The sequence below is a fragment of the Scomber japonicus genome, chromosome 7, assembly GCF_027409825.1.
Source record: "Scomber japonicus isolate fScoJap1 chromosome 7, fScoJap1.pri, whole genome shotgun sequence".
Lineage (NCBI taxonomy): Eukaryota > Metazoa > Chordata > Actinopteri > Scombriformes > Scombridae > Scomber > Scomber japonicus.
The window spans coordinates 1,230,676-1,282,262 of NC_070584.1; the positions used below are offsets into that span (position 1 = coordinate 1,230,676).

General features: G+C 40.7%; 1 protein-coding gene across 1 annotated transcript; it reads left to right on the plus strand.

Annotated features, from left to right (window-relative positions):
- The first annotated feature begins 18,476 nt into the window (after positions 1-18,476).
- LOC128361731 (uncharacterized) lies at positions 18,477-46,047 on the plus strand. Its single transcript, XM_053322279.1, has 6 exons — positions 18,477-20,099; positions 23,231-23,404; positions 28,561-28,757; positions 32,751-32,895; positions 41,323-41,628; positions 45,889-46,047. Exons 1-6 carry the CDS (start codon positions 18,477-18,479, stop codon positions 46,045-46,047), a joined length of 2,604 nt encoding a protein of 867 aa, XP_053178254.1.
- Positions 46,048-51,587: the final 5,540 nt, after the last annotated feature.

Sequence of the window (51,587 nt, forward strand, 5' to 3'; positions counted from 1 at the left end):
CCCGCATTAAACGGACTGAGAGCACAAAACACACCGCAACAGCAGCTAACATTAGCTGCTCTGGTCATCTGTCTGTATCAGCAGAGACCATGAGTCGGCAATAAAGTCATTATACAGTGCCAAAATCCAGGTAAAATATATGTTATACAGTCTATGGGTAAAATAGTACTACGGTTTACTCACCGAAAAAACTGCAACACAGAATCCTTTGTCGGTCGGTTAGTACAATCAACAGCACAACACGCCATATTGCCAGCTAAAAACTACCCGAAAATAGGCAAACAAACACGGACACCGCAGCGCCTGTCAACTGCTGGATGTAGCCGCGGACCTCTGGGTGTAGCCTAGCCTAGCCCAGCCGATGCTTTAGCATAGAGCTAACTGCTGGCAACTGTCTGTGAACCTGTCACTCAACGTAACCACGCACTAATTTATGCCAGAATTTTAAGCCTAAATGACACTTATGGTACAAAAAAATTAGCCCCCCCCCCCCCCCGAGTGTTCACTGAGGTGGAAACTATCGGTAACGACCAAAAAAATAAAAGGGACCAGGCTTTAAATATGTTTTTTTAAGCTGTAAAGTCGGCTATTTTAACATGGGGCTCAATGGGAAATTGCTCACTTCTGGGACCAGCCCCCAGAGGCCGCGGGGGGGACTGCAGCTTTTTGAATGCGGAAGTGGTCTTTACTCGGAGAATCCACAACTCCCCCCTTGGTCATACCTCTGAGCTGGTAGCCATGTGGCTAAGGTTAGCAATGAGCATTGTGAAATAGTAACAGAGGAAGGAATAGGAATGCTTACGACTAGTGCTGTATGTTATCACATTGTATGTCCACATATTCTATAGCACAAAGGGAGAGAAGTGAGTATGAAAATATGTATGGCTTGCCTTTGTAATGTTAGTTGGCCAAACACAGTAATGCTGTCAGGGCAGTACACATAATGATAAGCATAGTGCTACTGCTAACCATGCTTCACTGGACCAGTCCTTTCAGAAACTTTTGACTAAATGTAAAGTAAGATATTGTTGTCCTAAAAATAATAAACAGGCTATTGGACTGGTGATGAAATAATGTGACTGTTACTCTGATAAAGATGATAGACATTTTGGTCTTACAACTACTTGTGTTTTCTATAACTGAAGAAGTTTATTGTAATTGACAGTTTAGCAATTCTGAAATGTTTAATGTGTGAATTGTCTGTCATGGTGGGTTTGTTTAGATTAAAGCTCTGAAATATGTTATACACAGGTTATATTTTTTGTCTTACATTCCTCAGGTCATAATGCCCAATACTGCAATTACTCCACCATGGCAGACTGGCAGATGCTGTGTGATGGAAGGAATAACACCAGGAACTACTCTTCAGACTCTTCATCACGTCCTCATCAGTGGCTTTGAGTACAGCAGGCCACAAAAGCAGACAAATCATACTGAATTACACTCTGCATGCTGCTACTTTGTCACTACTGATCATAAACCTTACATGGTGTCATTATTGTCATTGTTTATGAATTTGATTTGCTTTTGATCTATTGTCTAATGTGTTTGTTATAAACTGAAGGGGCAGTAAACCACATTTGAGATGTTAAAACACAACTGTAATACATCAATGTGTACAACAGTGGAGTTTAGTTTCCATTTCAACTACCAAGTGTCGATTGTACAGATTTACAATTGATCTTTTTTTGTCCAGATGGTTACAGCAAGAAGAGAAAGGTGATGTATACCTCTAAAAAATGTAGTATTTATGATTATTGTTTTCTGGACTTGAGTGTGCAATACTGCTCATCAATAAACTTGACATGATTTGAGATTATATTCATGCTTCATCCATTTCAACATTATCCTTTGTAACACTGTAGATAACACTGGCTTAGTCCACTACTGCTTAGAGAGTGTAATTCAATCACTGACCATACACAAGTGAAATGTAAATTGATGTACTGTTTACCACAAAGCAGAAAATTATGGTGTTTCACAATTCTGTTATTAGTGAATGAAGCAGATCCACACATCATCTTTTGAAGAATATTTGTTTACTCATTAATGAAAAATAGGCTAAACAATAACTTTAGAACATAAATTATTATAAATGATTAACTAAACATGTTAGGAGTCTACTGAACAGGACTGAGTTGCCTTTGATCTCTAAATGATGCATGTTCCTGTAAATGTGGGGTGCATGTTGCTGCAGATGTCAGAGGTAGGTATGGCATGGCAGTTGAGCATCATGATGGCCCTGCTGCATCATCAGAGCATCATAAGCCAGCCCTGTCTGCAGGTTCTGTAAAAGATGAACAACACGTACACTGATAAGTAAATCATGATGTAGACACACTGGAAAAACTGGCGTTTCACACTATGTTGATATTTTACAATTTACTTCAAATGGATAGAAACACAGATGATACAAACCTCTGTTTCTTCTCATCTGAGCAGCTCACACCGGCTCCTCTGAGGAGGCAGACACTCTGCAGCTGCCTCAGCAGACATGATGCTGCTACTGCTGCCCTTACCAAAACCAAAATCAAACTATCAGTTATGAAGAGAGCAGCAACAATTATAATATAACATTTTTTTCATCATTTTATAAGGAACAAACTTAGCATTAGCTACCTTAGAGACAGTTGATGAACCAGACTCTGGCTACATTACACTAGCAACACATGTCTTGGTCAATATTTTTACAATTGCACAAAAACCCAAATGTCTGTTTGCCAGCAGTGCTCATAAAATCCAACAGAAATGATCAATGTGAAGTTGTTAGCTTGGCTACTATGTTCAGCTTGTTAATTTTCAACTACTAGCAGTTAGCTAACGTTAGCATCGGAAAGCTAATAACAACTGTTACACTACATTAGAAATACGTTACTAATACGTTACTCTCGCTTGTATTACTTCCTTCGTTACTTGACGTCACAACGGTGAAAACAGGCAGGTAGAGGAGGAGGAGTGGACGGAGGGGAGGCGAGCGGAAAGGGGGGGGGTGTACCCCTTAGCTAGTTTTGTTTTGGTTGCACGCAGTCCAGAGCTGCGACGTCTAGCGGTGAAATTGAAATCGCATTTAGCCCCTTTAATGAATGTTTTGCTAATTTTTATGAACATGTCTATCAGTCACAGAGAGGATCTGATCCAGAGAGTATGGAAACATTTTTCGAAAATCTGGGACTGCCTAGCCTATCAAAAGAATCTTCCTCCTCATTAGATGCAGACATCAATCTGAACGAGATAAAAGAAGTGATTTCCTATCTCCCCAACAATAAGGCAGCAGGGCCTGACGGCTTTTGCATCAAATTTTTCAAGGTATTTAGTCATAATTTTCCCCACCTGTACTAAGAATGCTTAATCACTCATTGATGGTCTCTAAGTTGCCCCCTACTAAGTGTTAGCTCAATAACTCCGACGACAACTGTAAGTTTTCATGACTTTACTCAAACTCTTGCACGACTACAACAAAGACTGACTCAGCACTTCCTCACTCAGCATACAAAAACATTCGCACTATGCAACAGTAGAGAAAAGTCTTTGTTGTTTAGTCCATTTAGCTTTTAAGCTGCCATACACCTTCGCTGAGGGCCCTCAGCAAAGCAAGTGCAGACGTCCCCTTCTTGGTCAAGCAGTCAGCGAGCTGCTCCTTAGTAGTTGACCACATGATCTGCTGAATAGTCCCAGAGCTGACGAGTTCCTTGATACTACTAATCTCGAGTCTGAGTCTTTTCTCTGTGACTGATTTGGTGGATTTGATAGCATCAAAAAGAGAGTGGTTGTCTGTTACACACACAATAGGCAAATTGTTGCATGTACAGTCACCTGTGGTGAGCTCTGAATAGAGTGTAGCTAAGAAGACTACACTGTCGATGCCATCTCCAAGTGCCAAAGTCTCTCCAGCTAAAGTGCTTCGGACAACTCTCCTGATCCTCTTTGATTGCCAGCATATAGGTGAGAATCTTCCAACCTCTCCCATAAGCATGATTAGATGCCCCCCTTGAGTGCCTCCATCAGGAAGATTTCCCATGGATGAATCACTGAACACCACCAGCTTTAGGGAGCTGTCTTTTCCCAAGTACTGAAACCTCAAAGTCACCTCCTCTGACTTCAGTTTTCTGATCAGTTTATTTGCACAATGCAGAATCTGAACAGTGGCGTGCTTTGTACTGGACGCTAGGATGGATATGTCACACATTATGTCAGGTCTGCTTTGCCTCGCCACCCACAATATCTGGCCAATCTTTGACTTAAGCATATCATATTCAGTGTCTGTTAAGGGGGCCTCTCGCTGTGTGGCTCTGGTGGGGTCCACAGGAATGGGCTGAAGATTTTTTATGTACATCCATTGTTGCACCTGTATTTCATCCTCCACAGAGAGAACCTCCATTCCAATGTAGTTGAAGCTGTTGTGTTCTTCCCGCCCAATTTGAAAAGCAGCTTTCAAGTGAGGGATGACTGTCATGGAGAACGTGTCTGAACCCCCCCAGATAAAGTCGTCCACATGACAAGCAAGGACTCACACAGCAACTTCCACTCACACAGCAACTTCCACACAGCTCCTTTGCTCTGAGCTTCTTGGGGAGGCCGAATGTAGACATTTCGGGTTAACTCTTTACCTTGCAAAAAGGCTGCTTTAATGTCCATGGAGTTCAGCTGCCATTTCTTTTGACATATAACAGCCATGATCATTTTTAGAGACTCTGAGGCACATGTGGGTGAGTCTTTTGGGGGCTCCTCAGTGTTCATTTCCTCAAAGCCTCTTGCAACTAATCTGGCTTTAGGTACAACCCCCTGTGTTGTTTCCTTGAGTGTGCACACCCACCTTGTAGAGATGCATTTTTGACCTTCATCTTTCACCTCTTCAAACACATTGTTCTGTTTCCAGTTGCTGAGTTCAGCGTGTTTGGCAGACATAAAGGCATCATCATTCACAATCAGTACATCCTCTTCATGGCAATCTGCACACCGCTCAGCATACTCAGTTGGACCCAGCTGAAGATTGTCTACTTGTCCTAAGTCCACTGATCCAGTTGTGCCAGCAATTTCCTCAGGCTCCGTGTACTGTAAATTGTACCAGTGTTTGTATGTTCCAGTGGACTTTCCTGCCCGGCTGAGGATTTTTCCAGTGTGTGCTTGGCCACTTCCACTGTCTGTGTATGTAACTACTTGTCCAGTTTTCAACTTAAGTCCTTCACAAGTAGTATTTGAGTGTACTGATGTGTGAGGGGGCTCATTGTTATCCTCAGCATCTTCATTGTTTGAGGGTGTCTCTTCCTCACTTTCATTTACAGTGTCGTTTTCATGGAGTCCTGTTTATGGTAATGTGCCCTTTTCAGTTCTCCTCAACTGATCGTCTCTTTCTCTCAACACACATCGATCAACCTTTCGAAGTCTGGATTGATGTACACGAACATACGTAAGTGCCCCCGTGGCGAACAAATATCACCACCCCATCTTGGCCGATGACTACACCTGGACCTTTCCACTCTGTAGAATCCACCCGTTTGTAGTAAACCTTATCCCCCGTTTCATATCGGTCATCAGTGGGTCGCAGTTGTTTATGAAGGGCTCTTCGGATCCGCTCAGAGCATTCTGCTTCTGTGAATGCTCTCCTTGTGGCATGTAATGCTGAGATGTGCTGGGCTATCCAAGTAGACACGCTAGTCCCTTCTAGAGCTGGCGGCTTATCAGTAAGAACTGACGGCAGATTTGGGTTCTGCCCGAACACTAGCTGGTAGGGAGTGTAGCCATGCACATTGTGCATTGGTCAATGGCATGTAGATACCACACCCCTGACTCTAGCTCATGTAAGTCCATAGCTACAGTTTCATTGTAGGTTGAGGCCATGGGTAAACCTACTGCTGGCTTTTGCTTTGGTTTACTGTACCTGATGCATGTCTCACAGTTCTTTACAATATCCTTCAGGATTGTGATGCATGAGTGGACAATTCTCCCATCGCCAAACTTGAATGGTCTTGCACTTTTCATGTCCTTCATTTTCAGTAACTCATCCTGTGTTAGTTGACCGACATAATGATCAAGCCATTTTTCACCACACACTGTTCTGGTGCAAGCTGTATCAATCACCGCAGATCCCAGACTCCACCATGAAAATCTCTGTGTTAGACAATGTGTCTTTAGACAATAAAGTAATGTTGCATTCTTCAACCTCTGTTTGTCTTTCATCTTCTGTTAGTTTAGCATGTTCATTTTTGTGGGGGCAGTCCTTCGCCCAGTGATATAAGCTTTGGCAGACTGCACATCTGGTTCTCCTACCATATCTGTCAAGCGGATTGGTACCTTGAACAGCTGCTTGATGTTGCAGATTTGACCTACTTTCTCTGCTGCCGGTAAACTTTGTGTAGTAGGCAGCTTCAGTTGCATCTCCGCTCACCTGCAGTGCACCAGCGCTGCCCTGTGGCGTAGTATCGCCAAATATCCTCTTCAAGGCGGCCTTCATGTTGTCAAACGTGAGGCTTGGACAAGCGGTAAGTGCCAACTGTTTGTCTTTAATATGAAGTCCCGCAGTGTCTAGCAGCTTGAATGCTAATACTGCATCCAGTAGCTCCATTTTGAACTGGCGAATTCTGTTGTACCTCCGTTCAAACTCGACAATGTAATCCACCATTGAAACGCCATTGCCTTTCGTTATCCGGTCAAACTCCGTGTACGCCTCGTATTGGCGATCCTTTTCCTCTTTCAAAAACACTGAGTCCAGTTTCATCAAAAGTGTAGTCATTCCATCATCTTTGTTAAAATCTCCTGCGGCTATTTCCTTGCGGCTGTCCCTCGCTCTTCTTGTTAGCAACAAGGCAACCGCCAAGGCTTGCTTCTTTTTATCCAAGTCAGTAACAAGTCTCCAGATTTCGACTTCATTTTTCCAACTTTCGTAAGATTTTTTTTCATCAAACGCTGGCGGAACTTTATAATTACCAGCGGCCATCCTCTGCTACCAATGTTAACTCAATAACTCCGATGACAACTGTACGTTTTCATGACTTTACTCAAACTCTTGCACGACTACAACAAAGACGGACTCAGCACTTCCTCACTCAGAACATACAAAAACATTTGCACATGCGCAGTGGGGAAGGTAGCACATAACACTAAGGCCAACATTTCACTCATACCTAAACCTGGGCGTGACCCTAACCTGGTCTCTTCATATCGTCCTATCTCCCTGCTACCCAGTCCCTCCAGGATTTCGCGGGATTTTTTTCTGATTGTTGCGGCCTAAAATGCCTGATTTTGCGGCAGCATTTTAAAAAAATTGCGGTAAATGTTGCAATGTTTTAAGCACTTTTGTTGCAATTAAATTGCGGGAGACAGTCAAAATTGCACACACACCATCTCTGATCTCATTCACACGCACATTCAACTTCATATTTTGAAGACAGTTTTCACACTGTTTTTAACATTTTATTTGACAATATTTATCTCTCTCACAGACACATGCACACACAGCACAGACACACATACACAGACAGAGACCAGTGATGCACGGGTCGGCTTTTTTCAACACCCGCCCCAACCCGACCCGCCAGGAGATCCAACCCGCCCCGCAAAAATGCGCTGATCATGACCCGAACCGACCCGAGGAACAAAAACAAAAAGCCAGTGAACGTATTGCCATGGAACCTACCGATGAGAACCCATTTGTGACACTGTAAGCCACAGATGGACAAGGATTTGCACTGGATTCACAGTAGAGATTATGATACAATTTCATGAAAGATTAATTGAATACCAAACAACAACAAATACACTGTAAGATTGATTTTCATTCTTTATTGAACGCCCTGCGCACAAATACAAACACACACAAATGTGCACACATGCCAAACATGGTCAAAACTGTAATATCTGCTATCTGAGAGCTTACATTTTAGTGAACTGATCTTTGATCACTTGTTTAAATTGAAGTAATAGATGGTAGAATATACTGTAGGTAACAATGATATTTCAACAAAACGTATATGTTTAAATTGAAGAACCGCAGAGCATATAATGATATTTATAGCTGATGACTCTCACAGATCGAGAGGTGAATTAATCTTCTGATCACAATTTAACTTTAGCGTCACTAAGCTATTAAACACATCCGTGCAGGTTATTATTGATTGAGCACAACCATAATGTTGATTCGGAGTGACACCCAACTGTGTTAGGACATAGCGTCAGGTTTGATCTGAAGAGATTGTGGAAAAACGGCACCATCAAGCTTCAGCTCTCTCCCGTTGCCATGGAGATTCAAAACAAAGCAGACAGAGACACACACAATATTGATCTCCCTCACAGACACATGCACACAACACAGACACACAGATAGACACACAGAATTAGTTGAGTTTACCGTCGCGGCAGACGCTATTTTTTGCCGACCTCACTCCTCCAATTTGCGGAAAAGTTGCGGTAAAGTTGCGGTGATTGGACAAAATTGCAAGGCCCGCACATAATCGCGTGGATTGGTTGAATTTGCGTTAATTGTTGCGATCGCGACATCGCGAATTCCTGGAGGGACTGGCTACCTATTGAAACCAAAATTCTTGGGAAAGTCTTAGCCAATAGATTAAAAGGAGCACATTTGTTCTATTATTCATCCTGACCAAACCGGTTTCATGCCAGGCAGGCATATGTACTTTAATCTGCACCGCTTGTTCCACATTTTGTATACAGAACCTATTGAAGAATCAGTGATCATTTCTTTAGATGCACAGCGTGCCTTTGATCAAGTTGAATGGCCCTATATGATGTTTACACTTAAAAAATGTGGTTTCGGGCCCCCCTTTATGAAGTGGATTGAGCTTATCTATTCACATCCAACTGCCTCTGTCATAACCAACCAAAATATCTCACTCCCTTTTGCGATCAGTCGGGGGACCCGTCAGGGATGCCCCCTCTCCCCTTTCTTGTTTTCGATTGTGATAGAACCGTTAGCAGTTAGTATTAAACAAGGTCGTCTAATATCTCCTATTAACATTCACGGACAAGAACATTATATTTCAATGTATGCGGACGACATTCTTTTATTCATCTCTCATCCCCAAGCTTCCATACCTCATCTTTTGACTTTAATTGGCAATTTTGGCAGACTCCGGATTTTCCGTTAACTGGGATAAGAGTGAGTTAATGCCAATCTCTAACGAAGTTGATATGACATATATACAGTCTACTAATTTTAAAAAGGCATTTAAAGACTCATATCTTGGTATAACTGTCACAAAAAACCCAGAGGACCTTCTACAAAAGAATTGGCATAATAAAGTTGAGCAACTTAAACAAAGTATACATTTTTGGAAGGATCTTCCTATTTCTCTTGTAAGTAAGATTAATGCAATTAAGATGATTGCACTGCCACGTTTCCTTCATCTTTTTCAGTCTATTCCATGTTACATTTCCCAGTATTACTGTGGCGGCATTGAGTGGAAAATTATAAATTTTATTTTAAGTCGCCTGACAACGCCACCTTGGGAATTTCACCCAAGGAAGTACTGAGCAATTTAGTCAATAGGACACAGGTACGTCACTCAAGCAAAGGGAAAAGACGTGATTCCACTTATGGTACCAAAAATATACAATTTATTAGAAAAATACAATTACCCTAAAAACTGTATAAAACCTCTCAATATAAGAAAAGGAAAAGAAGGAGAACTGAAGGGTCAGGAGCTGTGGCCACAGGTGTGAATAGGAGATAATGGGGGGGGGGGGGGGTCCACCAGACACAAAATACTAAGCAAAAATAATAAAACACCTACACACAAGTGACCAGCACACACACAGTGTAATCACCCACAATCCCAGGACACAGCACACAAAAACGGGACGACACCACCACTGGCCAACAGCAACTGAGGGGAGAAAATAAACAAAATTACTTAAACAATCACAAAATAAACAATCAAAATGAAAAGGTGGGCAAGTAAGACTGTGAGACTAGAATGCCCAACATAAAAGTTAACAAATAATTGCACAAAACTATTAGTTAAATCACAAAAAAAAGGAGAAACAAAGAAAAACCCAACTCAGTCAAGATAAATAGGGCTAAATTAAACAAAAATCAAACCAAATCACGGAATGAAACAAAATGAAAAAAAACAAACGGAAAATAAGCAACAATTAAACGAAACAAGTCTTTTACATAAAACTAATACTGCTTTAAACTGTCAGGACATTAGATCGTTTTCAGTTCTTTCCCGGGCCCAGTTCAAACTGGAGTGTGCCACCGGGAGACAGTCCACCCCACCATACAATTCCCCGTAACGCAGCCGACGCAGCAGAGACTGCCAGCGCCAGAGGGAAAGAGGAGACGGCCGAGCAACCGGAATCGCAGAGTCACTCAAGGCCCACGGGCACACAATTATATAAATGGCTGTATAAACCAGGACAGTCACACTAACGGAACCGGGTACCGCTGGGCAGCAGGCGGAGTAGATGGCAAGCAGAGACGAGTGGAGACAAAGCAGCAGTGACGATCAGCTGATTAGGTTCCCTAATATGGAAAACAGCAATTAATATTGCTACACTAAAGCCAAAATATATCAGGTTTGGGGAAACAGCAGAAACCTACCCTCAGATTTCGAGCAGGCACAGGCATGAGGAAGAGAGGACAGTCACACAGGTACCGGCATCTACCTGTAACCACACTAAGGCTTAGCCGACAGCGGACAACAGCATTAAGCAGAGAGAGAAAGGACACCTACCAACAAAACGATGCCACCTAACACAGGAGCACAAGGCGCAGAGGTCCCACAGTTACGCGGCGGAAGACACAAATGCCGTCAGCACCCCGAGAGTACACAATTTGAAGCAGCAGCAGGTGGCAATTACCTGTGATACAACACAGCCGGTGCGGAAATGACGTGGCGGGAGTGCAAGACAACGAGGCGGCTAGAGACGACCGCAATTATACAATGCTGGGCCAACAGCCACCAGCTGGCTGTAATCAAGGGCAGTGCCCTCTATGCTGCTACATTACTTTAAACAATAAGATTCAATTATTGTACCTTTTCTTTGGAATTACAAAGCCATCGGGATCTCTAAAAAACACCTGTGTAAACCTAAAAATGCTGGTGGCTTTGCTTTACCAAACTTTAAAATGTATTGCTGGGCAGCTCATCTATCTATACTTGCTTGGTGGAGGAAAGGCCCCCCCTCCTCTTCACACTCCTGCCCTGCCTGGCTATGCTTAGAACGATTGCTATGTAACAAGACCTCCTTGCTAGCATTGCTCAACAGCCCCACTAAAATCAGGAAGCCACAGTATAATAATAGTTTTGTAATCAATGGTACTATACGCACATGGGAGCAGATAAAACTTCATATCAAGGCTCCAAGTGTATATACTGATACTCCAATCTGTGATAACCACGCTTTTATACCTGGCCTAAATGATATTGCTTTCTCTGCTTGGAAACAGAAAGGCATTAACAACATGAACGATTTGTATATGGGGGGAATTTTTGCCTCATTTACACAGCTACAAGCCAAATATGGAATACCTGCCTCAGGCTTTTTCAGGTTTTTACAGATTAGAGATTTTGTTAAAAAAAATGTACCAAACTTTGAAGTTTTGAATTAACACAATGCTCTAGAGACTATTAATAGTCTGGACCCGGGAACTCGTGGGGCAATCTGTTTTCTATCGAATGCTTCATGATGGAGCTCCAGTGAATTCAGAAACGAGTTGAATATGGAATTAACTGATGAGATTTGGGAAGAATGTCTACGAAACATACAAAAGTGTTCAGTTAACACCAGACACAACCTAATACAGTATAAAGTGCTCCACAGACTCCATTACTCGCAAGAAAAGCTACATAAATTTTACCCGGATGTCCCACCAACATGTAACCGATGTAAATCCTCTATAGGAACTTTAGCACATTCATTCTGGGCATGTAGTAAACTTAATTTTTTTTGGAAATGTATTTTTCAGTGTTTTTCTAAGGCTTTTGGTAAAAATCTGGCACCCAACCCTCTGATTGCCACTCTAGGGGCCACAAGTGTCCTTTCTTCTGTTAATAAATTTGAAAGAAGAGCAGTTCAATTTGGGATGGTGATTGCTAAAATGCTGGTTTTCCGAGTGTGGAAAACAGACTCTGTGCCTACTTATAACTTATGGTTGGGAGAATTGTCAAACACTTTACATCTGGAGAGACTGAGATTCTACAATGAAGATAGAGGGGACACGTTTGATAAAACATGGGACCCAGTACTGAATTACCTTAAAAATGTGAGCCCATAGACACTGGCTATTGTACAAAGCCTCACAGTGCAAACAAGAGTATGATCTTGTATGTCTACAGACCTATTTATTTTACTATTATTATTGTTATTTATTTATTTTTCTCTGCTTTTATATTTTGTCTATAGTAGATACTCATTTTATGACCATGTTGACCATGCTGTATTCTTTTTCTTTTTCTTTTTTTTTCTTTTTTCTCTACATTGAAAATCAATAAACATATTTCTAAAAAAAAAAAAAAAAAAACATTAAGTTGTTATTGAGATTGGATTTAGTTTTGTTTTAAGGGTCTGAAACATTTAGGTGAAAATGTATTATATTTAAAGGGAATTCGGGTACATAGTAACTTTATCAATGGTTTGGGGTACATTCATAGATGAATTCATGCAATACAATTCAATACATTAAGGGCTTCTTGCACAGGCCAAAGGACTTTCAAGGGTTAAAAAATCCTTAAAAATGACAAAAATATATTTCAGGTACACCTTCATTTAATCTTAAAGGGAAGGGTTCACAGTTTTCCAAGTCTGTCTTAAACAACAGTCTGTAATGATTCCTCCTGTTCATACTGACCATTAGAAGATCATTCACAGTACACTTACAATGGAAGTGATGGAGGACTAAATCCACAGTCCTCCTTCTGAGTAAACATGGATTTAAAAGTTGATCTGAAGCTAATATGAAGCTTCAGCGTCCAAATGAGTCAAATCAAGTCTTATGTGTATTTAGTCCCATTCCTCCTGTTCATACTGACTATTAAAATATGCTTCTTTACTGTTCAAATGGACACCCGTCTGCTGGTTTAAGACAGATTTAAAGAATTGTGAACATTTCCTTTAAGTGACATCTTTCACTAACATGAAGTTAAACACCCGCCTGATTCAGCTGTGAAGCTCAGACTGATGAAGCTCAATAGAAGCTGATCATCTACTTTTAAATGACTGTGTGGTCACACTGTGGATTTAGTCCTCCATCAGTCACCGTGAGGAAAACTGCTCTCTGTTCATATGTACACCAGACTGCTGGTTTAAGACACACCTGAAATTTTATGAACCTGTCGTTTTAAGTTAAGGGAGAGATTATTATCTTAGTTAAACGCTGACTTGAAGCATGAAACCAGCAGGAACCAGCTAGTAATCCTGCTGACCATCAGTTTCATACAAGCTTATTTGGCAGTTTGAATGTTTACTGAGTGGGTACAGGCAGAAATGTTGCTCCAGAAACTGTCCTTCCAAAAATATGTTTGTAGAACTAAAACGGATTTTCATTGCCAGGAAAAACAAAATCCCTAAATTTATGTTGCCTGTTTTTTTGCGAAGTGTGTAAAACATGTTGTAGGTTTGGCTGCTAATAACTGCGAGTTCAGTTCATACTTCAATTTTAACCTCATTCAACCTCCGCCTACACTCCACTTCTTATCCAGTCCACACACACACACACACACACACACACACACACACACACACACACACTTCTGTATACCAACACTCTTACATATGTCTTATATCACTCCACTAAACTAATTATCCTCAGATGCATGTACACACACATACACACATACACACACAAAAACACTGGTGAAATAGCTTGCTCAAAATGAACTCATAAGCAAACGTGTACACACACATACACATACAGACCTCCTTATCCCCTGCGAGGTTAGTGCTGATCCCCGTCTGTTCCAGCTATTACACCTTGGTGTTAATTTCTTCAGGTTTTTTGACAAGCCTCCGAGCTAAAGCTTGTTCTTTGTGTAAGTGCTTTTTCTGAACTTCTCCCTATCTCTGCAGATTAGTCAGGGAGCAAATTACCTGCCTGCACAAAAAAGCGCAGTCCTACACATTTTGCTGTGCTTGGTGTACAGATCTCCTTTTGAAGACAGGCCATGTTATTTCCCCCCAGCCCTGCAGCCGTCCTGGCATCATAAAATTAAATTTAAAAAACTGCACAAGCACTCGGGGTGCTCTTATCAGCGTCTGCACAAACTGCATACAAATCAGGCCAAGATCACACACCAAAGCAAAGGTCTCCACGTAAAAAGGCTGGCTAATTGCTAATTGGGTAGCGAGGTCTGAAGCAGGCTCCGCTAACGAGAATTTAAATGCGGAGGCGCTTCATGCCTGTGAAGTGTCTCTGGCTTCCTGGTGACATGCCCAGGAGCAGAAACACACTGACAAACGCCACAGCAGGACTTTGAGAAGCTGCTGCTAGTGCTCTGTCTACACAGCTGCTCTGTACATAACATCATTACTAAAAGCTGTCAAATTTCAGCGGCAGACATGCAGTCATCACAGTGAAGTGATGCACCACGCTTAAACTCCATCTTCAGCTGCATTTACAGTATACACAGACACATGTTTTAACTTCATTTACATCTATGAGTTAAAAAGCTGTTTTATATTTGTCTGATTGCTTTTAACTCTTACACACTGATCATATTCTACACTCTCAGTATGTTCTGGATCAGTTTTGACTTGGTCTAAGAATCTCCTCATAAAAAGAGTCTATACCAAATATTGAAGCACAGATGTGTTTAGAAAGCATCAATAGTGGATCTGACTGATCAATAAATGTGATTAAACCTTGATTGATGTTTCAGAGAGCAGAGAGAGTGTATTTTTTAGAACAGCTACTATCACACAATATCATGTCCTATTTGACCTAAGACATGAAAATACAACATAGCAATAATGATGGAAATGTATTTTATAACTTTCTGGAAGTGTGGGGTTTATTGTATAACCATTAGAGCCATCAGTCTTCACTGCTACATCATAAAAAGAAATATTATTAAAACTATTAACTATTCATTTCACTAAAACACATGGAAATAGATTATGGCTAAGATCTGACCCAGAACAGCCTCAATTCCGCACAAACACCACAAAGACATTTGTGGTGTTTGTCAAATGTCAAAAATGTGACCTGACCCTTATGTAAGGGTTAAACAATAACTAAATGTCCTCCTACCTCACTGTGGGATTGGCACTTTTTCACCGACTGTAACATTGAAGTCAAACTGAAAGTACACTTAATTTCTGCTAATGTCTTTATAAACTGTATTTACTTCTTGTTTCTTTTTACTTGTGTACTTGTTTGGTCAAAACTGTTATCACCACCCATAGTTTCAAACTATCAGGATCAACACTGATTTTTTTAAAATTCATAATATAATATAATATAATATGATATGATATCATATGTAGGCAGTTAACCAGCTGGGGGCCGACACTGTTATCCATTGACCCATTTTTAGTCTGAGTGCTCCCTCTTTGTTTCCTGTCATGATTCAAATCCCAGTGTTAGATTCCAGCACTAACCATTGCTGTACATTTTAACAGTCTGGCCATTTACCATCACTACACAGTTAATGTTTGCCAGACTAGAACAGATGAACACAGCAGGTGGAACACTGTGTGTGTGCTAGAAACAAAACTTAATAGCAGGATGCTGGATGCTGTAAAGGAACAAATGGACTAAATTTATGATGACTGATAACCAGTGGTTGTTAAAAAATGGAAAAGTGCCTCATATCAACATTTGTAGCCTGCACAATATGACATTCTCAGCACATCTCCCAGCAATGCTAGATCTCATGTGTCAGTCAACTGCTGCTATGGGAAACAAGTCAGATGTGCCTTTTTATTGACCATAACTTCAATCTTTTCCTAACCTTAACCACATGACTAACCCTAACTATAGATTGACCATAGTTTATAACCATAAGTGCAATCTTTCACTATGCATGCTGTCTATCTGCTCTGCTCAGAGATGAAGGCTTTAGAAGAATTGTCATCATTCTTGTCTTAGAGTTGTGTACAGTACATGCATGTCTCTTACTACCCAACAACTGCAGGATATAAATGTCTTTAAACAAACTTGTCTTCACTTTAAATCGATATTGTATTTTTTAATCTTTTTTTTTTTAGCTTCACTTTTCAATGTCTTTTGAATTTGTTCCACCTCGTCCCAGAAACGCTTAACATCTCTTGTGCTTTACGTTTTATTATGAAGCGCAGTGTAATAAGGTTATATAATAATGATCGTCACCACTGTGACTATCACTAGCAGCAGACATAATAGCGTAATGTGAGATAATAAGTTGATGTAGCCCAAACAGCAATGAGAGCAGTGGATGGGGTGCAGACAGTATATCAAGGTCATGTTTGCCCAGGGGAGGAACCAGTGCTCTTAGCTGGGAGCAGCCATAGAGCATGATGGGATACTATATTAAGAAGCTGCTAAAATAACCTCTAATATAACTGCACATCAGAAAAGGCTGTCTTAGACACAAAGGATCGATGTAACTGTCCTCCAGCACTAATGCTCAAATAATAAAGCCAGTCAAACACAATAAATCTGTATGTGTGTGTGCTGTGACAGACTATAACTAATATGTCTGACATGCTCCTGATGTGTATGCTGACTGGAATGTTAATCAATACACTGAAAACTTTATTTACAAAGAAATACTATTACCAAAATCAGTCTGGGAAAGTGTGATGTATTCTTCTCATATAGAGATCTGTAAAGAGTGTTAAAGGAGCATTCAGCCAATTTAGTGTTACATTCCCATTAGACTCCCAGCCAGCATGTCCATGTTAAATTTGGGTTGCAAATATGGGTCCCACATGGGTTTGCCTGCAGTTTCCATGCTGGCCCCACCTGTGTTTGCCCATATGTGCTTCAAGTGGGTTCTGACTGGGTTTCAAGTGGGGCCCAATTGGGTGAGACCCATGTATGTTTGCCTATATGTGGTCTATGTAGGATCAGAATGGACCATGAATGGGGCCCATTTAGCCAACCCACAGAGGCTTCACATGCCGTTTATGCCCATGCCCACTTAGCCCATTTACGTCCCTGATGGGGTTCATACAGTCCCATATGGGACCTGCAAAATGTGCCTTTAAGGATATTAAAACATTACTCACAATTGATGCAACTTCATTAATGCATCTTAATGAAGTTTCTTGTTACAGACACAGAGGGTTTGAAATTCCACACCTCGGGTTTGTAAAGCAAACAAACTATTTTTTATATTCTTCATCAATGATTCCACATCTCAGTTCAGTGTTAATACAGCATGTAGCCTGTTTAGCTTTCATGAAGGAGACCAGAGTTTGCATCAGGTTATTGTATCTGATTAAGCACAGTCTAGATATTGTAGAAAATAAGGATTTTTAGAATGTAGACACTGAATGTAAAACAAAAAGATTGAAATGAATATATAGTTGCTATAGTTTTAGCTTCCACTATGGCCATGATGAGGTATATTTGACATGATATATGCAATATGTGAAAATCTGTGTGTTTCTCATCAACAGATAAATATTAGAGATCTGCAGGAGTGGCTGGATGAATCAATTATGTGGGCCTCAAAGTATAATCAGCTGTTTCCCTACTGAAGCTTCCTGTAGAGCTGAAAAGGAAGAACCAACCCATACTGATGTTTTACATGATGCACATTTCCAAACAGATTTTCAATAAATCAAATAAACAAAAAGGAAGTGACAGACAGTAAAGCTGGGGTACTGCAGAGCCCCTGCAGGGGTCTTCCCAATGTGTCTTGAATCCCAACTGCTTATCACGTGACCTCACATGGGATCCAAACCCAAAGTTTGACAAACTCTGAAATCTCATAAAAATAGATATGTTTTATGAGACATGGATCTCATGTTGTGAAGTGACAGATCTAGTGAGCACATGAGCATACAAGATTAAACATAATTATCATAAAATATATTCATATATGTGTGTGATAGCAGTGCAATAATGACTTTTTAAATAACACACAAGTTAAGATGATAGTAAATCCACATAATATCCTTCTCATACTTTACACTCAGAATGGATATTTATGATCTGTTTGGGCTGACAGTGTTAATGATATATTTACATACTTTATCATATTAAGTGTCAAACAGATTTAAGTTCCAATGAAAGGATTTTAAAGTGTGGATAATCGTGGTAGTTTGGCTCATGATGATACTGGAGGTCACACTCCTGCAGTCCTGTTCTTCACCACATCAGTGTTTATGCTGCTGGTCCAATATGCAGTCCAATACTGCAGCCTGTCTGACAGGGAGCGCGCTTCCAAATTCTCCCTCCCGCTGCGCTCGCTCCCTGTACCTTAAAAAAAGTGCGTGCACGGCTGAAGGTCACTAAAACACAAAAGGCTTTCAGCGCTGCGGTCCAATATAGCGCATGCGCGCTGCCGGAGGACTGCTTCACAGACCGCAATATGGCGAGAATGCCTGCCAGCGGAGATACGGAGCAGGAGCAGATGAGCTGCCCCGAGAGGAGCAGGGATGAAGAGGAGGAGGAGGAAGATGAGGACGAGATCCAGGAGGTCCAAATCACCGGAGAGGAAGAGGACGAGGAGTCCGATAAAGATGGTGTGGAGCAGGAGTGGGAGTCAGGGAGCACAGTGCTGGACCACAGCGGTTCCGCCGCGGAGACACCAGCGGTCGTTATGCGGAGTATGGACCGAGGAGAAGAGGAAGGGGATGCGGACCCCTTCAGCAGCAGCATCCCCGCTGGGCTGGACTCTCACCTGGAGGGAGACCTTCAGCCCTCAGAGCGGAACAGACTGAGCGAGAACACCCGTCTGGCCACCCGTTACGCAGTGAGAATCTTCAGGGAGTACCTCAGTGAGAAAGCCCAAAGTCCAGACTTTGAAACTCTGGACAAGGAGGCGCTCTGCGCGGTGCTGCGCTCCTTTTACGCGGAGGCGCGCTCCAAAAGTGGCCAGTTGTACAGTAAGTCATCCCTCATCAGCATCCGGAGCTCACTGAACCGGTACCTGAACGAGCCGCCCTACTGCCGCACCTTGGATCTCACCAAGGACCCAGAGCTGCGCAGCGCCAACCTGACCCTGGCTGCGGTCATACGGAGGCTGGAGGAACAGGGTGCGGGTCCAGTGGTGCAGAAACAAGCCATCACGCGCTCGGACCTGAGGAAACTGTACGAGTCCTCAGTGTTCAACACTGACACTCCGTTTGGACTGCTCAACAAAGTCTGGTTCGAGACCTGCATGTATTTCTGCACCAGGGGCCGAGAGAACCAGCGGGAGTTAGAGGAGGACTCGTTCGGTCTAGCTGTGGATGAGGACGGGAGAAAGTTCGTGTATTTTAAAGCTCTTGGACCTTATCACAAGTCCCGCTCCGCCGCCTGGACCAAGAAGCGTCCCGACTCAGACGAGGACACCCTGCCGAGGATGTACGAGACCGGCACGGAGCTGTGTCCGTACGCCAGCTTCGTCCGGTACGTTTCTAAACGGAACCCGCTTTGCAGGGCGTTCTTCCAGCGGCCCCGGGACCACTGCTGCGCGAGCGACGTGACGTGGTACGAGAACAAAGCCATAGGTAAGAACCTGTTGGGCACGAGGATGCAGATGTTGTCGCGTGCCGCCAAGCTCTCCAAGACCTACACCAACCACTGCATCGGCGCCGTCTCCATAGCAACGCTCAACAGCATCGTGGGCGCCACTGGCTCCAAGCAGACGACGACGCTCTACGTTGCCTCGGAAACGGTCAACGGTCACGCGCAATCCCACCTCCAGCTCGTGATCCCTTACCTGCGCCGGGTCACAGATGACGAGGACGTGAAGCCGCAGAGAGCAACATCAGCAGCATCAGCAGCAACAACAACCATAAACACATCAACTACGACAACAGCTGTGAGGAGAGTGAGTGCAGAGGAACACCCGGGGGCTCCACTCTACAAGAAGCTGTGCGTGCGCCCCGGGACACGCGCAGAGTCTCCTGTGGAACAGAAGGAGAGCGAGCCGCTGCACGCGAGAGCACAGGAGTCCCATATTCATACACAGCCAGCCGTCCGGTCTCCAGTCAGCGCTCCCACACAGGTAACACACTGACCTCTATGTCATCCTGTCTGGATTTATAGCTAGATTATAGCCTGGCAGTGTGTGGAACTCGTGCGTAAAATGCGCCGCAGGCTACAAGGGGATTTTTTTTGTTAAACATTCTCAGACAAAAATGTAAAGACATGCACCAGTCAAAGAAAAATGAAGGAATGAAAGAAAAGCGAGAGAAAAGAAAAAACAAAACAAAAACATTCCCATTCATCATCCCAATTATTAAACATAACTATAGTAGTAGTCATGATACATGTAATAGTCATGATGAATACAACAACAACAACAATAATAATACAATAATTGCATCACTTTCACAGTTAATGTGGTCATTCATTTGGTAATGATGTCCACACACACACACACACACACACACACACACACACACACACACTCACACCACCTAAAGAAGTAACTGAATAAAAGCCTTTTTATGAAGTAAAAATCTATTATTGACTCAGAAACACTTTCCTTTGCTATCTCAGCCTCCACAATGTTCACTTGTATGTGTTAATATAAAAATAGTAAAGATATATTTTCACATGTAAACCAAAATATAGATTTAATAATTAGTTTTCAGAAAGGTGAGTATGTTTTTAGTGCCATGTTGGGAATATTCTGTTACAAGTAAAAGTCATTGATCAAAAATGTACTAGCATCAAAGTACATTTAAAGTACCAAGAATAAAAGTAGTCATTTTGCAAAGTGGCCCATTTTAACATGATATACATTATGTCACTTTAATGTTGCAGCTGTTGAAGTGCTTTTTCAGTAGCAGCTGCTGGAGCTGTTCTTTTTTTTCTTCATATATGCAGATATGTGTGTGTTTCTATAACTTGACCAATATTGGATGTTTAAGCAGATGCAAATGAATATCTGACATCAATATCATCAACCAATTATTATTTCTTTACATGAACACAGCGTAAACAAACATATTTGATAGGGATGCCTAAAATGTCTGTAGAGAGATTTGTAGTGAGTGGGACATTTTATAGTGTAAAAAGAATCATTTATGGGCCCGGTCTCTTTTCCACTCTAATGGTTTCTCCTAGTCGACTGATAATAATCTCCAGCAGCTATGTCCTGACACATGTTTTTCTGACATTTTTCTGGCAGTGGTGCAGAAAGGCATCCTCATTATTTATCCCACCTGCAGAACTCTGATTGGTTGAGTTATTTCTGCAGCTGTCAATGAGCCCTACAGCAGAACTCCTTGAAGCACTCAACACATCAGAGATCTGAGAGGTGAACGAGAGGTTATCTAACATTAGGCTACTAATGACCCTATGTGCTGTAACTGTCAATTGGACAACTGTATGAATGCTAACAAGCACAATAGTAAGATCTTTGAGTTGTAGAAATATATAGACCAAACAATCCTGTGATGCAATAATCATTAAAATATGTCATATAGATTCCCAGCAGACACTGAAGAGCAGAACAAGCAGCAATGATTTCTCACTGGGACTTGTCTTTCTGTTGCCATGGGTAACTATACCTGCTGATGAATTTACCCACCATGCACTATGGTAATGGCCCAGGGTAAAGAGTGCTTGTTCTTCTATATACACACACACACAGACACACACACTAATCTGACTGTGTATGTATCAGATATGAACCATTGAGTCCAGCTTTACAGTTTGTCTGCTTGTTTTGTGATTATTGAACCTCCGTTCAGTCTCTGTACACTCACTGTGTACACGTCATGTTTCAGCAGTGAATTCTTTTACATCCAACTGAAATATTACACAACAAACAACAAACAGTGAATGTAAACAGATGTGCTGTCTTTATCCATGTGCAGCTTCAGTATCATTCATTGTTATAATACCCAAATGTTGTCTTGATCCTCATCATCCACTCCTTGTACCTGTTGGCTAGAGTTAACCCTAACCCTAACCCTTTATTCATCCCCACCTCCATTAGACTTTTGAACAGCATAGACATATATATGAATGTACTATACAGGTTTTTAAATCATATCCATTTTAGATCTTGTGTTTTGTTATTTATTGAATTTCTTCTTGTTTTAGTCTCATTTAAGAGCAAGAGATATTCAAGGGCTTTTTTATTGATAGTAACACAGTAGGTGGCAACGCTGAAGGCAGTGAAATTTGGCATTTTTGAACTCAAGTTCCAATTAGAGCATGAAATAAATACTGACATTTTTTTTAAGGAGAGAGAAAGGAAAAAGAAATGAGATGCAAACTTAAAATATACTGTCTATACAAATGTACAGTATAGCACCAAAGTGATAAAACATTGTCACCATGATGTGAGCACTCTCTCTGCTACTGCTCTTTCTCTACATCTTTGCATTTTTATTTATTTAGTACATTATTTACCTTGTACCTCATTTGATTGCTGTTGTTTAGATGGTGTGAGTTGTTAATCATAAGCAGTCTGTGTGGTCTCATGGTCCAAAACAAAATTTCTCTTCAGGGGAAACAAAAGCTTGTTAAGAGAGTAACAGGAGATGAAACCAAACACAGGACACAGGAGCAGCAGGAACTGAAGAATAACTTCATTTAGCCTCGGGAGCAAAGCAAAACTGAACTGGACAGAACAAAAGTGAACAACACAGAACAAAAGGATCCACTAGGACTAGGTAATGAGGAGATGAGATGCAGGTGGAGAAACTCAAGTGAGGGGGGGAGGAGATGAAATGGGAATGGAAAAGAAGCTGATAGACTGAGGAAAACACAGGGAAGAGGGGATTGATGCAGGACAGGTTTGTGGGTCGGCCAACATGAAGTCCGGCTGGGCATCAGCAGGGACTGTCAAATGGAGGTCTGGTAGTACCACAGCAGAGGCAGACAACTGCTGAAGCTCTGATGAAAAGTGTGTGGAGATGGCTGACTGTAGAAGGAGGAGGTTGGCTGACTGTAGAAGGTCTTTGTGGAGGTCAGCAGGTCAGCCTGAGGAGCCAGGGAAACATGAGGCTGAAGCACAATCACAGGAGACTGCTGCAGCTCAGGAGCCTGGTTTACTATGACCCAACAGAAACAAGAGATTGTTGCAGGTCAGTAGGGACAGACCTCGGTTCTCAGTAGAGGTGCAGAGTAGCAGATACTCTGAGGTGCTTACCTGCTCATACCCCTTTTTCCACCAAGCTGGAGCTGGGGACCATGTCTCATTTTCAAAACTTCTCTGTACAGCAAGGTGAGTCCCTTCAAAGGGTGAGACCTCTGGACATCATGGTGGCTGGCAGGCACAACACTTGCAGACTGGGGGGAAAGGGTGCTCCAGGGAAGTGCTGGGAGACTCCAGGGAAACTTGGGAAGCTGGTATGATGGACTTGGGAAGAACAATTGCATTTCTATCTGAAGAAAATCTGTTAAACTAAGGGTCCTTTTTTACCAGGACACAGCAGGCTTGGTTCTTCATTTATATCCCATGTAACTCCAAAATCATGTCAGGAAAAAGGCAAGCAGGCCTGGAACGTCTGCAGTCTATATCTGGCCTGTTCATACTGTCATGAATGGAGACGGGATAGAAAGGTGCAGGACCAAATGCAGACTCAAGAGACAGGCAGGAGAAATGAGAAGTAAAAGAACAACCTAAAGCTTAGAGGTCGCAACAGGAGCTAGTCCAAAGTTCAAAGTGGCAACTGGCAAGACAGATGATAAACAGGCAAAAAGGTTCAAACCACAGGAGTGTCCAGATTGGATCAAGATGGCTAAAAAGCCTGTGCAGCAGGTGTAGAGAATTAGTGAGTGTGGAGTTGGAGAGGTGTGCAGATGAGAGTGATCTGGTGGACAGCTTGAAGATGTCAGGTCTGGGAGTTGAAGAAGGGGAACATGGTCTGGGAGAAGTGAGCAGGAGGCTGGAGATGAGAGAGAGACGGACTGAGGAGCAGATGGTGACTGGATGGTGACAAAGCTATCTTATCTTATTCATTATCATTATGAGGAAATGAAGTGTGATACATAGGAGACCAGGTTAGTCCACCCTCCTCCTCCTCCTCCTCCTCCTCCTCACCGACAACATGTTGCACATCTAAGTTGAGATATTGGTTGGTGTGAATGGATTATGTGTCTCTGTTTAATCATCTCACTGCTTCCATCTTTTATAACAATGTTTAACACTTCCGTACCAATGTTTATGCTGCTTTAGGGAGGCTGACCGGTTTAGGGAGGAAATAAAATATGAAAAATCCTAATAAGTTAAAAGACCTTCATAAATCTTATTGGGTTTTGGCCAACGTTTCTGAAAATGTGATATGGTGGTAGGTGAATTGGGTGGAACAACTCTGTACTAACAGGCAGCACATGATCTTTTGAAGTGTAATCACATTTTTATTGGTTATATGTTGTTTTTTAATGTGTAAATGCAGTCAGGTGTGTAGTGCTCTCTAGAACACACACTGTATTCTACAGGAAGCAGTCAGAAAAGCAGCTGGAAAGCTTTCATTGGGCTTTATTTCTGACTTCTTTTTTTTTTGGGTTGTATTTGTGTGGTTACGATGTGGCACATTATTGTCCGTATGAATGCATGTTTGAAGTGAGAATGGAAACATATGTACATCCTCACTTTTATTGTTGGGTTCCTACTTTTGGTGCATTCACATTTGTATCCCTCCTTTTTAATAATGACTCTATTGGGAAATGCTGTTTTGGGCCACAGGGGATTTTTCTTCACTGCAAATGAAAAATGGTCAGTGAGGCAGAGAGGTGGCGCCGCATCAGCTCTCTTAATACATTCATGGTTTCGGTTGTTTCACTTTTCTGTCAGTGTCACAGTTCCTGGGGTCACATGGCTCTCAGCGACAGAAAAGCCGCCAGTCAAGTGGAAGGGGGCGGGACGATAGCTCAAACGGCAACATGGCAGTTCCTGTAAACCTGATATTTTGGCTTCACTCTGCATAGCAGCAGGATGTGTTGATGCCACATTTATACTCAGTTAAGGGTCCTCACTGTTTTTGTTCACTCTCACTGCTTTCAGTCTGCGTTCCAGCAGCAGCAGGCAGCTGTTTACCATGAAAAAGCTCTAATAAAGCCACTGTACACACTACCTTCTCAGCACCAAACAGCAGACACACAGCTAGTGGACATAATGGAGCATTTAGAAACTAAACATGTATATTTTTCTCAGGTAAAGAACTGACCAGAGAGGAGGAGAGTGAAAACTGATACAGAGTTCAGAGTATAGTCTAGAGCAATTCTCACTTGTTTTCAGACTTTTCACTATCAGCTCACAGAATTGATATTACCTCTCATGAGACTCGTTTATTATTCAACAGAAAAGAAAACTACTAAAAGGTTTGACAAGAGCAGTTTGGAGCAGGAAGAAAGCAAACAGCAGAAGAGTGTAGAGGGTGGAGGAGAGCTGCTGAGTGAGAGCCCAGGGGACCTTTGTTCCCGGCTTGTCAGGCACTGGCCTCCTACAGAGCTGCCAACTGCCTCTTTCTGAGCTTAATGCGTTGCTTCACGCCAGGCACCTGGCATTGTTAAGTAGCCTACAAGGCAATCTGGGATAGCTGGTACTCTGGCAGAGCAAAGTCATATGTATGTGCCTGACAGACTGTCCTTGTGTTTCTGTACTTCCTGCCAGGCTTCTGGCATCATCTGCCATTCCTGAGGCTGCCATGACAGCTACGATTCTAAATCATCAGCACTTCTCCAAAACTTCACCTTGTGGGTAAAGCCTGGCAGCCACATGACAGCATGTCAGAGGGATGGTAGCCTCGGAGTCACGTACCTGACAGACGGGGACAATCCCCCCCGAGGCCTGACACATATAGAACTTTTGATCAACTTCAGGGCCTCAAATGTTTTCAAGCATATTAAGTGCTGTCTGATGTTTGCTGGCTCATAAAAAAGTGAACAAATGCAGTCAGTAAAAGTACATAAGTATGAGTGATGTAGTATGCAGTATTACAGTAAAAGTACTGCAGTATTATGTGTTATGTAGTAAGCAGTATTACAGTAAAAGTACTGCAGTATTATGAGTGATGTAGTATGCAGTATTACAGTAAAAGTACTACAGTATTATGAGTGATGTAGTATGCAGTATTACAGTAAAAGTACTGCAGTATTATGAGTGATGTAGTATGCAGTATTACAGTAAAAGTACTGCAGTATTATGTGTTATGTAGTATGCAGTATTACAGTAAAAGTACTGCAGTATTATGAGTGATGTAGTATGCAGTATTACAGTAAAAGTAGGCTACTGCAGTATTATGAGTGATGTAGTATGCAGTATTACAGTAAAAGTAGGCTACTGCAGTATTATGAGTGATGTAGTATGCAGTATTACAGTAAAAGTACTTCAGTATGATGTGTTATGTAGTAAGCAGTATTACAGTAAAAGTACTGCAGTATTATGAGTGATGTAGTATGCAGTAGCCTATTACAGTAAAAGTACTGCAGTATTATGAGTGATGTAGTATGCAGTATTACAGTAAAAGTACTGCAGTATTATGAGGATGTAGTATGCAGTATTACAGTAAAAGTATTGCAGTATTATGAGTGATGTAGTATGCAGTATTACAGTAAAAGTACTGCAGTATTATGTGTTATGTAGTAAGCAGTATTACAGTAAAAGTACTGAAGTATTATGAGTGATGTAGTATGCAGTATTACAGTGAAAGTACTACAGTATTATGAGTGATGTAGTATGCAGTATTACAGTAAAAGTACTGCAGTATTATGAGTGATGTAGTATACAGTATTACAGTAAAAGTACTGCAGTATTATGAGTGATGTAGTATGCAGTATTACAGTAAAAGTAGTGATATATTATTATATATGACATCATTAGATTATTAATAGTGAAGCATCCAGCTACAGTTAGTTAGTTAGTTTATACTACTTTATATACAGTTAGCTAGTTTACACTACTTTATATACAGTTAGCTAGTTTACACTACTTTATATACAGTTAGCTAGTTTACACTACTTTATATACAGTTAGCTAGTTTATACTACTTTATATACAGTTAGCTAGTTTATACTACTTTATATACAGTTAGCTAGTTTACACTACTTTATATAAAGTTAGCTAGTTTATACTACTTTATATACAGTTAGCTAGTTTATACTACTTTATATACAGTTAGCTAGTTTACACTACTTTATATACAGTTAGCTAGTTTACACTACTTTATATACAGTTAGCTAGTTTACACTACTTTATATACAGTTAGCTAGTTTATACTACTTTATATACAGTTAGCTAGTTTATACTACTTTATATACAGTTAGCTAGTTTACACTACTTTATATAAAGTTAGCTAGTTTATACTACTTTATATACAGTTAGCTAGTTTACACTACTTTATATACAGTTAGCTAGTTTATACTACTTTATATACAGTTAGCTAGTTTATACTACTTTATATACAGTTAGCTAGTTTACACTACATATAAAGTTAGCTAGTTCAGTCCAGTGGTTCCCAACCTAGGGGTGGGGCCCCTCCAAGGGGTCAGCAGATAAATGTGAGGGCTGCTGAGATGATTAATGGGAGAGGAAAGAAGAAAAAATTAAGTTCTGATCCACAAATGTGTTTTCAGCTTTTGGACTTTTTCTCTAATCTTTGATAATATTGATATTTGAAATATTGGATCATTTGAAAATTTATTGAAATGAAAACGTGAGAAATTTAGAGGGAAAAATCACTATTTGGTGGAGCTGTTAACAACTCCACCAGACATCTGAAATGTGAGCTGACTACATACTGCTTTTTGTAAGAAACCACTGGTTTCATCTTTAACAATGTGTTGTATTTTAAAAGCTTGTTATATTACCCATTGGCATCTAATCCTTATCTCCTTCTGTCTCAGGTAAAAATCAAAAAATCAAAAAATATATATATATATATCATTTCAAAAGTTTCACTGCTGGACACAAGAGGTCTCCTCCTTAACTGTAAAGTCAATCCACTGGAGGCTTCAAGTTTCCACATTACTTGTGGAAGTAAATCTCTATATACTTTTATGAATATCACAGTAATATTTAAGCTTTACCCAGTCATTCTGATTTGAAACATACTCTTGGGAAAATAAGGTGTAAAAGTAAGATGTATGTTTCAATGTATCAGAAACATTCAAGTGTCAGGGAGTAAAACAGTAACAACGACCTGAAAGATACTAAAATATAGGAGTTTTTTAAAAAACTGAACTTAGAATCTCAACCACGTTGGTGTAAGCCTATGTTTAAAACTTTGTGCACCACTCATCAGCCCCCACAGTCATATCATCCCATATCTAGCAGGTGTGGGATGATGTGGTCAGCTATGACACTGCTCTATGCATCAAACATCTCTGCAGGTTGAAAATAAGTGAAAGTTCTTACAGGATGATATTTATTGGACATCTAAATGCCTAATTACCTTCTGTCAACATCACTGCTACTTTTACCACTGAACTTCTACTTTGATCTTGGTATGACCACTGTGTGTGTGTGTGTGTGTGTGTGTGTGTGTGTGTGTTTGGTGTCCCAGGACAGTAGTGGAAGCAGCAGCAGCAGCAGCATGATGAGTCAGCAGCTGGTCTCTGTATCTTCTGCGTCTCCGCTGAGCTCGGCCGGCATCCCCACCCCCGCCCAGCTCACCAAAACCAATGCACCTGTCCACATCGATGTAGGAGGACACATGTACACCAGCAGCCTGGCCACGCTCACCAAGTATCCTGAATCACGGTGAGAGAAACTCGCCCACTAAAAAAAACAAAAAAACATTCTCTTCAGATAGCACTGATTAACTCTGATTAACACACTAAACAACTCACTTAAAGTGAAAGTGCTCAGTAGCCTGAGAAAAGGCAAAAAAACAACGTCTTACTATGCAAATTAAGTACGTTATAAGTGATGCATGACTTTCTCTTTAATTTACATTTAATTTAAAATATTCAAAAATTAGTTTTCAGGTTATTCTGGTGCTGCAGTAATGGCTTAATTTTTGTTTGGTTTGTGGCCAAAAATTGTGACCTTATCCTTTAATGTTTCATTGGTGGATTATAACATATTCATATATAAACACATACACTGGTTTGTAATGGATTATCTCCACAATTCAAGAGGATTTAAAAGGAGCAGTTAGTGGATAAAGTATTGAATGGATAAAAATACCTAAAAACTGACCAGATAATAAGAAAACTGTCCCTCAACGTATGCCTTCAAAGTGTTTTTTCAACTCAGGTGAAAATTTAGAGATTGCTTTCAAGCTATCTGATCCATTTTGAAGGATTTCCTCCCTTAAAATTCTTTGGAAATACAGATCTTTATAGGCACATACAGTACTGTGCAAAATGTTTAAGGCACTAAAAGTAAAGTGAAAATGCTTTCAAATAATATTGATAAATTATTTTCATACATAGATGTCCTCATGACTCACTGCTTCTCTTGACCCATGAAGTCATTTTTACCTTTGCTCCTGATGATGGTGTTTTAATAAGTGACTATGTGGCCTATTTGGGTGACTGTTGGTGCACACATGTTGCTTTGAACACTGAAATGTAGTAGAGGTGATTGTCAGAGCACTTTAAAGCTGCCAAATGGCATTCGGCATGTCTGCCATGTTAAACTGATTGTGTAACTGTCCTCATTAAGTCCAGTAAGTGCTGCGGGACCATTAACTTTAACCACTTAAAAGCTTTTCACATGCAATGTTTCTCATTCTGCCTCATACTAATCTGTACTTGACTCTGACAGCAGCTTATTAAAAAAGAAAGAAGAAATAACACATTTTTAAATAGTAATAAATCACACCACTGCTCAGTTCAGCACCCTCAGTGATTTCTGTGACTATAGTCTTACTTGGTCTGATATGACAAAGAGCATTATAGTGCCTAATTTAACTAATGCACCATGTTGAGATCAAGTATTTTTGTAATCTGGTGCCCATACCAGCAGTAAATTGCAAGACGACATAATTTATCTGAGCTTTCCAAAACTGCTACTGCTCATCATTGTTAAAATATAATGATGTTTCATGACATGACAATGGGCGAGGGACTGTATTTGGTAACTTCCATAAACATCCAAAATAGCCTCCCTATGCCTCTCTGTGAGGCTGTAGAACCATGTGGATTTTTTATATATAGACTAGGGCTGTCGAAGTTAATGTGTTACAACCATATGGTAACTTCATTTACCTTAAAGCCCGTGTAAAGTAAGAATAAATATGTGTTTTGAGTTTGACATACCACAGAAGTGTATTGTTAACCACCCTGCCAAATTTGAATGATTAAAAAGTTGTGTAAAACTCAGCCTTTTTCTCTGCCCCCAAACACTGTGAGAGTGCCCGCCGAGTTCACTGAAACCCCGCCCCCTACCAAGTGTAACCTGTCAATCAAAGTCACTACCAGAAACATGGACGCTAGGTTGGAGAGCTTTCTGCTGCTAACTCAGCTGCTAGCTCGGCGGCTAGCTCAGTGGCTAACTTGGCAGCTAGCTCAGCTGCTAGCTTGGCGGATAACTCGGCGGCTAACTCAGCTAACTGGCTAACTGTAGACTGTAGTAGTAGTAGTAGTGTGTGCTGAATGTATTTATACCTCTACAGCAGCAGGGGTGGGTTTCGTGGCGGTGATTTTCAGACCCGCCCACTAAATCCTGAACACAGAAATCTTGAAACAGTTTGTGAATCCTAGCTCCACAATTCAAATCTAAATGGTTGAAATGCTTTTACACAGTTTTTAGAAATACATTTGAATATGTAGAATATTTATTAAAAGCTATATATATTTTTTTTAAATAATACACCCATGGGGTGTTTTGAGGGGTACAGAATGAAAGTATTGCTTTTCCATAAAAAAAAAATTTAGTCTGAATTAATAATAAAAATTTTTTTTGACAGGTTCCCCAATGACATTCTGTGTACACTGTACCAGCCAATTAGCGGCCAGAATTGCGGGTTGCCAGGGTTGTCTGTTGTTCCGGTGCAGCTACTGTAGGCTGGCACTGGGTGAAATGGAGTTGTAAACAAACAGAGCCGTGTTGGACTTACTAAAATCAGCGTTTTTTGCTCTCAAGTACAACTTTTCATCACAAAACTTCGAAGGTAAGACAGAATATCTGTTAGTCGCTGTAAATAAGTGGTTGTTTACCTTTGTATTCTTTGGCTGCTGGTTCACTGAGTTTTTAATAATGGCCAGGGTCTTAGCTTTCATATGAGATGCTATTTGTTTGTGTACCATGAAGTATCAAAACGGTAGCAATGGAAATGTGGAGAGTGGGTTGACTTTCTGACGCTATTCGGATTTTGATATTTGATCATTAATATGCTTGGTGTTTGAGTTGTGTTTGGTGTGTGTAAAAATGACTTATGTGCTTGTAGCGGAGTTTCTCCTATTTAATCTGATGTGCAGTATGACTGTATTGCTACATAATTAGGGCAGTGTTTTATGCCTTTTTCTGCGGAGAGTCTCAAGGTCTCTTAATTGGGGGACTTTGGAGGTTTAACTGCTACTCCCACTGCCGTTACAATGTAATGTACCTCGGTGGTTTCAAGTTAGTTACAGCGAGGGTATGTTCGCTTCCTGTTTTCAAAATAAAAGCACCAACTCTATCGTTATGGTTTTCTTAATAATAAAAGGCAACGGGTGTTTTATTTTGTGAAAATGACCGGAAGTGCGTTACTCGCTACGGCTAACTTGAGTGGCTCCGAATTCGCAGGAACAAAACTTTGAGCAGATGTTATTTGGACAAATTAGCGTCACATTGTGGATCTAAAGGGCTACTTTCTCACCTAAAAAGGTTAGACATGTGGATAAAGTGGTATATTTACAGAGTTAGAGCTAAAATAATATCCGCTTCAGCCTGCTGATTTCAGCTTGGGTAGGAACGAAATGCATTGTGGGTTATCTTTTTACTGACTGGTCTGCTCACGCCGATCAGGCTACAGAAACAAGCAATCATTTTGAGTTGGCAGCTAGCTAGCTAATCGATTACACACCACTCAAAGAAAGACTTCCAGTTGAAGACTGGCTAACGTTAAATACTGTTGTAAAATTAATTGGTCGAAATTAGTCGTTACCCTGTATGATTCATCACTTGACATGGCGCAGGCTGATCGATTGACACACTCGGGAACGAACCTGGCAACCCGACTGCTGGAATTATTTTTGGTTGTTGCGACTACGATCTCGAGACACTAGATGGCGGTGTTCTGCTCATTCTCCATATTCAACCTTTCATGTGTTTAGAAGAAAATGTCTGAATTCACTTTACACAGTCTTTAATTTGCAACATAAAAATTATAAATTTCGAATAAAGTCACAAAAGTAAAAAAAATGTAGTATCATGTAGTATCCTCCAATAACTCTCTAGGGTTTCAATTGTGAATTTCCAAGTATTTTAATGAGTGCCCGATAAAGGGTTAACAGGATTAAGGATAGAGGACCATCAGAGTTTCATTCTTTTAAAAACTGTCCAGGCTCATGGTTGGAAATGCAACATTTGGAAACATTGGTCTCCTTTGGCAAAGTCCTCTGTTGGAATTATACCGTCCACCCAACCCTGGCTGAACATCCTTTTAATCCTGGGTCTTTATTTAGTCCACCTCCTTCTACTTTTCAGCTGTCAGCAGTTGCAGGTGTGACTGAACCTTCAGCTGCTGCAGCATATTTTAGGACATCTGTGGCCAGCAGCTGCACCAACACTTGCTTGGTATTTCTGTCTTCATGTCTGTTTCAGGATCGGTCGTCTGTTCGATGGAACGGAGCCCATCGTGTTGGACAGTCTAAAGCAGCACTACTTCATCGATCGAGATGGCCCCATGTTCCGCTACATACTCAACTTCCTCCGGACCTCCAAACTCCTCATCCCAGATGACTTCAAAGTGAGTGTCTGTCTAGAGCTTTGATCAGGTACTACCACAGTATATCACTGCAGTGTGTCTGAACAGTCCCAAACCACAGGGAGAGCCATAAACAGATCAATGACCAAGAATGTTTGTGAGAGGAGAGATTACAACAGTCCAGGGACACTTACGAATCATTTAAGTATACTGTTACACTTCACTGAGCCTTGTTTACAGTCACACAGTTGCAGTATTAGCTAGGGGTTGAGGGGCCTTTCATAAGGACACCCTAGTGGTGGTAATGAGGAAGGGGCATCTGCTGTTCTTTGTTGTTTTGAATTAAACATAAAAATGACTGCAGTTAATGGGCTTAACGCAAGAACTTTAAACCACCTGACTGGTCATTGGGAGCACAGGGAGATGTCTCGTTGGGCTGGTTGACATTTTGGCGCCCATTATACTAAAACGAGTGAGTGAGATGTGTCAATGGCACAGCAGCCAACCTAATCGATTTCTTTTAGATTTTATGATTTGTATTGGCATATTTTGGTGCATCAACTTCAACCTTTCAGAAGGTGTTGAAAACTTTGTTCATTCCAACTTCTGCCTCTGTTTTTCCCTGCTGGTCTCTGTCCAGTATCATGTTGTGTTGCAGCTGACAGCATAACATTGCCTACTGTAGACTATAATATTCTCTCCTCTAATATCCACCTGTCATATAAGTCATGGACCACTTTTTTTTTTTTCATGGACATTTTTTTCAGCATGTAACTCCAAATCAAAGCATTCTCTCTTGATTTCTATCACACTACAGTGCTGCCCTACATTATTGTATTAATATTATCAAATTATTTTGGCTCCCTGGGGCTTCCGGTTGACCATGTAAGCGAGCGGACGTGAGCTTCAGGTCTCCCGATCACTTTTGCTGATTTTTTTTATTTAAACATCGGACTTTCTCCTAACAAACTATCTTAGCGCATTGTTAAGTCACTTCGGAGCGTTTGGTACCACGATGAGCAACTCTAAACATAAGAAGAGCAACGTTGGTGGCGCACAAACCCCAGCAGCGACGCGAGGTAGCACTTCCATAGCTAGCAAACTTTTGGCTATGGCAGGTAATGCGGCTACCTCCAAGAGCAATGATGCTAGCTCACCTGCCCGGGGCGACTCCACCGACACCATCTCCATGTCGCAACTGGTGGCCGAACTGTCGAAACAGAGAGCCGGTCTGAAGGATGATCTTTCGGAGCTGATACAAGAGTCACTAAAACCACTCCAGACAACCATGGATGTCCTCCAGGAGACGGTCAGCGCCTTCCAGACCCGTTTAACAGCCACGGAAGAACTTGCTGGAGAAAATTTTGAACGACTGACTTCAGTTGAGACCACAATTAAATCCCTCCAAACACAGAACCAAGAACTGTTGGACCGCGTAGACGACATGGAAAACAGGTCACGTAGATCCAATTTGAGGATGGTGAACATCTCGGAGGGGAGCGAGAACGGAAAGGACCTGGTCAAGTTCATCTCCGAGCTGCTGGTTGAATGTACGGGCCCCGAGCTATTCACCGAGCCGCCTGAACTGGAGAGGGCTCACCGTTCACTTGCCCGGAGACCGGATGAGGGGAAACCAGCCAGACCGTTCATCATACGCTTTCTTCGTTTCCAGCAGAAACATAGGCACAGGTTACTTCTTGTTTTATCTTGTTCTAACACTGTTTTGGATTACTGGGGGTTCTGCTGGGGTTATGGGTTTACTGAGTAAGTGTTCTTTTTTTAAATCTCAAATCTACTTCTACAAGTGTGTTTTTACTATTTCACTGCATATTCATGACTGGAGGTACCTTTTTATATTCTTTTGGGAGTGTATGTGGGACTGTGATGCAGCGGGTCAGATCTCTCCCAAGTTGATATTGATAAATCTCATACTATGAGTAAGACACAGGACAGTAACCATGGTACTACAGGGGAAAATGTAAGATTCATATCGTGGAATGTTAAGGGGTTAAATGGGCCGGTAAAGCGGGCTAGAATATGCACGCACCTTAAATTTTTAAAATGTGAAATTGCTTTTTTGCTAGAAACGCATTTAATGATTCGCGATCAATTCAGATTAAAAAAATCGTGGGTTGGTCAAGTTTTCACTCGGGCTTTGATTTGAGGTCCCGGGGCACAGCAATCTTGATTCATAAAAAAACGCTCTTTACTGCTACAAATATTGTATCTGATCCACACGGCCGCTTTGTCATCGTTTCTGGATCTCTCTACCATAGACCGGTCATATTAGTTAACGTATATGCACCTAACTGGGATGATGAGAATTTTATGGAAAAAGTAACCTCTTCCATACCTGACGTTAATTCGCACAGCTTAATTTTTGGTGGAGACCTGAATTGCACAATTAACCCCTCTTTAGACCGTTCCAGCCCCAAATCAAAGACCCCCTCCAAAATGGCTAGAATATTGTCATCTTTTATGCACCAAATTGGATGTTCGGACCCTTGGCGCTTTCTTTTCCCTCAAAGTAGAGTTTTCTCCTTTTTTTCGCCTGTCCACCACTCTTATAGCAGAATTGACTATCTTTTCATAGACAACGCACTACTTCACTTAGTTAAAAACATAGAATATTCTACCATAGTTGAGTCTGACCATGCTCCGGTTATATTAGACCTCTCCTTTCCATTTAATATCTCTGACCGGGCCCCTTGGAGACTCGACTCTGCACTACTGACAGATGATGCCTTCTGCCAAATGATCTCAACAGCCATTGATAATTTTCTAGACACCAACAGAAAGGATGATGTATCACCATCCTTGCTCTGGCAAACTTTCAAAGTAGTAATAAGGGGGGATATCATTGCCTACACATCTAGGTTGAATAAAGCTCGGAGGCTAGAACAAGAACGACTTCTCAGCGCCATAGCGGAAATAGACAGTCAATACTCTGCCACTCCCACTCCGGAACTCTACAAAAGCAAGCTAGATCTTCAAGCCAGATATGAATTATTATCATCTGAAAGAACGGAACGTACATTACTGAAATCACGAGGCTTTCTCCATGAGCATGGCGATAAGGCTAGCAGACTGCTAGCGCATCAACTAAAACGTAAGTCTGCCGACCAACAAATATCGCAAATATGCAAAGAAAATGGGGAACTCACTACAGACCCCCTTGAAATTAACGACACCTTTAAAGCTTTTTATTCAAAACTTTACACATCGGAAGCACCCACTGACGACACCAATATGCGCAATTTCTTTTCAAACTTAAAGGCCCCTGTCATTAATTCTGCACACAAAGCAGAACTAGATCTGCCCCTTAGCCTAACAGAAATTTGTAATGCAATCTCTGCTATGCAAAGTGGCAGGGCCCCGGGCCCCGATGGATATCCGATAGGGATGTCCCGATATGACTTTTTCACTTCCGATACGATACCGATATTGTAGCCTTGAGTATTGGCCGATACCGATATCAATACGATACGATATAGGCACGAATCATACATATATTTATTCCTTATTTTGTTGTGTGGAATGTTAGAAAAGGCTTGATAAAGTGATGTTACTGTTACTGTTACTGATGTTGTAGTGATATAACAGAAAACAATAGTCAGCAACAGTAGGTATAGGAAAAACTGACCCATTTATTATTAACCAATTGGTTACATAAATTTTAACCTTCAACATAAGAGTATTACCTCAACAAATCCAATAAAAACAAAATGTTATATTTAAAGTGCAAAATAACCACTGGTTACCAACATCATTATACAATTGAATAGAATAAATTAAATTTTAAAGTGCAAACAATTCAAGTTCACTCCAGTTATTTTTTTTACTGTCAGCATATGTTGGAAACAACTGTGGGCAGGGACAAAAACAACAACAACAACACAATATTGTCCACTGTCCAACTGCTCTAAGTTAAGAGTTCACACAGCTCCAGTTTCACTGACTGACTGTGCCCAAAACAATGTAGTAATTACTCTTAGTCTTCACTGAAGAATAGAGTGTAAACACAATAAACATATCACTCTAATAACAAGAGCATAAAACAAATAATAATCAGTCAGTGCTGACTACCCTTACTACTCCTCCTCCTCCTCCACTTTCTGCAGTCCGAGCATAATGTGGAGATTTTTTTTTTCACGCGAAAATCCTCATGTTCTTTTTTGTGGTGTTTTTTCAAATGTGCGATGAGGTTGGTTGTATTGAACCTTTCCGGTTCTGTCCCTCCACGGGACACTTGCGCCTGACAAATGTTGCATTTAGCTGCAACGTCTTTGTCCGAGTTTACAGTAAAATACTTCCACACAGCCGACATCACTACACCTTGCTGCAGGCACACACGTTGTCGTTGTTGTGATCACGTGGGCTGTGCATGCTGGATCAGAGACGCTCTTCTTCCGCGGCCGGCACCAACGTTAATTAAGGGGCATTACCGCTACCTACTGTGTTGGAGTGTGATCAAACCAGAGTCACCTATTATTATAGAAGTGCTGGAGCGGTAAATGGACAGCTTATATCGGAGCGTTTATATCGGAGTTTTTAGATTCAGTCCGATAAAATCCGATATTCACTTTTTTGGCTGATATCGGACTGATTTCCGATATCAATATCGGATCGGGACATCCCTAATATCCGATTGAATTCTACAAAAAATTTGCAGCCAAATTAACACCACTCATTTTAAACATGTTTAGTGACTCGTTTGGATCCGGGGCCCTGCCACAGACGCTAACTGAAGCTTCCATAACCCTTATACCAAAACCGGGAAAGGACAGAACACAATGTGGATCATACCGGCCCATCTCGTTGTTAAACTCTGACATCAAGATGAAACAGGTTTCATGTCTGGTCGTCACTCGTTCTCTAACATCCGAAACCTCTTCAACGTCATATATTCTCCTTCATCCGGGGAGGTACCAGAAGTGGTTATCTCCCTGGATGCGGAGAAAGCCTTCGATAGAGTGGAGTGGGTTTATTTATTTGAATGTTTGCAGGCGTTTGGTTTTGGACCCACTTTTATTGCCTGGATTAAGCTCATGTACGCTTCTCCAAAGGCTTCAGTGGTCACGAATGGCAAGCGATCCAAATTTTTCTCACTATCAAGAGGGACACGCCAGGGGTGCCCTCTAAGTCCGCTCTTGTTTGCACTCGCAATCGAGCCTCTGTCAATCATGTTAAAATCCTCCTTGGACATAAGAGTGATCTCAAGATGGGGGAGGGAGCACAAGCTGGCTTTATATGCTGACGACTTACTTTTGTATGTGTCTGAGCCGCTGCAGTGTGTCCCTCACATAGTCCAATTATTGCAAAATTTTGGTGTCTTTTCGGGTTATAAGACTAACCTTACAAAAAGTGAGTGCTTTCCAGTGAACGACTTGGCCCTAGCAATCTCGCAAGAAGACCTCCCATTTCGCCTCTCCAAATCTGGCTTCAGATATTTAGGAATCAATGTTACACAGACTTTCTCTAAATTGTACAACGAAAACTTTGAAACTGGCTTCGCTCACCAGAGATGTCATGGTGTGATATTGAAAATGAGTCATGCATCTCGACTTCGCTCCCTGCCCTGGTCATGTCGAGTTTACCTCTCTCAGCCTCTCTCTACACCTCCAACGCTGTTGTTACCAACACTCTACGAATTTGGTCACAATTTCGAAACCATTTCAATTTATCTGACTTCTCTCATCTGGCTCCAATCTGCAATAACCATCTTTTTGTTCCGTCCAGACTTGACAATACCTTTGCCCTGTGGAAAAGACTTGGCCTCTCCACATTCAAAGATTTTTACAGTGAGGGTATTTTCTCTACTTTTGACCATCTCTCTTGAAAATTCAACCTTCCTGTCTCCAGTCATTTCAGATACTTCCAGGCCAGACATTTTATACAAAATATAGACTCTAACTTCCCCAATGCTCCTCAACCTACTGCCATAGATGACATCTTCCAAATCCCCTCCAACCCAAAAGGTTTTATTTCAAGAATTTACTCTAACATTTCATCTATCAAAGTAACTCCTCTCAATAAAATTAAAGAGAAATGGGAGAGAGAATTTGGGGAGGTTATACCTGAGGAGACCTGGACCGAAGCCTTAAAGAGAGTTAACAGTACAACCTCATGTGCAAGGCTGGGTGTTATTCAGTTCAAGGTATTACACCGTACCCACCTCTCCAAGTCTAGACTGGCCAAATTTTATTCTGATGTTGATGAGACCTGTATTAGATGTTGGGCGGCTGAAGCAACATTAACACACATGTTCTGGTCGTGCCCCTCTCTCTCAGAGTACTGGTCGGCAATATTCAGTATTCTTTCACAGGCACTATCTCTAAACTTGCAACCCAACGCTTACACTGCCGTCTTCGGTACGGTACCAATGGAAGAGCAGATTTTGACCAGACATAAAGACATTATTGCATTTGCCACCCTTCTTGCTCGCAGAAGGATTTTGTTACTCTGGAAGTCCTCCAAACCGCCCAGCATCTCCTTATGGTTGAGTGACATTATGCTTTACTTAAGTCTGGAAAAGATAAAACACACTCTTAGAGGGTCAAAAAATCTGTTCTACACCACCTGGGATCCAGTAATTTCTTTCATTAACGAACTAAAAACCCTCCCTGACAGTCCATGACACCATGACTATTATGGTTTTTGTGGGATGATATATATATATATATACATGACAACGCTTGTCTAGTGCAGCCTCCTCATCTACTCCCCTTTTATTTTATTTCCTTTATTTCTTTTTTCTTTTATTTCTACATGACCTCCATTCTATTTTTTATTTTTCTCTCTGTTTAAACACTTGTACAATTTGTTTTCCTAAAAACACTGTAACTTCTATTTATATGTATCTTACACTACTCAGGTTTTTGTTTGGTTAGGGGTGGGGGGATGGGAAATTTGTGTTCACTTGTGTTCTGTAAAAGAAAATGTTTGTCTTTTCTTATATGATGGTCTCTGCATTATCTTCAATAAAAAGATAGTACAAAAAAAATATATATATTTTGGCTCCCTAATATGGACATTTTAGAGGTGTTGATTATGCTCATGCTCACATCTCACAAACATGGACCTCCTGATGAACTGGCCACATTCATCAGGCTGAAATGAACGATTTACACCAAGGTCGGGCAGTCAAGAGAGTTTGTTAAATTTGAGTTGAATCTGAAACATTTACACCAGCAAACCTCACAGAGAAAAGTAAGAGAGTTTTAGGATAAAAATACAGAAATGTTCTTGCATGAAGCCAAATATATTGCCTCAGCCTTTTACACAGAACCACTAGGGATGAAAAATGAATCATAGAAGCTCTAACTGTGTATTCACTCAGCTGCTACCTCGAGTTTAGTATCTCAGCTGTTTTGAACATCATTATCAGTTATTTCTATCTCAGTGGAACATTTACTGATTGATGGGAGATGTATTATTTGTTTTGGGCACAAACACACCAGCCAGCATGTCCATGTGGGCCCCACATGGATTAAATGCGGACTACGTGGATACTCAGTGGGCATTGGCTTGAAATGGGCAAATTTTACAGGTCCCACATGGTTTCAGTAACACGGGCCCCACATGTGAAGCCTACGTGGGCTGACTGTATGAGCCCCATAAGGGATGTAAGTGGGCTTAGTGGGCATAGGCATAAACAGGGCAAATTGTAAGGGCCTCATATTGTTTCAGAAACATGGGCCCCACATGTGAAGCCCATGTGGGCTGGCTAAATGGGTCCCATTTAAGGTCCATTCTGATTAGACCATATACTGTATGTGCAAACATATGGGGCCTACATGGGTCTCACCCATTTGGGTCCCACCTGAAACCCAGTCAGAACCCACTTGAAGCCCATATGGGCAAACACAGGTGAGGCCACCATGGAAACTGCTGACAAACCCGCTTGGGACCCATATTTGCACCCCAAATTTAGGGCCCCACATGGACATGTTGGCTGGGAAAAGTATGTAGGTAACAATAACACCTTGGGAACTTACTCAGCCTTGGGGAAAACAGATCTTTCCTCAACATGTTTCCCTTGAACTTTCCCCAAAATTTCTCATACCACTGTAAGACAATCCTGTGGTTTGTATACATATATATATATATGTATACATACACATATTTTAAACACACCAATCCCTGAAAAGCTAGTACAGAAAACAAGATATTTAAAGTGAATTGCTATATTGCTGTGTTGCTCACACTGCCAGACATACTTTGTCCAATACTGTTGTCATGGGGATGCAGAGTGCAGATTCTGTAATGACTTGGCATAGTTTAGTCATGTGTACCCTCGAATTACGAAAATGTTGAATACATAACCGAACAAATGTATGTGTATGTGCTGTAGTGTTTCTATGCATCTATGGGTAACTCTGCATGTACCTCTATATTTTTACGAGCTTCTGTCATGTGTGCGTGTCTCTGAGCTTTTCTTTGTGTGTGTGTGCACTGTGTGTTTTGCAGGAGTACTCCCTGCTGTATGAGGAGGCCACTTTCTTTCAGCTGGCTCCTCTGCAGGCCGAGCTGGAGCACTGGAGGAGTGAGCGAGAACGTAGGCGCGTGTGCAGGGAGAGCGAGTGTGTCGTGGTTCACGTGGCTCCAGAGCTGGGCGAGAGGATCAGCGTGAGCGCCCTCCCCGCCGTCATCGAGGAGGTTTTCCCCGAGATCATAGACAGCATGTGCAATTCTCTAAACGCCAGCTGGAACCACAACTCCACACACGTCATCTGCTTCCCGCTCAACAGCTACTGCCACCTCAACTCTGTACAGGTACAACACACATACAGGGTTTCTTCTGAAAGGGGACATATATAATTCACATTTACAGGTCTATTTATCTTATACTGGCCCTCAGTTCTGCTTCTGTCTCTTAACAGGCATTCTTAGCTCCTGTCTCTTTAAGGCCACCCATCCCATGAGCTCACTCTATTCTTATTGGTCAACTTCCGGAAGGTTACGTCAGCAAACCATGAAACACATTATAGTGGCAAGATTTCACTACTATTTCTCGTTCTTTGCTCGAAATTTCAACTTCTTAAAGTCTGTGTAAAGTAAGAATAAATATGTGTTCTGAGTTTGACATACCACAGAAAAGTGTGTTGTTAACCACCCTGCCAAATTTGAATGATTAAAAAAAATCACAAATATATGAAATTAGGCTTCAAAGTTGTGTAAAAATCAGACTCTTTCTCTGCTCCAAAACGCTGTGGGAGTGCCTGCCGAGTTCTCTGAAACCCCGCCCCCTACCCAGTGTCACCAAAGTCACCACCTCTACCAGAAACATGGACACGATGTCTGAGAGCTTTTTGCTGGTAGCTCGGCAGCTAACTCGGCTAACTGGCTAACTGTAGACTGTAGTAGTAGTAGTAGTGTGCTGAATGTATTTATACCTCTACAGCAGCAGGAGCGGGTTTATGCTCATTTTTAGACCCACCCACTAAATCCTGAACACAGAAATGTTGAAACACAGTTAGTGAAGCCTAGCTCCACAATTCAAATCTAAATGGTTGAAATGCTTTTTACACTTTTTTTAGAAATACATTTATGACCTATTTATTGTGTTTAAAAGAAAATGTCTGAATTCACTTTACACGGTCTTTAAATACTGTACATCCCATCCGAAATACAACAGTAGAAAACGCAACAACCTCTTAAAAAACCTTAGCAACTACCTTAGCAACCAAGGCAATGGAATGTCAGTCATTTGTGGGAATGCACAATGAAGCATTCAGGGCAGGTTGAAGCCCTGTTTTTGGACTTGCAGGAAGCATTTCTACATACGTCCACCTCAACTTTTGGAACTCCTACCATGTTTAGCATCTGACATCATAACAGGCTATAAATAACAGAAAACCAGAAAAAGCATAATACGCTCCTTTTTAAACTCAACAGCAGGGTTTTTAAAGCACTCATGGTAAAGCATCGAAGCAGAGTCCTACCTGGATTTGGATGCCTATAGGTGATGGTCGACCTGTAAATTTAGATGAAACAGGTGAAAAATACCCAACTGTTTAATTTCGGGGGTTGGGATCAGACACATGCGTACCACAGGTCTAAAGTGCAGATATTATTAAAATGTAATATACGAAAACATAAAAATATCTATTTTTACAGTATTCTGGTGATTCAAGTTGATAAAAGCTTTTTAAAATCATGTAGTTTATTCATGCATCCACTTACACTGCAGTCATTGAAATGGATCCTGAGGAGTTGACAAAAAGCATAGTGGACATTTTTTTTTATCCAATGTAATAGATTAATTGTCATTGGTTTTAAGCACAGCAGGTTAACATAACAGGATCTGTGCAGGAAGTTCTTCTTACTGATTTTGTTGGAACTACCAATAATGAAGAAATAGCATTCAAAAATCCAACATAAACAATCTCCTCAAGTGCGTTTCGATGAGAGTGCAGCTCATCTGCAGCCAACTAACCCTGGATGTTCTCTGGATGTTCTCTGGATGTTCTCTGGATGTTCTCTGGATGTTCCCTGGCAGTGGATGCGTAGCAGTTGTGCTGCAGCTCTGTGTCATCCTCAGCGACGGTCCAAAGCTTTTCTTCAGCAGTCTGTCATTCAGCAGACTTTTTTCTAGTATCGTTTTAGCATCTTTTTGTGTTTTACAGCATGTTGAACTTGTTGACAGTTCATTTGCGATCAATGTGCTGTAGTAACAGATTCACAGAATTCTGCTCTTATTTTACTCGTTTCAATTACAGTAGGAGACACAACATGCTTGCTTTGTAATGGTATTTCCTGAATCGTGTATAAAGCAAATGGAAGTATTCTTTCTGCTTGACAGACATCAGAGGAGTGAAATGAACAGAAAAACTAATTTTACTATATGCTTATTAAACTCAATAACAAATGATTTGCATCAGTAAATATTGAATTCATGTCAACTGACAACATTTCAGCATTTAAATACATTTTCAGGTGAAGTTCTGCTTCATGCACGTCTAAAGAACTGCTCCATCAAGAGGAAAAGGAAGTGACTCAGACTTTAGCGACAGGACTAAACTGTGGGAATGTACTACAAATGATGACAGTCAAACAAATAACATGCTACAATGGAGATAAATTGATGGCTGTCACATTTTATTATGGGATGTCTCTGTGTCTCAGGGGGAATCTCAGTCAGTCAGAGATGTAGTATAGAGGAACAGAAGACTCCTGAGGGCCAGCTGAGATAATGTCACCATGTGCTCTGCAGTGGGAGGCGAGGGAGAGAAAACTAATGGACTACTTCTGAAGTAGTTTATGTTTTAGGCCAAAGAGGCTGAGCGTCACATGAATTTTGCCTACAGTAAAAGATGAGTGACCCTGGGCCCCTGAGCCCCTTGGCCCCTGGGCCCCTTGGCCCCTGGCTGGGCTATTGTTAGTAACACATTTCTACTTAAACACACACAAAAACACTGCAGACTAGATCATTATATCACATGTTTATGTAATGAAATGATTGATCATTATTCTTTATGTAACAATCAAAAGCACTTCATTTTATTTTGTGTTTCTTCTTTTAAAGAGATGTAGTGATTACACCAGGTACAGTAAAGCTGTTTCATTCTGTGTTTTTACACAAACTCATGTTGAAAATAAAATATCATGTAGTGCTCAGGTAGCTGTGTGGTTCCAGTGTATTCCACATATATCTGCAACATCCCTCTATTCAAGTCAGGCAAGGGAATTTTGTTGCATGTCATTGCCATTTTTCTCTCCCCTTGTTTCCTGTCAGCCTCTTCATCAGCAACCCTCCAATAAAGTCAAAAATGCCCAAAAACATAATATAAAGAAAGAAAATAGAACTATATTTTTCTTAGGAATGCTGGGAAATGCTTTTTCCTGTCTGAAATTGCTCAACAGTGATTTATTTTAATGTAATCCAAAAGAAATCCAACACACTACTATGCAACACGTACTCATGTTATAGATGTTTCAGTCCTCAGACCTTCATCAGATAGAAAGCTCCTACAGACACCAGAACCACATTTATGTAAATGTAAACATAGCCTGAAGAAAAAACAGCATTCAGAGCAATTCTGCACTACTTCTACACCAACTTTGTAGCTCTTTATATCCTAATGTAATCCAAAATTCATCAGTTTTGACAAAAATGTTCTCACCAAAGTAATTGCTGAGCTCTTGGAAGAGCGGTTTCCTCTAAGAGACGTGCCAGTAGTTCTGAAACGTTGCTTCCAGCAGGCTTATTTGAATTACAGCCACCATAATGGATGCTTGTTCCTGCCGTCATTGGAGGGAACAGCTGTGCCTATATAGACATTATGCTCATTTGAAAACTTGTTTTGGAGTTTTTGAATGAGTCATATCTTTATTGGCGGACTGTACTGGCATTCACCTTTTTAAAAGAAAAGTCTGGTGATGTTCTTCCTGTTATGAACTGATCCACTAACATGTATTATGTGTGTGTATGTATCAAAGTCTGGGACAATCCAGTCTGTTGGACAGATGAACAGTTTTTGTTCTTCAGGCTTTGTCCAACTTAAAATAAACCACCAAATTAAAAGTCTCAGCTTTATTTTGAGCAGCTTTACATCAATATATTATTAATTACGTTTAAATGTGAGTCACTCTGTTGCAATGAGTGACATATTCCTTCATTACCATAAACATACACACACACACTGCAGTTTATTGTGATTCAGTCTCTCTCACACAGACACTGTCCTCCCTGCCAAAAATACACACTACAATACCAAATATGTATTCACCCGCTGCTGAAAATAGTTCCCAACATACCCACTGTTTCCTCCTGTTTGGTCTTTTGTTAAGAACTGCTGACAACACCAATAATGTTTAATATTAATATTACTTATTCTTTAACGTGCTGCATTTCTGCCGCAGTGTTTTGTTTTTTTTGCTTCTACCACTGAAGGATGCTCAAGTCACAGATTTTCAGATTCTACACAGTATGAAAGTTAACGTCTCGCTCCATGGCTTCTTCTCATGCTTCACTCTTGTGTTGTTGTTGTTTTGTGTGCGTGTGTGTGTGGGTGTGTGTGTGTGTGTGTGCAGGTGTTGGAACGGTTACAGCAGAGAGGATTCTGGATCACAGGCTCATGCGGTGGAGGCGTGGACTCTTCTCAGTTTAGTGAATACATTCTACGAAGGGAGGGCCGAGACAGCTGGCAGCCCCCCACCCTTATAAGAATCAAACAGGAACTGCTGGACTGAACTACTCAACTCACAGGAAGAACTTTTTTTAATATTGTGACATATCCACCTGTTCTCTGCAAGTGCGCGGACAGTTTCCTCAAAACAAGAAGAACATCACTTTGACACAGAAGAATCCAACTAATCAGACATGAATTCATGCTATGTTGTAGAGCTGTGGCAAATATCAGCTGCATAGTGGACTAAAACTGTCTACTTTGCTTCTTTACAAGATTAAATCCATGACCACAAGGAATGGGAGATGGAGAAAGGATCAGAAGGATTTATGGGTCTATATTTTAAGAAATGCTTACAGTGTTTGCACTGGAGTGACGTGGTGTTAGCAGTCATCTCCTCAATGGTCTCAGGTAGTCAGTGGTTGAAACCAACTCACCACATGTTGAGGCTGAAAGGTCCAGATGTGAAATGCATCCGTCACACAGTGTTGGGGAAGCTACTTGTAAAACTACATGTAGTTCAGCCTGGCAGTAGTTTGAACAACTTTTCTAATCATGGAGAAATGTAGTTTGTAAAACTACCGCTAAAAAGAAAGTAGCTTTAGCAACTACTTATACTCAGCGTTAAATAAATCAACATGTGGTGTATATGAAACTAAATATAATAGCCTACAAAAAATTCACATGCCAGCAGAAATATGCCTCTCAACTCAGTTTTATTTTTTTAAAGAAAAAAAGCTGACATTTTTGGTCAACATACTGTAGGTTCACCATATACATGTTGGGTAATATAAAGAGAAAATGTAAATCCTAACCCAATACCCACTAGTAAATCAGAAATGTAAATCAGTCAACAAAAAATGTCATAAAAAACACAAAGAGGACGTATTCTAGATTGGTGTGTCTTCAACAACTGTGTTGGCGCATCATGACATGATTTATGCCTTTTTTCAAAGAGAGTTCTGGAACACAATAAAGGTCAAATAAATTTATATTATTTAAGTCTTTTTTTATAAAAAATATTTAATGTTATTGGCCAAAATTGTAGTTTGTAAATTGAGTAGTTAAACTACAAAAAATGACCAAAAAGTAGTTGAAATACTTGATGCAGCACAAAATATGAATGTAGTTTAACTACCAGCAAGTTACAGTAAATTGTAGTGAAGCTATGTAGTTCAACTACATGTAGTTTAAGTTTCCCCAACACTGCCATCATATCATACTGATATCTACTACATGGTGCAAAAACTGAATTTCACCTCAGAAATGAAGCTATACTCTGGTAGCTACAGTTCAAAATGTGACTTCATAGCTTTAACAAGGCTTTTCGTGCATCTTACAGCAGTATGTCATTTCTTTGGCCACTTGGGGGCAGCATAACAAGCTGTAAACTAAACATCTTTTACAGTTATTATGACAAATGTGTCAGCAAACAGTTGTGTATGTAAACATCCAGCAGACGCAGAGTAGCGTACTGACCAATCTGATGAATGTAACTCCAATATTCACTTTTTCTGTAAGCTCTGGTTTGGTCTCCACCAACTCACCAACCAGAAACGTCTGTCTCTTTAGATGCTAAATGCTCCATTATGTTCAAAAGAGTTTATGATTATGAAAGTGGGCTTTTACACATACAGTTACTGGCCACTTCATTAGGTACACCTGTACAATCTAATGCAATCCAGCTCTGCTTTAAATTCTACTTTTATGAAGTTAACATTGTCAGAAAGGTAATAATTCTACTTTATGTTTATTACTGATGTCAGTTAAATGAGATACAGTGAAGTTAAAAACAGTTAGAATCACATAAAACAAAAAATCTTAGACCTTTTGCAGTTTGTTCCATGTGTAAGATGCATTATAAGAGAGAGACTTGGTTTTCTATTTCAGTTTGTGACTGATGGAGTATGGAGCAAGAACCAATGATGTGATCAAGTATCAATATCAAGTAACTTCAGGGTTAACAGAGATGAAATATAGGGACGCAGTAACTGTAACAAAGCTTCATGAATAACAACCAATGCTGATCTCTCCTCACTGCCAGGGAAGACCAGCCTGCTTTTTGAGAACTTAACATTAAGAACACCATTCAATTTAATACACCATCATCAGCCACTATGAGCTCAATAATAAACATAAAGGAGAATGATCACCTTCCTGACAGTGTTAACAAAACTTGAAAATGTATAAACATCATAAAAGCAGAATTTAAAGCACAGCTGTTGTATTGGATTGCATTAGATTGTACCTAATAAAGAGGCCAGTGAGTATTTGAATCATCAATAATATAAAAGTATTCATAAGTGCAGCTTTACATGTTTAATGTCTGTATTACTTCAAAATGGCAACTGGAGAATGTTAAATTTAGCTTTGATTAAATTCATGTTTTGGGGAAATTATGATGTTGTTTCATGAGGCTACAGAGTTCAGATTACTACTCATGAGTGCTTGTTTAATATCTTCTGTGGCTCTGGAGGGGTGTGTGCGTGTGTGTGTGTGTGTGTGTGTGTGTGTGGGGGGGGTGTCTCCAACAGAAAGCCTGCTACAACTGCTTCTAAAGACAATAACTTCAGAATTTTGCCTCCATTTCTCCTATATGTACCAGATTACATGTTTTCAATGTAATAATATACATGATATATTTCCCAACATTAAGGTTTAAATTTAGTTTCAAAGCGCTCTCCTCCTCTTTACACTTCACACAAATCCAGGTAGAGAAATTTTGAATTCTTTTAGTCATTTTGTTGGCCTTCTAAAAGTCTCATTTTAATGTACTGCATCAATGTTTACATGTATGAGTTTTTAACCCCCAAATTCTCAGAGCAAATACCAAGGCATGAGCTCAGTGTCCTCACAGCAGGATATCTGTCTCTGCTGCACCATTCTCACTCTTCTATCAATCACAAGACACATAACTTTGTAGAGCGCAGCACTAAATCACTGGACTACTCCTTTAAAGTCTGTGTAAAGTAAGAATAAATATGTGTTCTGAGTTTGACATACCACAGAAAAGTGTGTTGTTAACCACCCTGCCAAATTTGAATGATTAAAAAAAATCACCAAATATATGAAACTAGGCTTCAAAGTTGTGTAAAACTCAGCCTCTTTCTCTGCTAACAAAGCTTTCTGCCGCTAGCTCGGCGGCTAACTCAGCTAACTGTAGACTTGCTCCACAATTCGAATCTAAATGGTTGAAATGCTTTTTACACCTTTTTTAGAAATACATTTATGACCTATTGAATGTGTTTAGAATAAAAAATATCTGAATTCACTTTACACAGTCGTGAAAAAGCAGTCAGACTGATAATTGATTTCTATTGAGCAAAAATGTCGTACATTTCACATTCTTCCATGAGATGGTTCCACTGCTCAGCACCTCTGCAGGGACTGAGGCCTTTCAGACTTCATTTACTAGCACAATATTGCAAACAATCCCTTTGAATGCAAAGACTACTGGTTGTAATGTACTGTAAATGTTGTATAATGTATAGATTATGGAGGCATGAGCCTTATTTGCATGTACTATTGCATTGTTTTTGTAATAACTGCACAGACCATCCCTTACTTTTACCTGGAGCTAATCTGTCATGTTTAATTTGGTAAAGTAAAAAAAATCTTGCACAATGAAAATATATTCTTATTCATTTAAGACTTAAATGTATTCTCAGCATGCAGGTGATGTTGTTGGTGGCCCGATTTCTCTTCTTCACTTGTGTCTTGGAAAAGAAACAGAGGTAGATATACACAGGAAGGTGTGAATGTGTTACCCATGCAGTCATGTTTTACATTATTCTCTTGATAATTTAATGAGTGTCATTAGTTTTGCAGGTGCTTGGTCATAAATCTCAAAATGACTGACAGTGCAAGAAAGTAGGCTGTAATGGAAACAGCTGATGTGAGAGCTGTTGTTACATTTTGGGAAGAAGAGAATCATTGAGAATGGCTGGCTAACTTCATTTCTTAACACTGTGATTGTAGTGAAAGTCCAGTCTTTAACCTGCTTTTAATTGTCAAAATCAAGTGATCATTTCAGTAGAGACACTTGGTCCTGTGCTATATTAATGATGTTGAGATATGGATGAAAGTGGTGCAGTTGCCCTCCTGAAAGTCCCTCTGCTTTTATGTCTGAACAACAGAGACAGTAAATGTCAGGATGTGATCACTTCAATTTTTTTAATAGTCAAACAAACAGAAAGATGAAGGAAAACAAATCTAAGTCCAACTGAGAACTCGACTACACATATTCAACTCATCAATGAACAGCAGTGTTCACTAGAAGCACGTATCTACTATCTTTACAATCCTGTTTACAGGTTCATTAAAGTAACACAAACATCAAAAGTGCTGTTAGAGATCAGCTGATCCAGCACCAGTCCTTCAAACAACATAACACACCGATAGTAGATTAGAACTGACAAAAAGTGCACAAATAATATTTTTAAGGTAATAAAAAATAAGGCACTTTGGATATTTTAAACACAAAACAGAAATGATGATAATAATCAGAGCATTGCTTTGTACAGAGTGAGAGAGTGACGGAGAAAGTGATCCTGCTCCATGTACACCAGCAGATCCCTCAGCATGATGCGAGTCACTCTGTGAACACCCTGCCTGGGCAGCAGAGACACCTGACACACACACACACACACACACACACACACACACACACAGGTCATTATTACTAAAACACCCCAACAGCTGAGTGTTTGTTTAATCATATATTACATGTTACACTACGGTGGCTGGGAAGTGTCAAACAACATTACAAAGTATGAAACACTTTCACAAAGCTTGAGACTAATTTACATTTGGTAAAGATTTTTACATTTCATACAACAAACACTTTTACCCAGGACAACTGACACAATGTTGACTGAAAGAGAAAGTACTGAACATGGACTGTAACTGAATGATATTTTTGCCCATTTTGTGGCAAACGCATGAAGCGCTTAATGTGGTTTTACACTTGACATCATGTCCATTATTACAGCGTACAAGTGGCTCTCATTAAACTGTTGTACGCAGTGATGCAGCATATCTGCTCCTTCTGTCTGCTCCCATCCTTTAAACATTGTACAGTCAATCCACATGAAAAGCAAAACATCACTCCACACAAAACTACATGAACTGGCTGCTCACTTTATCACTTCCTGTATTTGATACATTCCCTTTCCATTATGATTGAGTCATTTATAAATGTGTTTGGGGACTGGTGAAATTGTTTCCCATCTTGTAAATGAGTTTTTTTCTAAAATGTGAATATGTTTTGTCCTTGGTAAAAGTGTTTGGCTCAAGTCATTTGGTTGTATGATCTGTACAAATGTTTTCCAAAATTGTACATTTGTCTCAAGCTTTGTAAAAGTGTTTCACACGTTCTAATGTTGTTTGGCACTTCCCAGCCACCGTATTAAATAGACTAACTGGAGGAATATCTGCACATGTGATCAGCTGTCACACTTTTCAACACACCATACTTCAACCATTCAATTCAGAAGCACACAAACTTTCACCTGACAAAATCTCTTGTCAAAATGTTCAAGCTAGAGCTGTGACTAGTTCAGTTCAGTTCAGTTCAGAGCTTTATTGTCCCTCAAGGGGAAATTT

Excerpts from the sequence above, each read along its gene's own strand:
- LOC128361731 (XM_053322279.1), top strand. The coding sequence starts at position 18,477 with ATGGCGAGAATGCCTGCCAGCGGAGATACGGAGCAGGAGCAGATGAGC. Across the intron at positions 20,100-23,230 it reads CAGTCAGCGCTCCCACACAG|CTGGAGCTGGGGACCATGTC; the intron begins GTAACACACTGA and ends TTTTCCACCAAG. Across the intron at positions 28,758-32,750 it reads ACCAAGTATCCTGAATCACG|GATCGGTCGTCTGTTCGATG; the intron begins GTGAGAGAAACT and ends TGTCTGTTTCAG.